Source organism: Indicator indicator, chromosome 9, assembly GCF_027791375.1.
Source record: "Indicator indicator isolate 239-I01 chromosome 9, UM_Iind_1.1, whole genome shotgun sequence".
NCBI lineage: Eukaryota > Metazoa > Chordata > Aves > Piciformes > Indicatoridae > Indicator > Indicator indicator.
This window is the reverse complement of record NC_072018.1, coordinates 23,052,119-23,124,207: the sequence shown is the minus strand read 5'-3', so window position 1 is coordinate 23,124,207 and position 72,089 is coordinate 23,052,119. Positions and strand designations below refer to the sequence as shown.

Here is a 72,089-nt window from a genome sequence, read left to right as displayed (position 1 = left end):
AGAGCTGGGGTGGTGTGGGTCTTTGAGAGTAAGACCATGGGTGAGTTGGGTACTGGAGGGGCCAGAGGAGTCCTGACCAGCTGCTGAAGAAGCTGTGTACGCACATATGTGCACACATATATGTGTGAACTTATATGTGTGTTAGGAGATGGTCTGCATCTGCTGCTGGAGTGGGTAGGGGCTGCTGCCTTGGGGGCTTGTATGCCCATATGCCAACACCTGAGGAGACTGGGATCGCTACTGGGTTGACTGGGTGTCTGAGTCTGCTGCGGGAGGGATAGGAATTGCAGATTTTTAGATACATATTATGTATTTTCCACCAACAGACCTTCATCCTGATCAGTCAGAGGGGGAACTCTTTTCATTTGTGTGTGTTTTGAGCGTGTCTGTGTCTGTCTGTGTATGTGTGCTCACTGAGAGTATGTGCTCAATGAGAATACACGCTCACTAATTACACCACTAATTGGATCTGGAATAGGAGCTACTGCAAGATCTCCACTGTTGGCCTTCCAGATTCAGTCATCCCTAACAGCCCACAGTGTTCATGATTACAGAGCCAGGCAACTCAAAGTTGTCAAATGCAGCTGCTGAGGAGTTCAGTAAAACAACATTTAGTACTTTGCACTGACAATCACTGGAGAAGGGAAGCCATGGGGTGATATTTGGGAGCAGGGCAAAACAGTTAAGGCTGGCAACCGAGTGATCTAAGGAGCACAGATGTTGCCTGACCAAAGTTAAACTTGTTTCCACATTCACCCATCCATATGCTCAGCTGTGGGCAGCCACAGCAGCCACAATAGACACCTGATTTCACTCAAGTTATCCTTATTGAAAAGAGTAAGATGTGGTCAAACCCCACTGCAGTCACTCAGCAGGCTTTCCTATATGTGTATGATACAAGATGATGAATACAGAAATGGTCTGCTTTGGGAAGTGGCATTATTGCATGAATGTATCCTGAAGTGAACCAGCTTGGGAAAAACAGCCTCACAGCAGTGACAGTCAAGTGGGATATTTCTCTGCACATCCCCAGCTATTCCCTTCCCCCCACACCTCCTTATATATGTACTGTAGAACACAGTTGGACTCAGTGTTGAAAGCTTAGAAATATTGTGAGAAACGTTGTTCTTGGAACCGCATATGCATGTGCTGAGGGATGAGAGGGGAACGTGTGCCAGCGTGGGGTGGTTAAGGGAACTTTAACCACATTTATATTAAGGCCAGATTTAGGCTCAGCCCAGGAACCTGGATTGGTATTTGTTTCCTGTTTTCCAAAGCTAAAAGCGGGAAGAGCTAAAAGAGGGAAAGAGACATGTTTATGATGTTAATCTATGTGGGGTATGAATGAAGCAGGTTAAAATGGTAGGGCTTTATTGAAACAAATATATACATTGAATCATTTCCAATGTTTGCTGTAAACACAGTCACAGTTTAACAGCATTTGAGGAGCTGTACTGCAAGATATGCAGAGCAAAGGCAGGCCTGGAGCTCTTCTCTACAACCAGGATTCATCTCATTTGTAATGGGACAGTAAATATTAAATTGGCAAAGCCAAGGCACAAACTCTTCTGATTCTCCACTATAACCTTTCCACATCACCTGGCATCTGTCCATTTCACTGAAAACACTGCTTTAGGAATATGTTAATGAGGAAATTTAAAGACTTTGCTCAGAAACCAAACATATCTCTTCTCTGTATAAATCCTAAGAGTTAGCAGTAAATAGAGCTGTAAATCCTTCTCACTGTTTTGAATTAAAATTTTAGTTTTTTACTAATACAGCAATTTTTTATAGTCTCCCTCTTCAGAGGGAGTATCTCAGAGTAATATCTCAGAAGTACTAGAAAAACGTGATTTTTTTTTTTGCTCAAAATAAGTCCATTTGTTTTTTCAGATGTTTCATTTACCTTTCTAAAAAGAAAATGGATCATGGTATCTAGACTTTCAAGTTTTCAATTTTTCTGTATAATATTTAAATGGAAAACGTTTTTCACGCATAAATATTGACCAGCTATAATAATGCAATTTTCAAAAAGTACCTTTTTTTAAAAAGCAATGCCACTGGAGATGATAAAACAGTCACTGATATTCCAGGCTGCTCCTTGGTTTGCAGTGAGTGGCATAGGAAAGCAAACTTAAAATTCAGCTGATACTCTAGAAAGACTCCTGTGTCTAAGCTCCAGGAGCTGTAGAAAAGCAGAGCTTTGTTACTGCTAAGAGACATTTAGCTTGAATCGTATCAAGCTAGGTAACTTCAGGAATTAAACAATAAATCTCTCAGGCTCTGCTGAAATGTTTTTGCCCTCCGATTTCCTCCACAAAAGATGAAATAGAGTGGAGTGGAGAATTTTAGCCATGCACAAGTTGAGTGAAAAGGTACTTTTTAGCTATAAGAACCAGCTTGTTGCCGATTTCCGTCAAAGTAATTCCCCAGGTTAATTCTTGGTCTATTGAAGTCATTGTCCAGACGCTCATTGGCTGTGAGGGGAGCTCAGGATTTGTCCTGTTCAATTCATTAGTGATGGTATGAACCCCAAGTAGTATTACGCTTCTTTGAAAGAAAGAGAAGCTCCTACTTACTGTTTATATACTAACGTTATTTCTCACACGTTTATTGTGTTACTCTCCTTAATTTGGTGCCATGCTGGGTCCCTGTGGGATGCCACTCAAACATTATGTCAATGATCTCAAAATTGAACTCCAGTGCTTTATTTTACAAATGGCTTCTAGCAGATGTGTGGCACACTTTATTAACTTAAGTATCCATTAGTTGAAAATTTCATTAGTTTGGGGGAAAGGGATCAGTTTTGTCAATAGATCTGGTATGGGTGGACCCTTTGTGTCAACCTGACCCATATCAAAACGGATTATTGTTGTAAGTGAGACAAGTGACCTAATGTTCTGCCTATTATGCACACATGATCTATAACCTTTTAAAATACTAGTGTGGGAAAGGAGCACACTTCACTGCATCCCCAAACCACGGATTCTTAACAGGTGGCAGTCCCTCTCTTAGCAACGTTGCCATGGGCTGTCTGCACGAGTGTATGAATTATCAGGGGGTACAGTTTCCAACCAGGTAACCAGGGGAAAACCGGGATGGAGAATGAAACCAGAATAATGAACGGCGGAGCAGACAATTTAATGAGCACAGAAAGCAGCCGGTGGAGCTGGCTCTGTAGTGCCATCGTCTGACTGACCGGTGCATTTCGGCCAAGGCGTTTCTTGTGTTGCTTCCATCTCCCGAGCTGCTACTAAAGCTGCAGAGGTAAAGCTGGACGTGGATACAGCAGTAACATATGGTACGCTTTACTCCACAGTTTTAATCTTTTGATGCTATTTGCTCCTTGAATGATGGCAGCAGTAGTTTCCAATGCATTCACTTGACCTTGTTTTGGAAACCACATTAGGGCCAATTTGAAAGCCCAGTGCAAAAGTATTTGGTGGGACCACCCACTAAAAGGTTTTTCAGCTGGTTTTTGTTTTTTTTTTTGTGGTGGTGGTGGGGTTTTTTGGGGGTTCTTCTAGTGGGTTTTTTTTGGTGTGGTTTTAATTTTTTTTGCTTGTTTGTTATCTGCTTCTGTTTTTTCCAACAGCTCTCACACCTGCCCTAAACTACTTGATCTCTTGAAAAGGGAAAAGTAAATCTCTCTGGAAGTGATGAATCATTTTACACAGAAAAGGACAGTACTTATTACTAAGTTATTACTCCATGTTTCTTCTGACCTTGTATTCCACACGATAACACTGAGATATAAGCAATAATATTACAGGAGCACAGCAACCACTAAGCATGATGCATCCTGCAGCCTACCAACTGCTCTAACAATACACAGGCAAAAGTTCTCTGTTCACTGTGTGCTGCCTAATAAGTGGAGATGAACACAAGAAAGAAATCTCAGATAGTCTGATAAATGGATTAGTAGAACATGCTGTTGAAAGAACTAGAGGGAAAAGGACAAACCTCCAGACACTGCAGAATTGCTACTATGCTGCAGGTCACTGGTACCCAAACATCTTGTTCTGGTGGCTGAGAGAATCCTCTGGAAGTACTGGGAGATAACCTTTCTCCACTTCTCCATCATCATGCAGTGAGCAACATGGGCATGTGTGTAGTAAAGCTGATCTGAGTCTGTGCCCTTAACCCAAAATAAAGGGGAACCTGTCATTCTTCATGCATATGCACTATGGACATATGCCTTCCTGCTTGGCTCTGACAGTGTCTGAGAAATCGCTGAGAGCAAGATGCAGGGAAGCTCACATCTCCTTAGCCTGGCAAGCAGTGGGGGTGAGTAGAAAGATTAGGCTGGATGAACTACTCTGTCTGAAGCAGCCCACTTTAGCCGTCACCCTTAAGGGGACTTCTCAGCCCTTCCCCTGCTATGTGTTGCACACTAACACATTAGTGAGGTATGAGATAGCCAGGAAGATACCAGCTGGGATGCAATTGACCTGATTTGCAGGCAATTTCTCACAGCAGTGTCTGGACAGCCCACAGATAGGGTGGGATACACAGGACCAACACAAAACCCCCTCATTTTCAATGTCCTGAGTTTGGGAGGCAAAGGGAGTGTTGGCTGTGCATAGTGTTTGCAGAAAGAGAACCAGACCTGTTCACCCTTGATAATAGAGACATTTTCCTGAAACAAGACAATTCTCCATGCTGTTAATTAAAAGCTAAGGCAAAACACAGGTTCAGGAAACTCCAAAACTAAAAAAATCATGATGGCCAAACTAGAGTTCCCAGTTTAGTGAAGAGTTTCCCTTACTCTTCCTGCTAGATTTGATTTATTCTCAAAGAGGTAAATTTATTTATTTTTCAGTATCAACTGAGCAGAGAGAGGCTGTCTAGGTTACTTCAGGAGCACTGATTCATCTGAGGGATACAGGTTGGATACAGAAAAACATAGCTCAGAAAATCAAAAGGACATAGTATGTGCCTTGACCCACACCCTTTCAGTTGCATTTCTGGGCTTCTCAGTGGTTGTGAGACACTTAGTTGCTCATGTCTCTTTCCAGCCTCTAAAATGAAGGTGTATTTGCCTTCTACAGATAGTGTTTTCAGATAGACTGAAGAAAACTTTATGAGCAAATGATATAAATTCTTATTATACAGTGTCACACCATCACAAATTGTTTTGTGAAGCAAAACCATGTTAATGTTATTACACTTAATCTTCTGTCTAGCACTAAGCAGACAAAGAATTTATCGAGATTTAATTCTAGTCATTGCTCCTACTGACAAGCTGAGGACCTCCCTCTCTCAAGTCAGTAGGGAAACATGCACTCCAGTTGCTTCTTCAGCTCAGGTTCATTGCAGTAACTTTAGTAGATTTTGCTGGAAAGTGCTTTCTCACAGCCAAGTCTCCCATGACACCAATATGGAGTGTACACTATATTCTTTCCCTGTTTCCTCCAGAGCCCAATATATCCTTTGCAGTACTTTCATCTGGAAATGCAGTGTATGACCTCAAGTCTGTAGAATAACATGAATCATCAAACAATAATTTATAAAGTCATCTCATAATTACTATTAATTATAACATGACCCTGTTGATTGGAACATATACAGCAGAAAGGTTATTTTGGAAATTATTCTTGTTTAGTCAAGGCAAGATTACTCCAAATCTGAATGAATTTATTTACACCACATTAAAAAAAAATATTGTCAAAACAACTAAGATAAAAAGAATATCAGCTTTTGAAAATGGTAGAATCTTCCTGCTTGTGAGACTTTCTTGAGGGAAGTGAGGAGTGCAAAAGGTGACTTTTCATGTGTAAAGAACTGACATCTTCTTAGAGATCTGGAGTAAGAATGAGCTAACTAAATATTAACAAAACATATTGTATGTTAATGTTCAAAAAACCTATATTATATTTGGAAGGAAAGCAGGTGAAAATTAAGAGGAAGCCATCAGCTTAAAGGGGAAAACTTCTATTTGGGGCTTGTTTTGCAGATTCTCAGGTTTGGGCATTTATTGCCCCGAAGTTATAATACCCCATCCACTCCATGGATAAGGTAGGAACAGTGAGGGGCAGAATAGGCAGTGCTCAAACCACTGGTGGTTTTGGTAGCAAGTGCAAAAATCTTTGGGCAAAACAATTCTGCATAATTTTGATTATCTGGTAAATTCTGAGGGTCTGAAGATGAATTCTCTTTTTCTGTAACCTTATACAATTTTCAAGGACAATAAGAGTCCTTGAGTTTGAAAAAGCTTAATCTCGATGCCACACCCTCCCACGGTATTTCTGATATTAAGATGGGGAACATTACCTGTGTTCAGGACCCTCCCTGGCCTGCAAGCTAAATTCTCCCTACTTCCCAGGCTGAGGCAGGAATCATGAGAAACAAGCTGGGGGTAGAAAGTATATGGAAGCCTGTTGCCTTTTCTTGCTCGGGCAGCAGCTGCAGTTACAGAAGGGACCGTGGTATATATGACCTTGTGTGCTCTTAAAGTGCAATAGTAGGTGGCTGAAATATCTGGCTGGTGTCTGAGCAGATCTGTGCATAAGCAGCCTGCTTGAGTGTACATTTTAGTAGGTTTCTAAGAATGGTTTTGCATTTTGGGTGGTTGAAGGAAAGACTTTGCTTTTCCAGAAGAAGTATTGTACAAGGAGTCTACCTTTGGAATGTGTTTGTGGGACCACAGCCAAAGATCTGACTTAATTCTACCAAGATCTGATGGGTTAAAAGCACCAAGACACTTCACAACAAAGCAGTGAACCTAGAGGCCTGCCAACCAGAGAAAATCAAAGCCTGTGCAAGAAATATAGTCAATGCCATGGTCCAGAAGCCCAATTTGTTTCTCTTCTGGTATTCAGGATCCCTTAACGCCATCACACATTCCAGATGTGCATTCCAGACTGCTCCAGTTCTGAAAGTATGCTTGGCTTGACCAGACACAGGGGGGTTTATCCAAGTAGAGGTATATTCATTTGCAGTCATCAAAAAATGTATATTTATGGAGGAAAGCTTGGACACAGCATGCCAACACACCGATTATGAGTGTGTAATGAGGCACTGTCAGACTGCATATGTTTTAAATATCTCAGTTGAGAGACTAAAATACATAGGGACAGCATTGGATACATGTATGCTGCTGAATTAAACTGTGTCAAAGCACGGGCACAGGCACTGGAACTTACTCATCCACATGGTTCAATTGTTAGATCAGTCCTTGGTGTAGTTCTGGCCCAGATCAGCCAACAATCTCCCAAACAATTCCTAGGTATGGTTTGTGAGCTAGTACAGGTCAGGGACCGCTGCCAGTAAGCAACATGAAGGCAGCTGTCCTGTTCTAGAGGTCGAGTTTAATATTATGGATGTGATCAGATTGTTCCAGATGGCTTGATGGCCCTGACACTGTTTAGTTTACTAATATAGATGTAACCTTTAGGTTTTTATACTCGTCCACTTGGACCTGTGACTCAAATACACCAAACAAGCAGCTGTGGTGATTTAAGATGTTATTGCACCTGAGCTCTTTGTTACTGGCTCTTGCTGGAGGTTGCTGACCCCACTGTAGAGCTGCCAAAAGTAATGTACTTCAAGTGTTTTAGACCAGTGAAGGTCAAGACACAATGTGAGGTCTGTGAATGTACTGAATATGGGGAAAAGTCCGATTTAAGAAAATTCTTTCTCCTCCCATTACATTCATGAATTTATAAGGTGTTAGTTAAGGCCAGAGCTCTCACTGGAGACCTTGCTGTCACGTTTTTCAGCACAAGATGCCCTTAATCAAGAGTGACCTTTTGGATAATACTCCTTTCTTAAGGCTACTATTTGGCTTCCGGCTGCACTGCTTTTCCTGAGTTGTGCTTTTCTGACTGGCATTCTACAAGAGTATTGCTCTCTAAATTCTATATAGCAGTAACATTTTTTCCAGTTGCAGTCACACTTACTTTTAACAACAGATAATGCTGGGGATGGAAATTAAGTAGCTGTAACATCAATTTAAAGTATAGTAGCTTGGCACAGGTTAAAAAGAGAATTTAAAGGAGGTCCTGTTCTTTGTCCAATTTTAAAGACTTCTGCTGCTGCCTGCTGCTGTCCGCACCTGAAGGCTAAATTCTGGAAGCAACATTCTTGTCAAGTTGATTGAAGGTACATTTGTCACTTTTGGAATTAAAGACATGTCTACTTCCAAACCCTGCATCCATGAGTTACTGATGGCACTGAGTAAGTTTCAGTGAAAACTGCAAGACTCACATCTTTCTCTCCCTGACAAGAACCAGAGATTTTGCTGGGGACTGTCTTGTGCTATGCACTTCAGCTGGACACTGGAACAAAATACATAAATTAGCTTCCATCTCCTTGCTTTACTGAAAAAAAAAATGTTGTATCCTCTTTAACTGACAGGACTAGAGGCAACTGAAACACAGGGGGTTCCCTCTGAACATCAGAAAACACTTCTTTATTGTGGAGGTGACTGAACACTGGCAGGGGCTGCCCAGGGAAGTTGTAGATTCTCCTTCCCTGGAAATATTCAAAAGTCCTTTGGGCATGGTGTTGGCAATTGGCTATGTCTCCCCTGCTCTAGAAGGGGCGTTGGGCAAGACAACTTTCAGAGGTGCTTTCTAATCTCAACTATTCTGTGATTCTGATTCTATAAAAGCATTTAACAAACAGAGACATGGTCTGACAGTCACTTACTGCGCCTTTTGGCAGCCAGATCAGTGGCCTAAACAAAGGGTAGAATATAGAGAAATTCCCAAGGCTCTCTACCAGATACTGGTAGGGCAGTAGCTGAAGGAACATGAAAATGAAATAAACAATTCTAAATAAAAGTGGTTAAAGCCATTACAGCCCTCTGAAAAAGGTTCCCAAACTCTGGTGTCCACATTGTTGTTAGTGTACATATTATAGTGCTACAGACACTCCTAGAAAGATATGCAGGTATTCATGGATAGTCTTTTTTTGTGTGATTTGTTTTTCTCAGAGGGCACTATCCCCAAACCCCTGTGCTTCACAGTCTGGTGTTAGAAGACAAACTCGGAGCTAACATTAATTTGGAATAGGCTGCTTGTCTTGCTCAGAGCCTTCTTGCTTTCTTATAGTGCTTCTTTGACTGGAGAAACACAAAGCAGTAAATGTAATTTAAAAGGCATCCTCAACATTTCTGACATCTTTAGCATCACAACACATGCCATTCTTGTCCTCCACAATACGTGGGGAAAGTGTGGTTATGTCACACAGTGCAAAAGGACAGGTGCAGGTTCACGGTTTTGCTAATCACAAGTGTATTCTAATAACAAACAAATTCTGCTACTTCTTATTGTAAGCCAAGTTTATGTGCTTATTTTAGGAAAAAAGGCCAAACTGCATAAAATATCAGTGTTGCTCTAGCCAGAAAATTGTAGATATCCCACACCCTTCCTTCTCCCCCCCCCACCTCCCCCCCCAAAAAAGCAGCTTTCTCTGGTTGACTGCAACAGCAACATTCTTTGATTAATCTCAAAAAGGCATCTAATGAGTAAGAGGAATGCATTAGGTCAAAACAAAAGATCACATTTATTGGCTTATCTTTTCCCCAAAACAATTTCTGCATGTGTTGAAGATAAACAACAGCAGCCAAGCAGGGAGTCTATGACCACAAAATGTCATCTTGGGCAATTTTCTGTGACTTCCAGGTGAATAGGAAACATGAACTTCCTCAGCTTACACTACACTAAATAATGTGGGGGAGCACGCGAAGTGCTGAAGCCGGATTTAATACACATTTGTGTGGCATGGTTGATCATGAGCTCCACTGTCAGTTTTTCTTGTGGCTGGGGCATTTGTAACTAATCTTTTCTTTAAGGAACATTTGCCATTAAATAGGTGCGAACTCACAGCTTTTCACTTTTTTTTGGGGGGTGCTTACAGGGTTTTGGTCTTACCATGAAATCGAGTAATTTGGGGTGGAGATTTTCTGATCCAACATCCTACATAAAGCAGGGTTAATTTTGAAGTTATATTGAACTTTTAAGTCAGATGGACTGTGACCATCTGAGTTTTGAACATCTCCGAAGCAGATTTCGCACACTCTCTGGGATCTGTGCTGGTGTTTGATCACTCATAGGGTGATTTTTTAAATTATTTTTTTCCCTTCATATGGCTTTTATCTATGACTTTTTTTTGTCTTTTCACTACGAGAAGAGTTTAACTCTGTCTTCCTTATAGCCATGCAACAGGTTATGTCTCCCCTTATCCTTTTCCTCCTAAGATTCAAAAGCTCCATCTCCATCTTGCTCACATACTGTGCTGTCCAGCCCCCTGACTAGGTTGTTGGCCTCTAATGAACTCACTGTGATATGTCCCTGGCTCTTTCACTGAAGATGCCCAAACCAGACACAGTAATCCTGATGTGCTCCCACAAATGCCAAATAGAGCAAAAGGATCTTCCTTGACCTGCTAGGTGCAACTGCCCAATCAGAAGTTAGCCTTCTTGGGCAAAAGACCACAATGCTGATTCCTGTTCGACTTCTTGTCCACAACGGAGAATGCACATACATACACATACATGTAAATGCATATATTGCACACTGCATGCTAAATATGATATCTCTCTATATACTAAACTTTATCCTCCCCAAAGGAAAAAAGTGTGCTTTAAAAAGTTCTGTTTCAGCCTTATCCACAGCGGAACAAATGAGTTTTCTGCTAACTACATTATGGTGGATATCAGTAATCACTGTGGGAGTACTTGACTTCAGAAACAGAGACTGGCTACACACCACATAGAGAGCAGAAGTGGAGATGGGGTGAAGAGGCAGCTGAGCTTAGCATCAGACTTTCCACTATGTGCTGACTTTTCAGTATCAATCTTTGCAGGCTATGCTTTTCTACTTTAAACACTTTTTTGTTGCAATTATTTAGTTTTTCAATGAAAAAAATACAACTAATGTAATTCTATTAAATAAATCATCTTTTCCCCGTAATATTGACTAGTTTGCATGCCTTGCTGAGCATTAAACCAGATGAAATGGGGCTTGGTTACATATGGTTAAGTGGCATGCTTTTTGTGAAGGGTAAGTGAGATAACTATTTGTTATTTTTAAACAAATATTCACCCGTAAAAAGAAACATCTCTATTAGACAGAAAAGTGACTTCACAAAGGTGCATTATGTGGCAGCCAAAACTTGAAAAGGGGGGCAGATTATTTCCAAAGTTAAAAGTTTATGGCGAAACCACGATATAAATTAACTGCTAGCAGCCGCTGAGTCCATTCCTCGGATCATTTATCTGTATGAGAGTGTTATATGTTTGATGTCTGGTATGTATGATGGTTATGGGGTGGACTAGAGTGTTTCTGAGTGATTTAGCACATGAGATCAACTCCAAGTTTCTGAAACAATAAACATGATGATGAGAGAGAGAAGTCAATACATGTATCTCGATTTCTCGTTGCCTTTACAGTGTGTCTATCTACCTCACGAACTTCAGCACCATTAGAGTTATGATATTATCTCCAGGTCATGAATTAGTTTTATTCTGACAACTCCATCAGAAAGTAGAGAAGGATAAGTCCCGTTTTGCCGCTGGGAAAATAATATATGAGAAAATGAGGTGACCAAATCATGCAGTAGATCCAAAACCAGCCTAGGAACTGAACCCAAATCCAGGAGCCTATTAAAACTAGATCCTCTCTTTGTAATGGGTAATGTGTTGCAAGGGTAATTATATATGGGGTATGTATTAAGAAGATTGGTAAAAAGCAGAAAGACAGTGACATTCAGTAGAAACTTTAAGAAGGGAGACATAGAAGTCCAGATGGCACATATGTAAAATGGCCACAAAGAACTCATTGGGTTGTTACTGGGCTAGCCAAATATCAACAAACTAAAAGGACTGGAAAATTTCAGTTCAAATCTTTTGGAGGAGGAACTGGCCAATGTTGAGTAAGATCAGCTGTATCACTTCACAAAACTATACATCAAATTAATTTCTGATTTTGTGTTTAAACAAAAATTGACGCTTTAGATGATGAACTTGGTGGAACACTATTGGTGAGGTTGCTGAATTAATGAGACCTAAGTGGGAAGACTTATGCTGGCTAACTGCTGACAGAAATGTTGGGAAGGCTTGGCTGGCTTCATGTGCTGAAATGAAGGGGATGACCTAATGATTAATGATTAGTTTTAGACTTTTAACTTGACACTAATGTATGTTGTAAGTGTGCATGTGTTTGCATGGATGTGTGCACATATAGACAGACGTGTCTGAGAGAGAGATGAAGTGGAGTTTGTACTGCTGTAACACATTTGAGCTCATAGCTTTACGTATAAGAGCTATGTGTGAGGGATGTGTGTTCCTTCAAATTTGGCTGGTTTCCTCTTCTGCACTTTTAAAATTAAATGCTTTTGCATAACATTCCATATTGTTTGTAAGTAGCTGTAAGCCAGTCATTGCCATAGAGAAAAAACAAATATAAGAACAAACATAAAAGAGAATTATGAAGAGACCAACAGCCTGCTAACAATGTGAAATGGCTGTCTCAAGTGCCACACAGCACAAAGGCAGTAGGTGGTTGTGAGATCATTTTAAAATTAAATGTCTCTTTGAGAACATTCAGAGGTAGTAAACTTGAAATAAATTACATCGGCACCTAATCTTGAAATAAATGAAATTGACACCTATGCTGAACTTCAGAGACACTGATATCACCTGTTGCAATATCTTATTGTCAATCTAAAGACACAAGTTCAGGCCTCCTAGCAAACTCACCCTGACAGCTACTTAATTCAGCTATGACTGGTTATCAGGTTGCTTAAACTGGAGAAAAAAGATGCATGGATGTGACCATACTATTTCTGTTCCCTGCTATTGAAATATGCCTTCAGCATACTTGTTCAATAGCACTGAAAACTTCTGACAGTCTGCTAACTGGACTGTTAAATGATATATACAAATATTTCATCAGAAATACACTGGTATATGTGTGGTGTTCAATGATGCCAGAGCAGCGGTAGACTAGTGACAGAACGTATTCACATTAGCCATTGTATCTGACTTTGGTATTGGGGTTTATGCCTTGGTTGTAATCAGAATGATAATTCATTTACATAAAGGGATGCCATAAAATTTAGAATGATGATGAAGGCAATTGCTCATAAACCTTTTGCCAAAGGGTAAGTACAGTGTTAAGCATGGGAGTGTAAAACTGTATCAGTTTAGTCACAGAGAATCAGAGAGGGAATCAGATTGAAGAGATCTTGGTAGGTCTCTAGTGCAACCTCCTTCTCAAAGCATGGGCAACTTTCACTCAGACTGGATTGCTTGAGACAGCGCAGTTGGTCCTTGCAAACCTCCAATATAATGTTTTGTTCTACAAGGTCCTAGTTTTGCTTAATGCTTTGGATGGATAATAAAATGAGGGAAAGAGTAATGAGAGGTATATGGATATTTCCATGTTTAAAACATGGGATAGAACCCAGAAGTCTTGGCCCTGGCAGACATTCTCTGTGATACTGGGTAAAATTGGGTTAAAATATACAAAGAGACTCTGGTTAGTGTTGCACAAGTGACCTTCATTCTGGCCTGTCTTGAATTTGTTACTGATTAGTTTTCCTGTCTACATTTTTTTTAAAGATTTTTTTTTGTAGATTTTAATAGATAATAATATAGCCTTTGTCCTCCAGGATCCCAAAGTGCTTCTCAAATTATGCACCAAACTGGCCAAAGCCTACTACTGCTGAGGCCAACAGACATTTTGCCATTGGTTTCATTTGGGCCAGGACCTGGCTGCGCAGAAATGGAATACAAGCAATTCTCTATGTCTGTATGGCTTTTAATAAATTCTGGTTCCCCACCTGAGCAATAAATCTGCCAGCAGAAGAGCAGTACAGAATTTGGTGTCACTTCCCGAACAACTAAATGTTTCAATATAAACTTTGTAAGGTAGCAGTAGGCCATGATGACAGTTGCTCTAAAAGTATCAATAGCATAATGTAGAGCCAGAGGTGGATGATGCACTGTGTGGTGTGTGTGTGTGAATGTGGATGTGGATGTGTGTGTGTAGAATCTCTGTATATGCAGCAAATTATACATGTATTTTTAAACCACTTAGTAAAAAATCAGCTCTAGTTGCTTGCATAATCTAAAATCCTGGAACATTTTTGCTGTCCTACGTCTGCAAAAGTTTTTCATTTAGGAACACACACGCTTCTTGTCAATGTTATTTCTACAATCACTTAGAGCAGGGCATATTGTTCTCTCAATTTCTTGTTAAAATCTTTCACTTAATTAAACTTTTACAACTGGTTCTGCTCTATGTCTGATACTTGCTGTAAATTATAAAGAAAAGCCCCCCCTGGAATTGATGAGAATTCAGATGATGAACACTATAGAAAAAAACCCAGACAAAACAGTGTCACTGAGCCCCAGGTAGTTGTTGATTTGCTGTTATCTCACACACAATTGAATTTAATAAAATATAATATTACTCGTTATATGAACTAGATTTTAAACCAGGCCAAAACAGAACTAATAATATTTCACATTATTATATTGTGAATGTTTCATAAGTGGAGGGAAATGCAGCATAATTTGAAAAATTGTGGGTTTGCCTGCATTTCTGTAATATATTACATGGACAAGAAGGCTAACATTTGCTAGAACCTGAAACAAACAGAAAAAGTCATGGAAAATAAAGTTCCAACTGGTTGTATGTGCTTGTGGGACATACCTACACAGACTTGAAAACGTACACAACTTCTTGCTTCAAAGGGGTGCTTGAGTTGACACCTTGGGTGCAATGATTTAACAACGGCTAAGTTCCAGCCAGATCCAGTTTTTGAGAGCAACAATCTGCTTCCAGACTCTCCCAAAACCAACTGTGGGACGACTACAAGATGGCTGTCACATCGATTACAGGACTGAGAGCTTTAATCCAATTGGCAGCAACACTGCTATGAGACTTGGAAATCTCCTCTAACCTCTAACCACAATTTAGTGTGCAAACTATTGTGTTTGCTCTTGGGAAGCTTCACTCTTGCCAAAGACAGCCAGTATTTATTATATTTGGCATATTTATTATTCAGTTAACCCATTCCTTGTAAGTAAATACCTTTTTTTAGAATTTATAAACCTCCCAAGAAGTATGGATAACAGGCTGAAATAAATAGCCATGAAGAGGAAAACAAAAGAAAACAAAACTTTAAATCTCTCTTCTCCCATAACTTTTGTAATTTCTTCTATTGTCCTCTGTTTCACAGGGCTATTTGTCATGACGAAGGGAAGCAAGAATCAGACAGTGACTGAGAAATCTGGTTTTGCTTAAACATTTGTGAAGTTCAGGGAAACAAATTGTGCAATCTGTCATCAAACAAAGATCAGATGACCCATAGGCTTCAGTTTCCTTGTGAATTAAGGTGAAAGGGCTCTGCAGCCACCATCTTCATTTACTGGTATCTCCTGGGTCATGTAAACAGAGGTTTTTATACCTCTGCTTCCCCTGAGCAGGGTGACATATGCAGATTTGTTCTATTCAGAATGAATAGTCCTTACTTTATGGTTGACAGGGGACCACTCCATCTCTTTATCTGATAATTGTTGCTATTTTTATGATGGCTGAAAGCTCTAAAAAGAAAAAATATTTACCTTTTTTTCTGAGAGATACCCCCTCTGTAAACAGCTGGATAGGTGTGTGTGATTGCTGGATTCTGATTTTGGAGTCAATGTACCTCAGGTGACGAAAATAATTACTGGCAGATTTTCTCAGATAATTATATTATCTGGAAGCAGGGATATCAACATTGTGTAGCCCAGCTTGCTTTGAGACCTGCCTAGATTGTTGTGGACCAGCCGTGGAGGTGGGAATATTATAAACTCATTGTGGGCATTGGCTGGATATGGCAAACAGTATCCTGGCTGCACCAAAAGAAGTGTGACTGCAGGTTGAAAGAGGTGATTCTGCCACTTAACTCGGCTCTGGGGAGACCTCACCTGGAGTACTGAGTCCAGCTCTGGGGACCCCAATACAAGAGAGACAGGGACTTGCTGGAGCAGGTCCAGATGAGGGCCACCAAGATGGTCTGAGGTCTGGAATATCTCTGCTGTGAAGACAGGATGAAAGAATTGGGGCTGTTCAGCCTAGAGAAGAGAAGGCTGGGGAGACCTTAGAGCTGCATTTCAATCTCTGAAGAGGACCTCCAGGAAGGCTAGGGAAGAACTGTTTAGAATGGCTTTTAGCAATAGGATGAGGGGCAATGGTTTGAAACTGGAGCAGGGTAGATTTAGGTTGGCCATAAGGAGGAAGTTCTTTACAATGAGAGTGGTAAAATATTAGAACAGGTTGCCCAGGGATGTGGTTGAGGCCCTGTCCCTGGAGACATTCAAGATCAGACTTGATGTGGCCTGGGCAGCCTGATCTACTTGGAGGTGTCCTTGATCACTGCAGGGAGTTTGGACAAGATGACCTTTGAGGGTGCCTTCCAACCCAATGCAATCTCTAAATCTGTTGATCTGTGTAAGCTGGAGCCCCTTTGTTTCATGTTTCTAACCAATCACACTATGGGATGAAACCAGAGATTCTGTTTGCCCATTAATGAACAAGCAACAAACATATTACAGAGTGAATTCATTGTATCAAACAGACATGTACACAACATTTCTAGTATTGTTTGGTAAAGAGTTTATTCTCAACAAGACTTTTTCAACCCCAGCATGCCTTTCTCAAGGACTATCTATATAGCATTCCAACAGCTGAAAATAAACTGTAACAGGTCAACACATTTTCCACTCAAAAGTAGTTCTATTTTGTGAGTGAATTCTTCAACATTATTTAAATTCATTTTTAAGATGGAAAATTCATTTAAATGAGGTCTAGGCTTCAGCCTAGGAGATGAGGTGAACACTTTTTGACTCCTAGCATACAGAGTAAAGTCAGTGAAAACTTGACAGTTAACTAAACTCGTGATAAGCTGAAGTTAGATAACTTGATGTGAATTCAGAAATATCATGGGTAAACAGGTAAGAAACCCCTGTATTTCTGAATTATAAATTAGCCAGTAGAAAGAAAACCCATCTAAAATGCATAGCATAGTTTTCTGAAAACTAACGTGTACAATTATTTTTCTTGACAGAACATTGGTATTATTATCTGCAGTTTCCCAGGACTCATATTTGTATATAAGTTTATATTTCTATTTTTTTTTTTTTTGCTTTTTAATGTAATTTCACAAATTCTTTATTCTTTTCTTCGTATTTTTGTACATGCTCTTTTCCTCTTTTCTTTCAAACTTATCTATGAATGTAATAGATGTGTTTCCAAGTTGTTCTTCAGCTGGCTGATGAATGTGACCTTTATCTGAAAACCTTTTTGTTCTATGTACTCCATAGCTTTTGTGACTATTTACAATATGTATTGCACATTATTTGCTTGATCCAACATACAGTGAAATCAAAGCAAAGACTTCCCACTGACCTAGACAACTGTTGGATTAAGCCTTGTGGCCCAAGTAAAACTAGCTGTAATGAATGACACAAAAATGTAATAAAGAACTCATTTATTGTCTTATTAAGCTTATTAAAATAACCTAGTGTAGATTATTCAGTTTTCATTTACAAATTCAGATTCAAACAGGATCTACCTGAAGCTCCAGTATGCTGATTGTTGTTGTTTTAAATACATTGTGGTACAAACTTAATACTTCTCCTCTTCTATGTGTCCACTCAGGTCTTCACACGCTGCTGTATATTTTCCATAATCTGCTGAAGACTCAGTTGCTCAGAGGCAAGTTGTTCATCAATGAATCTTTGCATTTCTTCCCATTTCTTGGAGCCTTGCTCAATGCCTCGCTGAATCAGTGTGCGTGTTAGTTCCACTTTTTTTCTGAGTGCCTGCTTGGTTTTTTGGGATGTTTGGTAAATGGACTGCCAGTCAAATGGTTTGGGCACATCTATTCTAAGCTCTCCTTGACGAGCAGCTATATATGGCTTTATGCTTTCAGCTGTTATTTGTTCAAGCCTACGAAGGAGCTCTGAGATATACTGTAGGAATGCAGAGTAATTTTCTATAGTGAGATCAATTAACCTTTTGGCCTCACTGATTAGCTTTTCTTGGGAATGACTAAGCTGCCCATAGATCTCCTGCAGTTTTTCTTTGACTTGCATGTTGTATTCATTGATTATCCTTTTAGCAGCTGCAGACCAATATCGGACTTTTTTCTGAGCAGCAGATGAGAGCTCCATGACCTTCTGTTTTCCTTTTCCTTCAATATCAGTTATCAGGTCATAATATTCCTGGCTGTACATTTCCACCGTCTCTCTAACTTGTTCTGTTAGACGTGTAACAGAGTCAGCAAGATCTCCAACATACTTCTTGTGCCAGTCCACTAACGCATCTATGAAATTCTTCAGCCATCCTATTACCTTGTCTTCCACCTCATAGTATTTCACTGACCATCCAAGTGTAGTTGGATCAAAATATTCTTCCCGCAATGCCTTTACATAGAGGAGAAGCTGGAGCAGATTTTCTGAAAGGTCCTGGAACATCTTCTGGCTAAAATCTTTGAACTGAGAAATGTATTTTTTAACTTTTTCTGCCAAAGATCTCAGTTTCTGTGCATAATTTGAAGCCATTGCATCTTTGTACAGCTGTTGCACTTGGACTTTGATATCTTCAAAATTTTTTGATTGCAAGCTTCTAACCATTTCTTCTGCCTTCTGGAAAACTTGTTGCACTACTTGTTTCAGTTGCTTAAGCGTTCCTGCAAAGTCCACTTCCTGCAGAGTAGCAAACGTTTGTCTGATTTTTTCCTGCAAATGTTTTAGCATTTCTTTAATTTGATCAAGTACATTACGACCTCTAAGAATTGTTTCAGAAGCAGGAACTCTGACTTCTAGATCACTGATAGCTGCAATCAAGGCATCAAAGTACTCCTGAAGTTTTGAAAGACATAAATCAGCATTTTTTGCTACCTTCTCCATAGTCAAAAGGTATATTTCTTCACCAGTGTACTTGTCAGTCAGCCCAGGGACCTGGAATTTTGTGGTCTTCAGAAATTCAACAACTGAGTCAATTAAGTGTTTTATTTTCTTATGATACTCTTCTATTATGTCACTTGTAGCATCCAAAAGCTTTGCTTTCATTCCTTGATAGTCAAAGTGTTCAGCTTGATCTGCTGCTTTTTGATATAGCTGTTTAGCTTTGTCCTTCATCTCCTGATATTTGCCAGAGGCCTCACCGGCAGCTCTGCGAAACCGAGCATCTATTTGATCTACTTGTTTTACAGCAAATGTGTATGCTTTGTCAGCATTATTCTGCATGATATTCTTCATCTTTAAGGTGGCAGCACTAATTTCCAGTCCCATATGCTCCTTATGATACCGATTAACATACCTATAGACTGCATTTGTCATTTTGGGTACTCTTTCTTTTAGACCCAACAGCAAGTCTCTGGCAGCATCATCTTTCCAGTTGAGTTTTATCTGGATCCGGTCAAGTTTCTTGAAAGATATCTCACCTTTTAATATGTCAATTTCCTTCTGAGGAGCAGACTGAAAATATAGAAAAGAGTAAGAAAAAGGGAGCTTGTGCATAAAACAAATTCAATATTAATTATGAATGTATTTAAACATTCTCATTCTGCATCTTAATTTCTGTTCTATATTAGGACAGCTATACTACTGGGGGGTTTTGTGTGTGTGTTTTTGGGGTGGGTTTTTTTTTTTGGTTTTTGTTTTTTTTTGTGCGTGCACTTTTTTTTTGTCCACTGTGTGTTTGTTCTCGTCTTGAAAGGTTATTTTGGAAGAACTTCTGTATCAAGCTGCTTTGTCCCTCTTCAAACAGCAAGATCAGAACATAACCTAGTCTGGTCTATTTTTCCTTCCTTTGTATTACATCCCTATCATGTCTCATAAGGGAAAATGAGCTTTTTACTCATTATTGAAATAATTTAAAGTGAATTTTAGAAGTGGATTCAAAAAGAGGATTTAATTTTGTAATAATTTAAATAAATGAGACTACTTAGTTACTCAAAGTGATTAAAGATCCTCGAATGAGAATGTTAACTTAAATAAACACATAAATAAATAAATAAAATTTCCAGGTTTTAGCAATAAATTGTGAATTATGAATTGCTTGTGATTGCTAAACTGAGTATATAATGTTTGAAGGTAAGATTTTTAATTTGATATTGTTGTAGTATGCTAGTAATAACAGCATGTTGTGTTAGCAAATCTAGTAAGGTTTTTATTCTCTTGATGTATTGTGATATATTAATGGTTTAAAAAAGGTAATCTGCAGATAGTCTGGTGTGTTCCAGTGTCCTGATTCTTACAATGGTGACTCTTGCAGTATTTGTAAGTAGCCCGATGGATATCCATTAAATCCGATGGGTGACATATCTACATGTGGCTTTGCACTTTCTTAACTGTCAGTGGCTGTGTCTTCTTGATCATAGAAGAAGGCAAAATTAACCATGTGGAGGAGCTGAAACAGCCTTTTCACACAGATGCTACTTTTAGTACTGGAAAGGCCAGTGTAGGAAACAAAAATTTTGTTTCCTGATAATATACCTTCTCTGTGGACAAATGCATGGTTAATGTATATCTTAACATAAGCATACTAAAACTTTAAAAGGGAAGTTTTCCTCTGACCATACTCAATCTTCTTGGTTTTTATTGTTTATATGAAACTTACCTGAGTTCGGTAGTAAACTTTTGCTGTTAGAATGTCAGTGTCTATTTCAATGACATAGCCCAAGGTCCCAGCAGAGGGTGAAGATATTGAGGAGGATAAGCTTCTGTCAGTCTCTTGATAACGTATGTGAAAGTCTGTGAAAGCTGGGCTGATGATGTCTAGTGATGCAGTGTTGCTTATGACTCTACAACGACAGTGAATACACAGCGATGAAGGAATGCACAAAGCACAAGCTCAATGCAGCATGTTTAGATACAATAACACCTATTATCCATATGTACATAAACAATGCTTTTGTCATCAAAAGAAAATGTAGGGCTTTATTAGCCACATTTCTTAGGATTTAGCCTAACGCTTTGAAACTGTCACGTCACTTCGATTTTTCAGGGTTAGATAAAATTGTATTGAGCTCTGTTGAGATTGTTCATTAAATTAGTGCAGCAAAACAAAAACTGTAGCTGCATCACTGTCAGCTTTCTACAGATTTCTACAAGTTGACTGCATTTTTTTCCACCAACACATGTATAGGTAACGTTTTTAATCTGCATTTGTTTTTGTCTTCACAGACTATGTCCCTTGGATGTATCAACACAACACTCAGAGATCAAAATAGGCAGCTAGACCACCAGCTCTGGGATCCCTAGAACCAATACTTGTGAATAAAAATTACTCTTTAATGGTTTGTGGTAACAGAGCGATCAAGTGTAAAAAAAAACCCTGTCAAGGATCAGATCTAGAACTGCTCTGATTAAAAAATACTTTACTTACATAGCAGTAGCTTTGTGAAATGAGACTACTGAGAAAAGGCATGCTAGAAATTCTGAGAAGGAACAGATTTCCAGCCACTTCAAGAGGGAAGACTCCACAGCCAAAAATGACAGGGTAGCTAGATAGGTTCTTATTAATTATAGTAAAGCATTAGAGATCAAAGCAACAATAGACCATTGACAGTTTTGTCTGTTATAAATTATATTATTAGAGCAAATATTTACCTAATTCCTGAAAGAGTAAGATCTTCCTTGTAGTTTGCACTCATGTCACGATGTGAAAAGCTGCCAGTTGTCTTCATAATGAACTTGCCTTCTTCGTACTTGTAGTTTGAAACAACTATGAAAAAGATTTCAAAAGTGTGTATTTCCAGAATTTAGGAGGAAACAATACAAAATACATACCCAGTTGTCAGTTAGAGGCCAGAGGTGGGGTGTTTCGGTGGTATGTAAAATTATGCATCAAGAAACTCAATGCCCACAAAGCCCCAAATAAAAAGATACGAAAACACTTATTCAAGTGGGATATTTTAAGATTCAGATTTTCTCTACATTTAGAGAAACATGACTGCATTCATGCAGATCTTAAATGGAGATTCTATTTTCTTGAGAGCTTAGAATTTTATTCAGATGAGTACTTTTAGTATTATTACAAAATCTAGAACTCAATGCTATATAGGACTTCAGAGTTTTCTGAGTTGAAACAATTTCTTAAATCAAATATTCTTAGTTTCTAATGAAAGTTTTGTTATTTCTTTACCTGACCTGAATAAGATAAAACCCGTCCTGCCTTCTCTCCTTTACACATGTCATCATAAGTAACAGGGGAATGTTATGCTGTTCAAAAAGTAAAAAACTTCTACACAGAAGAAGAGAGATTTTCTATTTTTTCCACAATATGCTATTAGCATGACATATATATAGACGTCAGCCTTCAAGGTGACTGACTGAGACTCTGATAATAATTTACAAAAAAATGCTGGTGGTAAAACTATAATCTAGCATTAATGATAGATAGACAGCAGCACTACTGCAAAGTTCTTTGGGGAAAAGACCCAGTATACAGTCTTTACCCCCAAATTGTGGCATATATAATTTTAATGCCTTACCGTTCAAGTCATATTCCAAGAATTGCAATGTTGAGCTGCAGGTTGAGTCAACGGACTGTTCAAAAGAGTCCTTTTTGTTTGTTAAGTCTGTTGTCCAGCTGACATTGTACAAAGGGGAAGCAACTTTGAAAGATCCAGTCAAAGCACCAAATGATGGGAAATAAATTCCAGCAGGCAAGGACATTTTGAGAGGGGGAATCTCAATTTTCTGTTCAGGAATTACAATTGTAGGCAGATCAAAATCTGCAATCTTATTAGCTACTTCATCCAGATCTACCTGGAAATTGCCAAGAGAAATAGTCTTTGGAAGAGTGAACTGAGACATAGTTATTTGGTATTCAGGTATTGTCACCTCAAAATATGGTATTTTATATTCTTCTAATGTAATATAATTGGCTCCTACATCCACTTTGGGGAATCTTAGTTTCGGCAGTGTTGGTAAGTTGACATCGAATGGCATTGTGTTTAGCGTCTGTGGAACTTTTATGTTACGCAAGTCAATGGTGTAAGCTGGGACCTGGAGAGTGGTGAAAGGAACTCTGAACTCTGGAGTGCTGAGAACGGGGCTTGGAGCCTTTAGATGTAACTCAGGAATACTGAAAGTGAAGCCATCAGTCAGCTTATTCACAGGTATGGGGAAAAAGTAACCATCGTCACTCTTCGTGTACACAAGGGATACTGAACCATTTAAGTACTGTTTTCTGTCAGGACTGGTAGTGACATCCAGCTTCAAGATATCCCATAAGCTCTTCTCAGCAATGGGACACTTCATGTTTTTGAGGAAGTCCATGTACCCTTCCAAGGATCCAGAAATATCAAACTTTGCCTTTGATTCTTCATTTAATAACTGCATATCATGACTGAAAGATAATGTCTGAATTTGGGCTGAACCCTTCCATCCAACTTTCTGGTTTGCAGTGCTGATTTTCACTACAACAACTTCATTAACTGAGGCTGTGTCCAGGAAGGAATTTGGCTGGGTGGCCTGAATCTGAAGATCTGCTGAAATAACCCAAGGAGCCAGCTCTAAGGTGGCCTTGCATCTCTGAGCTCCCGTTGTTGAGAAAAGAGGTGTATATCGTGCATAGTTCTTCCCATTGTGCTCCCAGACTGCATACACACGACGTGTAGATGCTTCGACTGCAAGGATTTCTTTCATTTCATTGTTCCAGAGTCCATCTGCTTTGGAGTGAGCCTCAAGCTTGAGAGATGACCGAGCTCCATTAGCATTCAGATAGCTGTTTGCCTCATGGTTTAGACTTCCAGAAAATGCATTTCCGGTGAAAAATACTCCATCAATATCTGCATTTGTAGAAGTTTCTACTGATATGTAAGATGTAAGGCTCTCCAAAGCAAGTTTGTGAGCAATTCTTCCCTTAGCACTTGTGCCATATTTAGGAGTATTAAAATCATAAGTTAATTTCAGCCCTGAAGAAAGAGTAGGTTTAGACTTAGTATTTCCAGAAAGTTCTTGGCTGAAATTCATTTTTAAAACTGGTATGTTGATTTCTGCATTTGTTGCCACTGAAGCTTCCATGTTCCTCTTTGTGAGACTAATAGTGCTGTCATGATTTCCTCCTAGAAATTTGTTATTACTCAGGGACAACGCTGTGGCCAACTTCAAACCCCTTTTTGCGGTCAAACTTGTTGAACCATCTAGTTTAAATTGCAATGCATCGATGACTGAAGAGGATGAGACACTGAGGTGCCCAACAATATCTGACTGATTGAACAGTCCAGCATTTGCAGTTAAAGTAATCACACTAGATTTAAATGAGAAGTCATAAGTGATGTTTCCCATGGCAGGAACTAAGATGTGATTCGAAGGGTTGTTGATTCTGAATCTAGGAAGCTTTAGAGTGCGTAGATCCTGTGGCACATGAAGAACAGGAAGTTCCAGAGAAGGTAAGACTAGTGTGTAAGATGGTACTGAAAAGCCAATAAATGGGACTGTGAAACCTCTTGTGCTTATTTCTTTTGGGAGCACGAAACCAAAGGCTGGCATCTCAGCAGTAAAAGGAGAAACCTCAATATTCACAATTGGAATGGTGTATCCTGGAATCGTGAAGGTCCGCGGTAGTTTGTTTAGTGATGTCTGTATTTTGTATTTGTCAAATTTTGTTTTGGCTTCATTATACGATTTAGTGAGAAAATCTAAAGCAGTGTTTCTTCCTTTTTCAAAATACCTGTTGAAAAAAATGATGTATTTATTAAGTGCATCATGCACTGCTGCTAAAGGAAGTGGGAGTACATGCATATCTTTGTTTTTGTCATATTGAGCATTTAAATTTAAATCAAAGGATTGCCTTGTTGTCTTCAGTAAATGTTTCAGGCCTACCTTTTCCCATAGTGAATAATCTTTTAGCTGAGGAGTTTTGATTCCAGTGTAGGGAACTTGAAGCTGAGGAATGGTTAGAGGAATATTTAGGAAGTCCAGGTTGGCATCTCCATTCATATCAACGTGAACTTCAATTTTGTCATCGTTGTTGCCGGCAGATATATTATGGGAATACCTGTACTGATTGAACCTGCCAGTAGCTTGCCAGCTGATCTGCTGAACAGAGGCACTGAGTGCAAAGCCATAGTTATTCAGGAAGTCAATTTTGCCAGTCAGTTTCATTGGGAAGCTGATTTTCACATTTCCATCATTATTTGTCAATAGACGAATTTCAAAAAGCTGTGCCAAGAAGGACAACTCATTATTTACAGTCCCAGTAACCTGTCCATTGAGACGAGCATTGTGAGAGCCTGTTAATTCTACTTTCATTCCTCCAAGATGTCCTGCACCTTTCACATTGAGAACACTACGTCCCACATGCTGTGACTCAATTTCAGACTGAATCTGAAGTGTTGCATAATTTAGAAAACCACATTCATATTTCATAGCTTGGTTGACTTTCAGGTACTTATCATTTATTCTGTTGTTAGCAGAAAATGCAATAAGGGGGCCTTCAACTCTGAAAGTGGCATGTGAATCATGAGTGCCTTCATCAGAGAAATTAGGAGAAGCCCATTTCCAGTTCCCTTTACCAGTGGAGGTGAAAGATACATGTCCTGCTTCTACCTCTGTTGTCATATTATTGACCAGATCAGCCTGGCTGGAGAAATCAGCTTGTGGAATATTCAGTCTGTGGGAATATGCTGTTCCACTCTGCATCCAAATTTTTCTTTGCATCTTGACCATTAAATTGTTCTGTAGTTCTATTGAATTTTTCATTGTATAAAAGTTTGCTCTGGTTTCAGCTTCACCTTCTACCGAAGTCCCTAAAAATAGCACTTCATTGGTGTGATCAGCTTTAAGGAACTTGTGGTTGACCTTCATGGAATTTTTAAGGTTCAGCTGCTTCATCTCAGGAGCCAAGAGATGTGAATCTGCAATAACACTAAAAACTAGAAAGTCTAATTTGGAGGTTGTTTGAGCTGAAAGGGAGGTCACAAACTCTGGACTGTTTGCTGATTTTGTAGTATTATGAACCTCAGCATGTGCAGACAGTGTAAAGAATGGAGAGGTGACTCTGAAAGCACCAGATAATTTGCCGAATGTAGGGACAGTCACAGCATGTGGGATATATGGAAGCTCAAAATCTGGAATTTTCATGTTAGGAATCTGGAAGTCATTTAGATTTAGCTTTGGAATCAACAGTTCTGGTATTTGAAACTGAGGCATTCGTATTTCTGGAAAGGAAATGTCATAAAAAGGCATATCCTTCATCTTCAGATCCTTAAAATATAAACCAATTGCTGGCAACTGAAATTCACCAGAAATTACTTTGTCTATTGTTGCCACGATCTGACGTTTAATCTCATTCAAGTCAATTGTCCAGGAAGGAACTTCAAAGGTATTTAGAATTGTGAATTTTGGAGTAGTAAATTTCATTGGGATTTTCATGTCCTTAAGTTTCTTAAAATTTATCTCGTAGGAGGGGATATGCAAATCAGTCAGTGGAACAATGAAGTCTGGTGTTCGAAATGTTGCTTCCCGAAGACTTCGGAGGCTAACCTCAAAGGCAGGTATAGTGACTATAGCAGTTGTGATTTCAGGGACTTTAAATCCTGTTTCAACAAACTGGTTTATATTTTCAGCCCAATTTTTTAGATCATACCCTTCAGCCAAAGCAATGATTTTCTTAAAAGCTATGTTCCACTGGTCAGAAATGTGAATGACAACAGAATTGTAGAGCTGGCTTATCTTCTGAAGAAACCACTGGAATTCCTGGGAAATATCCATTTCAGAAATCCTTTCTCGCAGGTCTTCCAGATATTCATTCACCTTGGCTTTAAGATTTGCAAATGTTGTTGAGTTTATGAGCTCCCTGAACCAGTTAATTATTGCAGCAAGCTTGGTCTCCTTTAGTTGTTCCATGTATTTTGAAACCACAGATCTAAAATCTCTCATATACCGTTTCAGTACTTCTGCTTTCTGTGGAAGTCCTAGATTTCTGAGTTCTTCATTTATTTTGTGGGTCACTTCTCTGATTTTTTTATTTGTGTCATCAACAAACTGGTTATAATCAAAAGATTTGATCATTTTAATAATCATGTCAAAGAACATGTTCACTTCCTTCATCATCATTTCATAATCAAAGGTTTGCACTTTCTTGACAGCATCATCAATAAAAGCAACAACTTTATCAAAGCATGTTTTCACATCAATATTTTTGAGGTAGATGGCCAGTTTCTGGACAGTTTCTTTTATTCTGTACTGGTTAAGCAGTTCTATCATTCTGTCCATCAAAAAATGTGCCTGCTTATCGATTTCATATTTTACAATCAGTTTTTGCACATGACTTCGAAAAGTGCTAATCTTCTCAGACACTTCGTATTCCTCCATCCAGTTCAGAATAAAGTCTTTGATTTGTTCAAGAACCTCACTGATTTTTTCAATTGGTAATGAACGTTTCAATTTTTCTAAAACTTCTTTAGCATCAAAACTTTTAATCTGCTGTTTCAAATTTTCTGCAATGCTCCTGACATCAATATTCTGAATCTGAATCTTGAGTTCTTCTAGATTTTCCTGCATCCTAGCTGTAATCCGGTATTCATCATCTATATTTTTAATCCAAGCCAAAGTACTGCTTCCAATTTTGGTAGGGTGAAACTGGCGGAAAAAAAATTGCAATGTTTGAATAGTGTCAACTACAGTCATTCTTATCTTATATTTGTTATCTAAAGCTGCCATTGTTTCAACTATTTGGTCAAGAACCTGTGCAATAAGTGCTTTAATGTCATACTTCTCATAATGATCCTTGATATATTGCTCAATTTGTATCAGATAAGCCTGCAGCTGAAATAGTATTTCTTGAAGATTGTTCATGGTTTTTTCCAGCATAATTTGGAGATCATCAGATGTTATTCTGTAGTCCTTTGTGAAAGCAATCAAATTATTTTTCATGCTTCTAACTCTGCCTTTCATATCTATTTTTTCCATGTAACCATTAATGTGCTGGGGGAGTTTATCCAAAGTTGACTTGTATTTTCTCATATGTTGTTCTATGTTAATGTTTTTCAGGTAACTTTGTATGGCCTGCAGTGTGGATAGAATGGTGCCTCTGATTTGTTCAAAGTAAACTGGCAAATGTTCCAAGAACGGCAGGTTAATAACATGCATATCTTTATTTTTGTCATACTTCACAGAGCCAGAGATGCTGAACTCTTGTGGCTCTGACACACTGCCCCTGAGGCCAAATATGTCAATTAAATTAACTTCTTGAGATGTAAATGGTAATACGACTGATGTATCCATTACAGAGAGATCTGCTAAAGCTCTTCCACTAAGCTCCACACGAGCTTTTGCTGCATCATTGTAAGCACTGAGATCTTGCGTATATACATTATTGTTTATCTGACTTTTGAATTTCCAAGCACTTGACTGCTCAGATGGAGTAAAGAGCACATGAACTTTGTTATCAAGTAGGGTAGTGTATCTTCCTCTAGACTTCAAGCTATGACTGCTAGATCCTCTGTAATCATGGGAGAAAGTGAAAGCAAGAGGCTCTGCTTTAAGCAGGAATTTGCTGTACAGGTCTCCTGTGTGCTCACCCATAGCAATAAGCTTTCCATTACCGTTGGTATGTACATCAGTAGTGATAGTAAATGGGGTCATCGTGGAACGCACGACATTGGTGAAACGGAGAAATTTGGAATCACAGTTTGTGTTCATAGTAACTGTGGAAGCAAGTCCTGCCACATTCAGATTAACCCTGTGACTCACAGCTGCACCTTGAATATTTGCAACTGTATCTGCTTTCAAGTTAGCAGTTAGATCAGCATAAGTAATGGTGTAGGTATGCCTTATTTCATCTCCTCCATAGGCTCCTCTGACATTGCCACCCAAGTTCAGCTTCAGAAGCTCAAGAAGCAGTTCTGCTTTGTTGGAAATTTCTGTTTTAGTGTATTTAATATTATTGCTCAGTTTAGCTGTAAGTGAACTAGGTTGCAGTTGAAGGTCAAAAACATGCTTGTGGAACTTGTCAAAGCCGAAGCTGTTGTCTAACTTTGAAGCAAATGTTAAGGATAAACCAGGAATATTCAAGTCATTTGTATAATCCAGCTTGATTTCTTTGAATGATCCTTGCAAATTATTTGAAAACTTGAGTCCTTCTTTATTAACTCTGAAATTTAAAACATGCTTGTTGTCCAGGCCTAGGACTGTACTCTGATATTCACTTCCCAGTGTTATTTCTGTTAGACTCACTCTTCCACCCAGGTTGAATTTTCCACTGTTTTTACCATAGCGCCCAGAAGAGGATAGTGACATGGAGCCTCCAGCGGTGTCGAGTTTGGCATTCACTTCACACTGCATTGTCAAGGGACTGAACTGCACATTTGTGGTTGCACTGCTAGCTAGACCGTATTGATTGACATTGAGTGATGATTTATGTGCAACTCGATTCCTTTGATCAGTCATAGAGATATCAGTGTTGAAAACAAGATCCTGGGAATTGAGAGAACCAGCAAACAAGGCATAGTACTGGGTTTGCTTGTAAGAGGCCTGGGTCTCAGATCGAAGTGCTGCCAGCTTCTTTGACAAAATTAATTCAAGCTTGTTGACACCTGCAATATGTTGATATCTCCCATTTGTTTCAGATGTAACTTTCAGCTGGCGCTTTTCGTACTTCAGTGAAGCTGTGTTCTTCAGTAATCCATTTTGTACATCAGAAATGGAAGTAATGGAAAACGAATCATCACTGTATCTGCCAGATATCTGATTGGTAGCCTGAAGGTAAGAGGAATCCAACTTCAGATTTGATTTTCCTTCCAAAATCTGTCTCTTTTCATTGTATGAGCTTGACAGAGTGTAAATGCTTCTTGCAAAAACAGAAGCCACTTCCAGCTGTCCCTCCATCCTAACGTTATTGATGTTCACGTTATTTGCCTTTTCAGAAATCATATCACTGGAAAATGAAAGCTGAGCACCAAGAGTACTGGATGCTGTAAGTGATATGGTGTGGTTTACAACTGGATTAGCTTCATGACTCTTCCTCCTGGCCAACTTAAAAACTGATGTTAAGAGTCTGTGCTTCAGGTGATTTTCATATGCACAGGTGAATCCAATTCTACCATATGATGCTTCTCCAGAACCTGAAATAGGAGAAAGGAGACAAAAGATGTCACTAAATTTTATGTTACTGTTTGAATTGCAATTACTGATATTATTCCATTTGACTTGAAAGGCCAAAATGTTTACATTTACAAAATGTTACGGTTTTGATATTTGGGGCTAATGTTTTGAACTATGAACAAGCTAAATCTCTATCCTACTCTACTAAATAAAATTATGTGAAGTTCCATAAACTTATGTCATTATTAAAACTTAGATTAAGATAATGGACTCTCAAGAATAGTCTTGGGTTTTAATGTTTTCTTTATCATGCTTCATTTAGAGTGGGGAGTTTAGAAAAAGACTGAAGTTAGCTTGTCCTTTTGCAATTTGAGAACTCAAACTGCAATTTTAGAGGAACTAACTTAAAAATACCGCTCTTAAGACTCATCCAGTCTCAGTCCAGGATAACTACTATGTAATTATGGCAGTATATGAAAATATAGAAGTAATAAAATAAAAAAGAAAAATTTTTAAAAATACTGATTTCTCCTTTAGTGCCTGAATAAACAGTATCATGTTACAGCTTTAAAAACCAGGAGAAAGTGAGCTGAGATTGTACAACACCTTTCTTTAAATAGGAAAATGAATGTACTGTACTTGATAAATGGGAAAGAGAGTAATTATAACACTTTTTGCCAACATTGCAGTATTAGCATACGTTGTTACCTTTCACACTGTAGGAAAGTAGCTCAAAAACAGAATCAGCATTTGTGGTATAAGTAGTTCTTATGCTGGATGCTTTCTCTGTGGTGCTATTAGCCAATGTGTATGCTGCTGTCCAGTTGTAATAGTTGCTGTACACATTAGCGGAGACCTCTAAAGTTCCAAATGAAGGCACACGGAGAGGATAGGATTCTGGAATAGTGAAGGTCGGGATTCTGTATTCCTGAGATGGCACACTTATTCCCATTGACTCCATTACCAGAGGAGGTGTTTTAAGAGTCTGTGGCACCCTCATGTCATGAGATGATCTTCCACCAAATGGCAATGGGATCTTAATGAGAAAACTGTCTTTATTGAATCTGTATCTGATCTGGCCATCACTAGAAAAACAGAAGTGAGTATTAGCAACTGTATGTTCAAGAAGCGTATACAGAAATTTCCATGATTCCTACTGTTCCCATGATACTGAGCTTACTTACATGCTTGTATCAATGTCTTAACTTTAGGCTTAGAAAGAAGTGTTATTATTGCTCATTATTGTAATTTTTTAAGCACTCATCTAGCAGGATTTGCTAAAAGCACTTTTAGTATCAGTGAATTGTGTCAATGTTTTTTCCTCTTATTTTGTAGTCAGGGAAACTTATAGGTCAAGTAGTCCAGAAACACATTCTTTCTGGTAGGCAATGAATTAAAATTCAAAGGCTCCTGTCTCTTTGTTCAGACTTTAGCTAACTTTAGCTCACAGGTGGAAAGCGTCATTCAAGGGGCTAAATCCACAACTGTTGTGATTCTTACATTTAAATTTCTAGTCTTAGAATCCAAATCTGCTTTATCAGCATTAATGAAAAGATGTATTGGCATGAAAATGATCCTCAAGATGAAGGAATGTGAATTAAATTAGCTGACATATAGGGAAAAAAACCCAACTCCAAAAACACTGCTGCACTTGCTCAGCACGGCATGCTAAGCACCAGAAAAAAGTAATTATGTTCTTCTTAGAAAAAGGAATGGATTGTTATAGAAATTCATGACAAGACTTCTTAACATTGTAGAATCATGGAATCATTAAGGTTGGAAAAGACCTTTAAGATTATAGAGTCCAAACAGAACCCAACTACCAGGTCCACTAATTATATCATGAACAGCCACATCTACAGGCTTCTTGAACACCTCTAAGGACAGTGATTCCACCACCTCCCTCACAGCCTGTTCCAATGCCTCATCACTCTCTCAGTTAAGAAGTTTTTCCTAATGTCCAATCTAAACCTCCCCTGCCACAACTCAAACCTATTTCCTCTCATCCTATTCCTAGTTACTTGGGAGAAGAGGCCAATACCAGCCTCCCTACAGTCTAAAACCACAAATTACAGAGAATTTTTCTTTCTGATGATAAGTGTTTCAAAAGTTTTATTCAAAAATTGATTATTTATTTAATTCTGAATAAAAATAAGTAAAAATCTAACCATTTGACCAGGAGCTAGGACTGGAAAAAAATGGTTTGTCAGCTGAAAAGCTTGTGGGGAAGAAGTGTAATTATGTAAATGCAAAACAGGAGGAAACTTGGCCTTAATTTGTGTATGAACAATAAGCTGGCAAAAAAGCTTTTCTTGTTTGCCTATCTGGTCTTTTATATCACAAAATCTTCTTTTTTACTCTTAGAGCTACATCCTAAAATTAAAATTAAGGAAACACTTTTGAAATTTTCTCCCTTACATCAAATGGTTCAAAAAGCAACATCACACAGCAGTAGAAATTCCTATTATTCTAATTATAATGTGCAATTCTGATGAAAACATAAAGAAAAAACATTGTTTTCCGTGCTTATCCTCAGCTTAGAAACACAATGGAAGCAATAGAGATGTGTGTCATTAGCATACAGCTTCATATTATTACAGTGAAAGATGGAGAAAAAGACAGAAAAAGATGGAAAAAATAGTGCTAAGAGCGCTACAATGCAAGTCTGTTCTCCATCAGTTTTTGTAATCCAATCTTACACCAGCTTCCAGTGTCCTTTACATTCATTTCAGCCATCAATATTTCCCTAGTTCATGGGAAAACTAATACAGACTTGGTTTCTATTTATCAGAGTTGTTACTGTGGGTTTATTCTGAAGATGTCAACAAGTAACAAGGTTCCTTGAACTTTTATACATATCCAGAGCAGCAATGCCATATGAACACTGAATGGCAACAACAATATGTGTTAGGAACTGTAATGAAAGCAAACCCTGGCAGGTGCATGGATCAATTCTGGCTGACTTACAGTGTTATTTCCTAGAAAAAAAGAAAAATTGTACTGCTTATCTGCCTTCCAGTCTTCCTTTTTGTTTTGTATGTGTGGGAGAATGGGAAGAACTGTCCAATAGGACTGCACAGGAAGAAGTAGAGGTATTAGGGTTATGGCCAAAGACGAAGGATCTGTAGGGATGCAGGATGGGAAACCTGGTTTTATTAGTTCTGTGGCTTACAATATAAATTGCTCAATGCAGTATTTTTGTTCAGTTCAGTTCTCATTACTATATAACACAATACTTAAGGATATATTCTTATACTGTAAAAGTGACCACTGTAAATTCAACTCTGTAATAAAGAAATGCATAATTTTCTCCATATAACTTAATCTCTCTGATCTTCAAATTTTTTGTTATGATTCCTATCTTATGCTAATGCTTACAGCAATTCCACCCTGTTTTATACAAGAAAGTAAAATAAAAGAACATAAAAATGAGAAAAAAACCCCACACAACTATTTTCAGTTTCCTAAGTGACTATCCCAATTTCCCTACCTTTTCAGGAAAATTTCTTCAGGAATGGTGATAACAGGCAGGTTCATTTTCTGAATGTTGAATTCCTGCAGTCCACTTAGTTTGTCTTGCAGAGTCTGGGCATAGGGGACATCTTTTGATGCCTTTTGCAGCCAGGTGTTCGTTGCCTGTAACGAGGAGACAAGTTTTTCAAAGCAACTAAGTTTTAGGGCTTCCCAGAAAGTTATTCTAACTGTCCATGTAATGACCCCATGGCATCTGATAAAGTGAACTACACATTTTACTTATTCTGATGAGTGCTTTTACAAGCAGTTCCCATTTTGACTTCGAAACCACCAGGGCTATGTGGTTGAGCTGTAATATCTACTGTAGGTCAAAACATACCACGATGAATTGTGACGCAATATGTCGCAGTGTCATATCTGTATAAGTCACTTTCCGATCCAGTAGTTCATTGGCATGCTTCTGTAAAAGTTTTGAGTAGTCTGAAAAGTCAACTGGGAAGCCAGAAGACAGTTTTTTTGCAGCAGCAGTGACACCTGAATTCCACTCTAGCTCAACTTTCTCAGAATCTGAAAATCATGAATTCAAAAGAAAAGGGTAAAATTAATAACATTCTTATGCTGTTTAGGGGTATACTATAAATGAATGTAACAAGATGTTTAAATTTATAGGTTGCACACGTGGATCATTCTTTCGTCCTTACCATATCTGAAAACAACTCTTTTTGAAACAGAGTTTCCATGAGTTGTTGCAGCTGAGCTCAGCTGAAGGTATGCTTTAGTTGGTGAATAATTAACAAGTGCTTCACTTTTAAATTCAGTTTGCAGGCGAGGAACAGAAATGGAGCCTCTTAACATTGCCTCTTCCATTCCAGCATATCTATGAAAGTAAAAAACAAATGTGAATATGAAACCTTTCCCTCTACTTTTTCAATTACATTTCAGGATTACTTTCAATATGTAAATCTATAGTAAAGGCATAATAGGTGTTATAAAAACCCAGGTTGCATCAAACTTGTAAATTCTGGACCAATCTGATGAAAGTTTTCAACTTCTGCTAGTTACATTGGGAAATCTGTGGTAAATTATTACAATGCTACTGGGCAGAAACACATAATAATAGTTCTGTATTTATTTCATGATTCTAAAATGGATAGACATCTGTACCTGTCTTGGTAAATCTGTACTTGAACCAAGTTTTGAACTGTTTACTCAAGTTGAATTCTTTATTAAGGATATAGACCATGGCCATGAATCACATAGAAACAAACACTTGAAGAAATATATTATGCCACTGGGCTTCATTTTCCTTTATTCACATTTATTTTATATCTCTGTAACTTTGTTGACTTGAGCAAACTTCTGATATTATGTTAGGGCAAATGAAAGGGAATTGAGGTCCCTGACATCTGTCCAAAGCTCCTACTGATATCAGAGGCAATTCTGCATGAACTGAAAAGACAAAGACTCCCTGGGGTACCATCAAGATCACAGAATGCCATGGAAGATTGAGGTTTATTAAAGAATGTGATCAACTCATTTCACTATGGACTTGTGAGGCAGACAATTTTAGAAACCCTGGCAGGCTGAACATTTTTGTTAGCTCCCCTGTAGATGTTCCCGGAAATATTCTCATCGTGAAGCGTGGGAATTTTTACAGGAAGCTCTCAGTTATTTTTGGTTTTGTTGCTCATTGAGTGCCATTAGATTTCTTCATGGGGAGATGTAATAACTACTTTTTAGAGCCAAACATACTTGGTAAAAAATACCTCTCTGAACAAACCTACCCTTGTTTATATCTTGGATTATCACACCTGTAATAACACTAATACAATGCTATGTGTGTGCACAAATGGAAGAATTAGCTCAAGAAACTTGTAATACAAATTGTAGATATAGACATGCACATATAGTAGAAAAGATCAGTTGGAGTACTGGATGTATTTATTTGATAGATTGCATGTAAAATTTTTCCAGGACATGCAAAGAAGTTTTGAATGAAAAGTTTATATGTTTCTCTACATAAGCTCTTTCTCCAAAATGAGATAAAATTTCCCAGAATTTTCCATTGTTGATAAAATCTTCTGCTATCTTAATCAAAGATATCTACAAAAGTCCAAGTGGTTTTCTGAGTTACCTTATCTGGCCAGTAAGAGTAACTTCGGAAATCTTCTTGTTGTTGAAGTCTAAGACAAAGGTGTATGCTTTCTTCCCAGGAATGGATTCATCAGTAATTCTGAAGTTTGTACCAAAGTCAACATCAATATCTGGAATGTGGACATCGCTGGTCAAAATCTTTCTGTCTCTGTTGTACCTGAGGGTCAGTGTGGCCTCATGCTGATTTACACCTGGAAAATATAATGTACATTGGTTATTTGTAACTATGAAATCTGTTTGGACTTTTTATAAAAGGAAAATAAAAAGGATTAACTGGAAATTATATCCCTCTGAAGATCTAATGCAATCTTTGATGAATTTAAATCAGAAACTAGGAAATTTCTTTTCCCTTATCTAGTACATATGCCATAGGCTGATTCACTAGCCCTGTCACTGTTTTTGTTATGTAACCTTGTTATTCCACAGATTCTCCCTTTGAACAATTTGCTCTTTCTGCAGTTCTGCTCAATTTGTGTGCCTTTACTTCCACATTTTATCAGAAACAGTATTTTTTTTTCCTTATATAGGACTCATCAATTTCTCTTCCTTGCTGCCATTCACCAACATTGCACTTTTATTTCAATCATGGGGAAGTATTTTTGAGATACAAAATCAGCTATAGATCATCTTGCACAGGGATTGCATATATGGAGTTAAAGGTTCATCATGTTTGTGTGTGACAAAATTCTATTTTATAGTGTAAATAATTCTGTCATGGTTTATCCATAGAGAACTTTTTCCCGTTAAATGGCATCGTTCAAAACTGAGCTAAAGTGTATTAATTTGTCAGACTCTTACCTTCTGCCTGGACAGCAAGCTTTAAGGTGTCTATCAGATCATTTCCTTTTCTCTGCAGATCATAGTTTGCACTTGCAGAGTACTCCTTCACTTCTCCTGTGGACACCATTTCAACTTCAAATCTAAAGAAGAAGTAAATAAGAATCTTGTAAAGAACTACCTGTAAATAGCTACTTTTAGCACGATCACAAACAGAAGAATTAACACAGCTCTCAATAGCTGCTCTTGCTAGTCTGTTTTTAAAAGGTAAGCTTTAAGTAAGAGGGTACTGTAAACACCAAGCCCTAAGAGGGAAGGTTAGTTAACATAAAATAAATATAGCTAAAGCTGCTATGACTTACCTAGATTCTCCAGTCAAGGGAAAATACGGAGCTGCCTCTGTGTCACTGGCATTAGAGTACAGATATTTGGTGCAGAGATTTAGACCAACAATGAAAGACTTGCAAGAAGTCCAGGTTTCCCGGTTCTCAATCAGAGGTGGAATCTCTTCAGTTTTGCTTGGAGACACCAAATGTAATGTATTGCTGGAACAGAAAAAGGACCCATTTATTCCCAGGACAGGTGTTCAAACATTGTCCTATTAACCAAGCTGTTTTGTGAATAAAAATAACTTATAGAGGGTTTCATGAAATAACATGTAGGGATTAAACAATCAAGTAGTTTATTACCATAAGCATTATTAGTGAAAATTATAACTATGTGTATTGAGACATTTACTCTTTTTAAAATCAATGTAAGCAGTTAATTTAAATTAAATAAAAAACCATGCATTGCTATTATAACAATTTTCTATGAAAACAACCAAAATGATAGAAATTTTAAGAATCTTGATGCAAATTTCAGAAAATAGTGACAAATTAAAGAATCTAGGAGACATGACTCCCACTTGCAATGTAACTGGGCTATTTGCTTAACTTGCATATTAAGTGATCCCAGTTTTACAATGTCCGGGATCTTTTTGAACTGAGAATTTCTCCATGCTTGCCCTAGACTTTTAATTGCATTACAATAAACCCTAAAAGGGTAAGGGAAGAACATTGCCTTGAAAGTTCTCATTACCTGATACTGAGGAGCTTTGTTGGAGTCTTTGGAGCAGGAATGCTGAGTTTCAGCTGCCCAGCTTTCATACTTATATATGCTTCAATTCCAGACTCATGGAATATGTTAGAATTTATCTCCACACCACTTCTGGCAAACTCAGGCATGTCTATTCCCAGGTGTGTTACAAACTCAATTGCTACTGAAGGTTTAGCAATGAGTTCTGCTTGCATCTGTTCAAGAAATAAATTTTTTAAAAAGAGGTATCTTTATTTGCCCACAAATGTAATATTCTTGATAATCTAAAAGTAGATTTTATATAATCTGATTTCGCTAATCAAAAAACTTGATCCCAAAGTCACACAAGCAAGGAGACCACATTAGTGGAAACTGTAATGTAACAAATATAACAAAGGTGATAACACCATGGAATGTTACCTGAAAATTTAACATGAAAATACTCATGCTTCAGAAAGATTTTGTACATAGAGGTATTTGAGTATAATAAATCTGAAGACAAGAGTCAGTTTTCCATTGTAAAAAAAAAAAAAAAAAAGAGTGCAATTTTCAAAAACAAAGAGCAAAAAAGGAACAGATCCAAGATTTGAATTTCTCTAAACAGAAAATGCCTTATTTTCAAGCTTTTGGTTTGACAACTAGAGGAAGGAGCAGAATGAAAAAATCTGGAAAAAATAACCAAAGGTAACTAAAAGGCAATCAGTATTAAATTTAAGGACTATTTTTTTTTAATTAAATCATTATATGGTGGAAAATTAAAAGTTTAGGTGAACTGAAACTGTTGAGCAATTTATACAACATATTGATTAAATTAGAGCAAAATAGTTATTAAAACCATAAAAAAGAATGGAAATACCTAGCTATTTGAAAAAAGATTTTACAGGATAATTAAGATTGTGTCACATGTTCTTTAACTGTTACAATTTAAAAATGTTTCCTTTCAGATAAAGAAAAAAGTTTCATTTAATTTTCAATATCAAAACTTTCACTTTGAGTTGGCCTTATCAAAAGATTTTTACTGAATATTTCTTTTGAAAAGGAAATTCACAGGCTGCAACTTTTATACTATTCTCATTTGAGAGGCAGAAGAGAGAAATAAACAGATTGAAAAAGTTATTTTTGCAAGAGTGATTAAAATACTTTTAATTCATAAATCTGATTTTGTCTCATACTTAATTTATTATATTTATTGCCTCTTAATTTAAGATAAATGTCACCCACAAGTTAGCTGGAGAGCTCTAAGAAGTAAGCTATTTTTTTCATTTCAAAAGTATTGGGGGAAAAAAAAAATCTTCTACTGTTACAGTTTTGTCCTTAAATGAGATTGTAGGTTATTAGGAGGAGACAAAATAGAGGTGGCTTACGCTTTTTTGATGAATCTTCATAGCTACTTTGGCCCCAGGTGTTGCTATTCCAGACAAGGCAAACTTCAGTTGTAAACCTGCTCCGGTTGGGAGCTCAAACTCATTGTCCATGAACATGTAGTGGACAAATAAATCCCTGTCAACACCTTTTGAGATGGCTTGTGCAATCTGTGAATCAAACAAGGAAAGGAATACCAACAAATGTATGCTTTGGAATGTACACATTTTGCACTTTAAAAATTGATCATGGAATTATTGAAACTGTATAATCCAAAAAGTTAATGTCATATAGAGTGCAGAATCTGACATCTCCAGTTTGCTTGCTTCAAAAAATTGACTAAAGATAGTTTATCAAAATCTTCACTTTAAATGAATACAGGATTTTATCACCTGCCCTGATACACACAAATCATCTACCTTGCATATACAATCAAAGGTGAATTAGTTTAGATAAAGTAATATTCTGGCTTCCCAAAGTCAATGGCAAAGCGATTTCTTGACATCAAATATTCCTACACTGTACTACCTCCTCTTTTTAACATGATGAATTATTACTTAATATTAATATACATTTTCATTATTAAAAATTAGTAGTACAACATAATGGCCAACACTAAGACACTAGGCACTGTTCTAGTATCATACAGTAAGTTCTAAACCTTCCCTTTTTCCTTCCTATCACCACCACTCCACCTGGTTATTGAAGAATCTTCACGGGTTTCTCAGAGTCCTTCAGACTAAACCTGGATGTTTCATTTTAAATAATTTTATTTTCATGCTGCTATAAAATTCTTTACCTAATAGATAAACACAATATAAACCTTAAAAAAATCTGGTAGAAAAAGCCCTTATTAATAATACACAATGGTGCATCCAAAACATACCATTTCAGGAATACTCTGAAGAATTTTAGCACTCTTTAATATCATGCTTCCCAGTAATTTGAAATCATTGAGTTTCATGTACCCAAGTTCTTCTCCCAGGATTCTCAGATATGCTCTTCCTTCAGGAGCTTCCTTTTTGCCCAGTTCTTTTATCAGTTTTTCAAGGTTAAGCATTATTCCTTTCATGATGTCCTGAAAATTTAGTCAGAGCAGTGAAACAGATTAATGAGACATCTGTTAGATCATAGAGCTAGAAGAGTTACATCTAGAACAGGTACATCTAGAACAGTTACTTAGTGAATGTCAGGTAATCTGCACATGCACTTCTTACAGATTTGTCTCCAGAGGCTGTTCCCACATAGAATGAGGGGAAACATTGTTAAATGTAATTAATTATTTCTATTTTAGCTTACCAGAAGAGAAGGCTCATGCACAATAAAAGGGGAAGTGCTGTAATTATTGTGTAAACATAGGAATGCTGTGCTGTGCAAAGAATGTTTTCAAGCTGTACCTGATCCTGCTTGCCATCCGAGGAGTAGCCAAAATAGTTAAACAGTGCCTTGGAAATTGGCTCTGGCACTCTTCCATCAACCCAGTACAAGGCCTTGCTTGCAGCATCTGGGAAAAATCCCTTCTCTCCGAACAGAGCTTCCAGTGTTGGTTCAAACCCCTTTCCATCTAGGCCAAGCTAAAATGAACAGGACAATGCAATAACTGAGACAGTTTCCCTACTTCTTTCGAGCTTTACAACAAACAGAGTTTCTGAGGAACAAACAATGTGTATCCTACAAGTCTATTATTCTTAAGGTATGATACAAAACACTAAGTTTTACAATTCATTTTATCTCTGTGGTGAGGTCCAAAAAAATCCTATGTATAGGCTGTCTTTCTATGAGTACCTCACTGTGCCAGTAATGATTCATTAGCATGAAGTCAATTTGTTACAGATGGGTTCATTTTACCCTGGCTGAAGCCTTTAATAACTCCAACAGGGTCGTCCATCCAGTCAGTGGCAAGTGACATCACATAACAAATGACTTGCTCTAAAGCCCATTGACATCAAATGAAAGTCCCCTTGTAAGTAAGCACAGTGATCTTTAGACTTCTCCCAAAGCTTGTAAAAACAATACATTATTCAGAGAAAGTTGTTATAAGAAAACAGAAATGAGAAAGAAAACAAATTAATATGAGCAAAAGATTTTGATAATCATTGTACCTCAAAGATGTCACTTGGGCCAAATCCATACACATCCAGGGTGGTTTTTAGCATAGTCTCTTTAGGAACATAGCTGCTTGGATCAAATACCACATTTCCCCCTACTTTGGCAGAGATGGGACCGACTCCAGGTACAGAAACTCTTTTGGAAATCTGATAATTTTGTGAGAATTTTCTGAAATCTCTGGCTGTGGGAACTTGGTTTCCTTTCAGAGCTTCTTCAACTTGGGCTTTTAGACTAAGAAAGAGGATTGAAATGTATATATGATTAGTATGAATTCCAAAACCTCATTTAGTCTAAGTTAAGGGATTTCTTGTGTCACTTGCAGACATTCATACAACTGAGGTGATTGTAAATGGCTAGCTCTCTGCATGCCTTGATGGTAAAAATAAGTCTTATGGGAAACACTGTAAGCTGTCACTGCTCTGACAAAGCCATAGATTTATTCAGCTGATGTTTTCAAACAAAGAAAACAGAAAAGCAAACAAACAAACAAACAAAAGGAAAAAAATAAATGCACTGATGAATAACTACCACTGCAATCATGGTCAGAACTTTGTTCTTCCTATGAGACCAGTATATAACTAAAGTTTACTTACTCTTCAATGCCTACTTCTTCAGAGTTAAGAATGTTGGAAATGTGTGAGGCAATAAAGCTTTTCACTTGCTCGTTCTGCTCTTTTGTGAGGACTCTCAAAATCTTTGCAAGATCACTTGAGGAAGGATTCTTCATAAGTATGAGATAGGCTGCTAGACGTTTGTCTGTAGGTGCATCCCCTTCTTGGAAGACTTTCAGAAGTGCTGAACGGTCCTAAATAGTTAGAGAATGGTTTGCACTGATGAGCTGGCTAGTACATGATAGTGCTAATGCTAAACTCTTTTGGGAATATACAGGGTGAGATGATTTCCAGGATGCAATTTTTTTCAGGACTGCATAACTGTTTCTAAAACCTATTTCTATAACTGACAAAAAAACATTTTATTGAAGCTATTCTGATAAAATTTATTTTTATAGAAAAACTCATAGAAATTATGGCTTTATTAAAATTGATTTACTTCTATATTTGATGGGTTACTTTCTTGTTTAGAATACTAATTTTTGATTGTTGGGAATCAGAAGTGTTCTGGTCTACAGAAAAATCTTCAGATCTTGGGAAAAAAAAGTTAATTCAACTTAGGAAAAGATGATAATAATCTTTTGCTGCAGAAAAAGCAAAACTATAGTTTGAAAATAATAATTTAAAAATAAAAAGTGTAAAAATTCAGTTGAATCTGAGGATGTGAGTTCCATGTGTTTCAGGATCCAGACTTTTTAAGCCTTGTCTGGAAAAAAAGAGCATGTCCCTTAGAGCACATTCTGTAGGAGGTGCTTTAACATCATTGTAATATAAACATAAATCTAACCAGTCATATTAATAACAATGACAACAAAAGGCCACTATGAAACAGGGACCTGATTTTTTTCTTAATTAAATCCATTTAAATCTGGATTAATTTGATAAAACCGCCCTTTAATTAGTAGTATTCCTTTCAAGACATTCTAACAGGAACAGATCCAAACATTCCAATTAAACTGAGACTACGTATACAAAACAACTGCATCTCAAAGGAGCAACACACACTAAGTCAGAAGTCTGCAGAACTTCTCAGATATGTGTATGGAACTAAACTAAGCAAAGGGGTTCTAAAAATGATGGAGACAGCTACAAGGGAGATAGTAAAAATGTGAAATAATGAGGAATGATTTTGCATATTCAATGACTTCTATGAAGAGTGAAGGTGAACTGAAGACAAACTGAAGAAGTTTGCTTCTTCTTGTGACCCAATTTACCTCTTCAGTAACAGTCATTTTCCTGAATGCTTGGATAGCTGCTTTCTGAACTGCAAGCGATGCAGCTTCATTTCTGATACACGCCTTAAGAAAAGATTTCAGGTCGGGTTTAGCTTTCTCCATTACTGCACCCATGTTTCCAATAGCCTGTCAGCAATAAAAGCAGAGAAAGATGATAAACATTTTCTCTCCACTGAGAGAAGTAGACTAATACATGCATTACCATTTAAACTAACAGTCTGCATAAGGAAAAAAGGAAATAAAAATACCCGAAGTGTGAGGTATGTGAGTTCATCTTCCCCAGAACAATCAGTGCCAAGCAGTGATACCATGAAGTCTGCAACATCTGTTATTTCCTCTGTCACAACCATCTTCTCATTGTAGAACCTAAAGAAATAAATATATTAGAAACAAAAGGAGAAAATAAATGTCTATTTATTTTTTATTCCCAAAGAGCAAATTAATGAAAATTTATAAAAATCTTCAAAAAGTGACTACTTTGAGGATTTACTCTGAGCACTCATATAACAATAACTAATGTTATCTTGAGGTTATTTTGTACAGTTGCACACTATCATTACTTACTTAGTAACAGAATGACTCAAGCCATAAAAAGAAGCTCTGCTTGGCTGATACTGGGCCATGTTAAGAATTTCCTTTATTCTTTTTGGTGTTGGAGAAGGCAGCAGTCCCAGGGTATAAGTGATCAGGTCTACCACAAGCGGATTCACATTTCCAGTTCTCAGAATTTGAAGGACTGCACCATAGCACTCTGGAGTTCCGCACTGAATCAGGCCCTGAACTGTGATGGAACTGAAAGGAAAAGAGATGATTTTAATTAAATCCCTGTTTGCAATTATTGCTGCATGTTGTATGTTTGAAATAAACATTTGACAAGTTTTATCAAGGTGTTTTAATATAAATGATATATCCTTATGCATGACTGGAAGAATACTGATTGCATTATAATACAACATATTGAACCAGTCTGAGGCTCTCGTCCCTCTACAGACTAAGGATATAAAGTCTGTGTAACTTCAGTCATGTCCAACCAGGAAAAAAAAGTCAGGGCGGTGAGTGGACAGCAGGCTCAGACCAAAGAATTGCATCCTTCCATGCCTCCAAAAATCTCACCATCAAATCTGTGTTCTTTGCTATAATTCAGACTTAGGAGTTTGAAATTACAGTCATTGCCCTTGAGCAAAACTGCATGAAATATTTTTGGCTATACTAATATACACAGGACTGCATCTGGCATACACTCCTGTGAGGGAGAAAAGCCCTGTATTGGGCTGTATTATAACCTAATTTATAGTTCATCTTCTCCAGTAAGTTTGGAAGATTTGATGGAGGAATGATCAAAACATTATTAGTTCTTCACAGAAGGCTAGAACCTTCAGATCTATTTAAATCAGACATTGGAATAGGTTGCCCAGGGAGGTGGTTGAGTCACCAGCCCTGGATGTGTTTAAAGGTTGTTTAGAGGTGAACTTTGTAGAGCAGGGTTAATGGTTGAACTCAATGATCCTGGAGGTCTTTTCCAACCTGAATGATTCAATGATTCTGTGAAACTTTTATACTGTTCTCATACATTTAATGTTCAGGTTCAGGTTCCAATTAACAACTGAGCATTCCTGGTGGAAAAAACATGAAATCCACAGGTCTTCCTTATTTATCTCTCTAGATCATTCTGATGACACCTATCTTCCTGAAAAGCACTCTATACATCTAGTTATCCTCTGACTTAAAGCTACATGTATTAAATCAACTTTGGAATGGATTTGCTATGGCATTGGCATGTGGTGTACTTGCACAATAAACTGTTATAACATACCTTGAAGTTTCCATCAGCTTTGGTACAAGAGGGCTAAGAGTGCTGTTGTGTAAAGTTCTAAGTCCAGAAACAAATCTGTAAAAGAGTCTTGCTCTCTGCTGGTTCTGGTGGGAGGCTGTAAGTTTCTGCAGTTCCTGAAGGATTTTCAGTACAGCATCCCCCTGCTTGGGGAATTTGGTATCTGTACTTTCCAGTGCAAGTCCCTTTTCTTCCATAGAATCTAGCAATTTAAAAAAATATGCATTCTTTATGCATTTATCAAGGAGCTAAGCTAATTTTTATATTCTGTCATACATTCAGTATAAATACAAACTCTACAGATTATTTCATATAGCTGTTGAACTTTTAACAATGTAACAGTTTCTAAAAATAATGGAGTGGAATCTAAATTTAATTCTCCCCAAAATCAGAAAAATATCTATTTGCATAACCTCTTTTAAATTTTCATGATTCCTTAACTAACACCGTTTGTACTAGCATAGTTTGCTTTTCCAAGTTTTAATAAATATATCTTAGAAGAAGCATGATATGACTAGGCATAATAACTGCACATCAAGAAAGTGTGTTCCAGAACCAAATACATAATAATCATGGACTGTTTACACTTGGTGGCTGAAGCTGAAAGTTGCATAATAAAATTTTCAGGTTTTCCCATTTTATGCTCCATCCTTTTTCCTGCCTAAATTGATCAAATTTCATTACAAATTGTGAATTGTCATAGTCTCCTCAACCCCATGTTTAACTAATAAATTGCTTTAAAAATACACATTGTTCTTTAATTTGGCCTGTATTTATATTTTGTCCCTGCATTTGTATTATTGGGAATTGCAGCTATACCTTCATCGAAACTTTTGCTGTTGATCTTTGGGGTGTCTTCAAGCTTCAGTGTCTGGTTGACCTCCGCCATCACGCCATAGCGATTTCTAGCAAAGAAAAAGTCAGTGCTTTAGTTGAGTCTCAGTAACTTTGAGGGGTCTTGTCATGACTCCTCCCTTCTTGAGCAAAAAAATGCACGTTTAGAGATGAGGTCAGGGCTGAATGTGATACATGTTTGAAATAAATATTTTTAATGGGTAATGACAAATAGTAAGAAACCTACTTGTATGAGGAAGGCAGAAAGAGGTGTTTTTCACTGCAGACAACATCTCTTATGTGTCTTTTCTTTGAATCAATATTGTAGTGACAGAATTGAGTGCTCCGTAGAAGGGTAGATAGTGGGAAGTTCTGTAAAATAGTTTGGCAGACATTTTACTGAATAGTATAGAACCAAGCACAGTTTTAAAGACTGACACATTTTACTGTGGTATTAACAACTGCAGCATATTGGAAACTGATGCATAACTGGAATCATCCTTACACAAAATAAAAATTGTGCCAGTATCAATCTTTAGTATTACATCTCCTCACAGACAAAAATTTTCCCTCAGGCCTCTTTGAGGTGTTTGGCCTAATAGTTCCTTCATGACTGATTCCCTTTTGCATGCAACAAAGGACTCCTTCATAGAAAGAAGTTTGTAATTTTTATAGTAGTTCAGGTCCCTTGCAAGAGCTGATGCTCTGCCTAATTTCACTGTTACATACATATTAAAAATTTTTGCAACATGCTGTAGAAGTGGCAGAAATTATAAAATATGTTTTTAGCATGACATGAAATCTTTTTTTTTTTTTTTTTTTGAGGGAAACATTCACAAGCACAGAGGCTGTGACACCAGGAAGAAATCTACAATATTCATGCAAGCAAGCCTTTTCCTCCCGCACACCGTATACACATCAGGGTTTCAGTGAACTACATGTTTAACACAAAATTGGAACGTTGAAAAGTTTGACCCACAAAACTAAAATCTCAATATGATTGGATAGATTATCATTTAATCAATACTCCTAAATCCATCTATAAAAAGCTGTCCTTTAAAAAACACTGAGAAGAACATGAAAGAAGGTAATTACTCTCTTTCTCTGCACCTTTTTTTCTCTATTGAGTGTTATAGTCCGATCTATTTCAATGCTAAGAAAATCTATTTAAACTTTCAGAAGGTAAAGAGAAAAAAATAGTTGTTCTAGTAGCTGTTTACCATGTTAAGTAATATAGAGAAGAATGTTATATACTGTTTGCTGGTATACTTACTAGTCCCTTTACAATGGCAATAGGGCTGACGTAATTTCTGATGGGACTGAAGTTATCACAGGCTTTCAGGTCTCTGTTAATTGAAATATCTTCTGCAACATTTCCTTTTCTAGATTTGAATTCAATTTCACTGTCACACTTTCCATACACAGTATCCTGTAAAAAAGAAAGAAATCAGTGCCTGTTCATGCTGTTAGACATTTTCTGACCTAGGCATCCTTTCTCGTTCGAATGTTGAGGTCTTTTGAAAACTCTGCTAGGTGAGGTTTCTTCCATTTCTTAAAGAAGCAAAGTGAGTGCATTCAAAACACCTACCATTGAAACTGTTTTTACATTTTCTACTGTTTCTGCTGGCACAAGTAGAGCTGAGATGATCCCTCTCTTGATGTTCAGTACATTCAGAGGTTCATCCTCCTCTGGATACAGCTTGACATTTGTTCCATCCTGAATGCTGAATTTCAGCTCATGCCTGTCCCAAAAAATCCCAACATTAGTATGAAATCACATTAAAGTCACCTAGTGAAAAATATGTTTTCAGTAAACTGTTGGGCTATAGCTAAAGCAAAATGCTTATCTTGGACTATCATTATTCACTATTCAATGTTGCCAATATTAGAAAGCATTACTCCTAAAGCAGAACAATTCTATCCAAGTACAATCTGATATCACCAGACTACATCACCTAAGGACAAGCAAATACCAGGAGCAGTGGCCAGAAGATGGAATTACACAAATTCAGAGAGGAGAATGAGGTAATTATTAACTACTACAGTAAGCTACACAATGATGGGAAGGATTCTCTGCTAGTTGTAGTTTTTAAATAAACCCCTGATCATTTTCTGCAAAATATATTTTAAGTCTCCAGTTGTTTTGAGATCTATGGCTTGTGAAACAAGATGGAGTGTGTACTCAGACACTGAAACTTGAAGCATGAACTTGCATGAGTGAAATGTACTTACAAGCACTAGAGAGCAGTTGGGTGGAGGGAGGAGTAGTGATAAGTCATGAAAGCAGATAAGTAAGGAAAAGATAACTTTTATAAGGTCATTAAAGATTGGGATAGGAAATCTGGACTTCAGTCTCAAATGCCTTTCTATTGCACACTTCGTACTGTGTCAGCAAAGGAAAATTATCTTAAAATGGTTGCCACAGGAGAATTTGCTCAAAAGAAAACATTCCAGTTGCAATAATCATTTAGGGGACTACCAGACAGTATCCTGATGTAGATTATATAAATGACAAAAAGATTTCAGGTGAAAATTCTGGATGGAAAAAAAAAAAGCCTTCCCTACTAGCAACTGAAAACTGAGAAAGTTTTTCCCTAAACTATATGAGAGAGAGTTTTGCTGTGAACCAGATTATAAATCTACCATGTTGTTGTGGAATGCGTTCTGTGCTTGGAAAAACATAGAATCACAGAATCATAGAATCAGTCAGGATTGGAAGGGACCACAAGGATCATCTAGTTCCAACCGTCTGCCATGGGCAGGGACACCTCACACTACATCAGGCTGGCCAGAGCCTCATCCAGCCTGGCCTTAAACACCTCCAGGGTTGGGGCCCAAACCACCTCCTTGGACAACCCATTCCAGGCTCTCACCACTGTCATGGTGAAGAACTTCTTCCTGACTTCCAGCCTGAATCTCCCCAATTCCAGCTTTATTCCATTCCCCCTAGTCCTATCACTACATGATAGCCTGCAGACAGTAACATTGCAGCATGCTCCATAAATAGGGTACAAGTACTGATGATAATTCATATCACTTACTCAGACATGGCATTTGCAAAGTCCTCAGAGACCTTTGACTTTTTCAGCATGGCTTTTCCTTCAGTGTCAACACCGACTGTCTCCCTTAGGGAGCAATGCATTGTCCTCAGGATGAAGTGGCACAGCTGTGGCACCTCCAGTTCAACCTGAAAACACAAATATGATGTACTCATCCTTTTTTTGTTGTTATCAGGTACAGGTATCCAGGATTATCCAGGTATAGTTTTGAAAATATTCCTTGGGTTTTGTAAATTGCTAGGATCACTCTACTAACAGGTGTTGGGAAAGATTCCAAAGTACTCTAAGTAACATAAGGTAACTTGAGGGAGAAGATATGAATGTATTTGCTGATTAATAGCATGGAGTATACTATATACACAGTAACAAATCACCTTAGGTTCTGAAAATTTATAGTACTAGAAGAAATGTATGAAAGCTTGATTTATCACATGGATCATTGTTTGGACTCTGTCCTGGCTTGACTGTGATACTGTCACTGTTATCATCAACAGGCTATCACATGGTTTTGATACCATAAATGATCTGGTTTAGTTTAATTTCCTGAATTATTTGGTGGACATTGGTAGACTCAACCTGGGAGCTGAGGAAAACTGAACTACCCATTTTTTTCCCCTCCCTTATGTAAAAGTACAGTCAGATCAGGTTTTTAGGTGCACTGGCAGAGTGGTATGAAGGACTTTTGCAATCCTCAGTGCCTTCTGTCTAGGACAGGGAGGGCTTAGTCTTCAGGACTCTTAACAAGTGCATTACAAAAGAATGGTTTTAGATTGGAAAAAACATTGAAGGATGCTCCCCAGCTGCCAGCTCCCATGTTATTCAGTTTACAGTGACAATCAGTTGTATTTACTCCTCTTTCCCTACCTTGCAATTGATCTTTGACCCGCTTCGAGAATCTGCTGTTCCCATGATGCCGTTTGATGTTTCTGCTTCATATGAGTAAACATATTTTCTGAGGGGTTTAAATCTGGTTGCATCTTCTGCAATTGGAAAACAAGAATGCTTTTATGACTTGGGTAAGATATGCATATGTAGATGCTTACAATACTTTAGATGTACAATACTATCTACAATATGTACAATCTACAATACTGTAGATGCTTTGTGTTGTGTAACCAAAATGAAGGACTCTCACACTATTTACTTCCATAGAATACCTTTCAGAAGAGGAAGCAATCTGGATGCTTTCTGAAGTGTACGTCAAAATCTGTGGGGGAAGCATAAGTTTTGGGGTCCACTGCTCTGGCAATATGATGCCATCTGGCAATATGATGCCATCTGACCTTCAAGTCATAGAATCATAGAATTGTTTAGGTTGGAAAAGACCTTTAGAATCATCAAGTCATGCCCCATTAAAGGTAATGACAAAAATGGGAGAAAACTTCAGATGGGAACTGTTTCCAGAATGATACTATTGCTTCTAAATTAAACCAATCACATGGTAGTTTTCAAATTGTTAATGAAATGAGTCATTTCAGCTCAGATTTTTCCACCATAATTCATATCTAAGCAATTACTTGATCTAAGTCACATAAGTGGGACTAAAAGCAAATAAACAGAGAGAGAGAGAACACCAAAGCTAGCATTCCTCAACACTATTTAAGCTGAATCTGCAGAGTCTCTCTCTGCCCCAGAGTATCCCAAAACATGATCTGCTAATTCACTTATTAGATCAGCAAATTTTACTAGATTATTTTTAATTGAGATAAAATTTAGTTACAAGAGGAAAATCCAGAACAAGGTAAAAGCACTAAGTTATGAGCAAGAATAAAGCATGAGGAAGTATTTGCAGAGGTGTTTCTCTTTTTATCAAAGGAAGCCTCAAAATATAAGGGGCTTTCTCAAAGTGATGAATTTCACCTGTGTTTAATCTATCCCTGTTGCTTTCAGAGGAAACAAATTTGTAATTTTAAACCCTAAAAGCAGGAATGAATATGGTCATAGAGAAATAAAGAAATTTTTCTCAGTGTCAAATATTGGGATATAAGATCTTCTTTTGGTGTCTGGAATGCATAGTACAGGTCAAACAATGTACTGAATTACCACTCCCACTATAACTGCAAGTATAATTTTAAACTAAACAACGATGATCAGGCGTTTTAAGTGACTATGTTAGAGCAGCTTAGCTCTGTCTGAACCAGAAGTTACTGTTCCCTCTGTTTAGACTGAGCAACTCACTGTTCTGATGCTGAATGAAAAGCAAATCCTAAATTACTTCTCTGTGGCTATTTGTGACTGCCTGAACATTTTTATAGAAAAAATTAAGGTAAAGTCTCCTTGGTCTAAGACCACATGCCCACCATCAAATCCATATGATTTTGTCTGCCTACACTTGCCATGAATGTATCTTATTCTTCCTCTTATGAAATATTTGTCATGTCAGAGGCCAATGGCAAAGTTATCTCTCCCTCTATGTCACAAAATTGCATATTTAGAGAAGAGAATAATACTATTAAACTCAAATTTCTCACTTTTATCACATTTTTATCACTTTTATAAGCTTTACATACTTTAATAGCATTCTAACTGAGATTACTTTCACATAATTGCTAAATAGGATGGATAAAATTAATACTACCTATGGTTCAGTAATCAGCATCTTACAAATATTTGAAAACTGAATTAAATGATCTAATTAACCTTAAAATTAACTTCTAAAATAATAATTAAAAAAATCAACACCATCCCCATGACTTTTGGGTATAACGTTGCTTAACCGTACATTCTCCTGTTTTCACAATGCCAGTATTGACTATGTTAAAGAGAAAAGGCTAATTATTGCTTAGTTTTCTGATTTTAAAGAGAAATAAATGGAAAAGGAATGGGAATATTGTAAGATTAGAAATGCAAATAGCGAAAAGTCATTGTATCAAAAATATTCAAGAAACTGTCAATGAATCCCAGCAGTTGTTTCAGACAGCTGAAATAAACCAAATTGCCTGGAGATGGTGCTAAAGCAAGCAAAATGGGATAAAAACCACCCTGAAGACAAACAAGGAAACAACTTGTTTGGTACTTTGACCCGACTGTGGAACACTATGTATCTAACCAAGAAGTCAGGGCCAGTCAGAGTTCATTACACAGTTAGGGCATGAAGTCAGCATTTCCTGAGTCTTGACTTGTTGATAGAAATCGCTGCCCTTGCTAAAGGAGTTGATGATTTATTCTGCAGGTATTTAGTTAGATATCTGAGTGCAATTCCGTGGGTTTAGCAGCCCAGTACTGTGATAAGTGAGATTCAGCCCATGGTAAAGTGTGATGTGAATAACCTCACTGCTAAATCTTTACAGCTGATAAACGGAAATTTCTAGATTAAGGAGTTTGCATCTGACACCTGTTGATTAAGAAATCAACAAAATGATTGAAAGTAGTTTTTTTAATGGGAGCTTTTTAGAAGTTTAGAAACCCAATCTGAGCTTCTTCAGTCTTAGGGGACTTCTGAAATTATTTGAGCCAAACCTTACTGCCATTACTTTTGCTTCAGTTATTTCTGAGGATTTATGGAATAGGAAAGATCAAGCTTTGAAAGATGCATTCAGTTAATACAGGAAAAACAAGGTAACAAAGCAGAGGCAAGAAATTACTTGAACATTCTGGATTTCCACTTTCAGGCAATTCTTCCTCTGTAAAGAATAAAAACAAGAATTATAAGCTGGAAAAGTAATTTAAAGCTATAAAACAAGGGCTGTGGAAATGTAAATGGAAATACTACATTTATTGTACGATTTTTAAATTTATACAAACTTTTGATGTAGTTTGGCACACTGATGCAAATAACAAAGCTACTATTAACATTGACAGTACAGAGTCAAATATAAAGGGAGTTACAGTAGTTGCCTTGGTATTGCAAACTAAGATCTCAGAATAGGACCTTTAATTGACAGAATTAAATTATTTTGATTTAAAATGAGAAGGATCAGCTTCTAGGTCAAAAGTATTTTTATAAAAAACATGTTATATGAAGTGGAAAGCTTATAAATGATGGGCACAAAATGTAGAGGTAGACACATTAAATGTACCATATAACATGGTTTATTTTAAAATTTTAAAGTATTTGAGCACACAAAAATACTGCATAATGGATGAATGGTTATGTTTTTATTTTTGTACATTTAAAAAATTACAGCTTTGATGATTAATACTACAATTCCCTGCTATTGATTTTTTTCTGAATACTGAGAGCTCCTTCTCTGGAGGAAAAGAACACTGTTTGGAAGCCTATTCAAGTTAAGAATAATTTGTGCCTATCTGTCTTAAGGATGTCCCATACAATTTAATTTAAAATCAAATTAAAATCTGGTAAATTTGTTGCATCCACTTGATGCTGTAGCATTTTTTGGGATATCACATACGAATTGCAGCATTTTTCACAATATTTTCTACACGCTTGCCAGGTTCTTACTCTGGGAATTCTAAGGTTAGCCACACTATGGAAATGGAGTGTAACATTAGTTCCAGCAACAGCAATAACAACATTAATAACACTATTACTATTGCAATAGGAACAATAATAATGTTATTAACAACCATTAGAAACAAGTCCATCCTTTAAAATTGTAAAATCTCAGTTAACAACAGAATAGTAGTTCAACAAAGATGTATGTATGATGAATATAAAACCAGACCTACATAACTGGCTCAGACTAACTTTCCTTAAGGTTCCTTAAGTCTTATATAACACTACAGTGTTGTATTCCAAACAGCAACTTCTTGGATATCCCATAGTCCACAGCACCATATTGATCTAGGCTCTAATCTTAGGGAAAAAAAAAGCCTCTACTGGCCTAATTCTTATATTACTACTAGTAACAACTACGTCCCTTCAGCACAAAATTGTATTTCAAATGCCAATATTTCCTGCCAGATACATTTTGCTTTACTGCTCTCTGTCTTCACATTTGCCACAAAACTGGTTAGCAACAGCTTGGATAAGTCTGTGCAATCTCTTCAAGCCACAGCTATCTCCATGGGGGTTTAAAAGGACATTGTTATAGAAAAACAATTGGGCCAAAATGAATTACATTAATTCCTTAGAAATGCAAATTGAACGAAATCTGTTCAAAAGACATCAGGTGACATTTGTGACTTTTTCAGCATTGTGATCATCCTAGGACTGCCCAGTCTTACAAAGGGAAAAATTGGTATCTTTGCCACACCCGTTCTAAATCTATAAGCCATCGTTCTGTTATCTTTGCATTATTACTGTTTTAACAGATTCATAAATAAAGCAGCAAAAAGCACTAATGTAAAGGCAGTACTTACGTGTGAGAACACCACTGCTGAGAAACAGCAGGAATAGCAAGAGCTGTGCAGGGCCCATGGTGAGCCCTGAACACTCTTGCTGATCTTTCTTTTCCACTCCCCTCTTTACCTCTTCTCTACCACCTCAGAGGGAGAGTGAGCCTTCTGACTTGGACCTTCATTTATATAGTCTGTGGCAAGCAGCTGAGGCAACGGTTTAGAAAGCTCAGAGCAATTGCCAAAGGTCCAAAGGTGATAGTCCCAGATCCCCAATGTGCTGGGAGTGCTGGGAGTCCCAGAAGGGAAACGATTGAGCATATACTGGAGAAGAAGCACTCTTTCAGTTTATTGTTTGTTTTAAGGAGTTTTAAAACAAAAGTTCATCAGCTACAACCTCTGACAATGCAAGAAATTAATTTCCCACATCTACAGATGAACAATTAAAATACATAAATTATAGCTGGAAGAAATGAACACTGCAGCAACACTTTCAGTACAGATATTGAGAGGCTTAAGGGTACTAGTACTTGAGAAATTAGAGTATTGTGCAGTTTAGACATCTCCCTTTTAGAGGGCAGATAATGAAACTCTGAGATAACATATACCTTTTGGAAAGCAATTTTATATTTACTTGCAATATTTTGGTAGATCAGGTCATGTTCATGTTGAAAGTAAACGCTGTATAATTCTTCTGTTTCCTTATTCATAGATTAAATTTATTTTGCTTGCTAATAAGAGCAAAAATATGAAAATAAATTACAAAATTTATCTTAATGAAGAAGATAAACATGACTGGAATACAAGCAAACAAAAATGTTTTTATGAATATGTATATTGGTAAAAGAACAGGCTCATGTAATGAGAAATTACAGTAGTTTGAATTATTTCTTTACTTACATCTGTCAGAGCTAAAACACAAACATTTTTATGAATATATTGGTTAAAAAAACCCAGGCTTATGTAATGAGAAATTACAGCGGTTTGAATTCTTTCTCTACTTATATCAATCAGAGCTAACTGCAATAAAAAACCCCACTACTATAGAAGTAGTTAAGAACACTTTGTTTAGTAAATTTAACTTTTAAATACATGATCAAATGGAAATGTTTTGACATGCCCAAATCAAAATATTTCCTCTTATCTTGTTGAATCAGAAATAAAATTTTGGCCTAGCTAAGCAGTAATCTATTTTCCCTTGAAATTTTACCATGGTAGTTATCCTCAAAGTCTCATTCCTTCATACTCTTTCTCCTCGGACTTCATAGTGGCTTACATTTCCCAAGATGCACTCTGATTATGAAAATCCTAACATCAATTCAACAACACAGAATCATAGAATGGTTTGAGTTGGACAGGATCTTTAAATGGTAAGCACTGATGCATGGTAGGGTGCACATTCCAATAAGGGAGACATCTTCCTTGTAGTTAGGATTTTGTCTCGTGACATTAACAAGAGCACACCATTTCAGAGAGTTCTTGCAGAAATTTCTTTTGTGGATTCAGCAGTTTTGGAGGCTTTTCTTAGGTTTTTCTGGTTTGGTTTCTGTCCTTCACTTATACCAATCGCAGACACAATAGAAGAGCCAAGTGATTATTACCTTTTACTTCCAAAAAGATACACAGGTTTTTGTTGAAGTATATTGAGTTGCCTCAGTATCTGTTGTGGTACATAACAATAATTTCAGTCTGAGACATGATTCTACCAAAGGTACCGTACAAAAATATCTTATTTTTGCCCATAGCATTTGGTCTGTTTCTGGTTTTGACTATTACTTAAAATGTATTTATTTGTTCACTTTATTACTATGCATAAAGAGAGCTCTGGAGTGCCCAACATTCAGAGATTTGTATTCTATTTCCCTCTTTTACCTATTACTCTTCACTGCCTTCAGATGGTTATTTGAGTACAAGCTGAGGCTGATTGATTATGTTAATATGACATTGTATGGTCATAAACAGATTACAGAAGTTATGACTTGGTTCCTAAGCATGCAGGTAACATGGGTGAAGCACTCTACTATGACAAGTTTACATTGCTGTGTTACCTAATCAAGGAGCATATTGCTGTGTTACCTAACCAAGGAGCCATATTTTTTTTCATGGTGGCACAAAATGCCACATACCGATTTTATCTAGTCATCTAAAATCACTTAGTCCAACCCCACACTCAAAACAGACCTTAGTAGAACAGGACGCTCTGGGCCTTGTACAGTGGAGTGCTGTCAACTGATGAACACACGATCATTTGATATTTTGTGCTTTACGGACTTTAGCCTAGCTGTGGTATTAACAGGCTACTGCCTCCTCAAAGGCACAGGAAGAAGTTATATACTTAGGTGCATTGCTGTACTCCAAATGACTGGAACAGCTGCACTTTCTTTGCAGCACTTGTTTGAGAAGTAGATGACCAAGTTTCCTGGTTTGCCATCATGAGGGCTGAATCCTATGCACATGTACTATGTACAAAGGCTACATGTAATTCTGGTTGTGAGCAGCCTTTCTGATGAACCTGGACTACTATGTAGTCACAGTTTGAAGTCTATAGAGCTAGAAAATTGAAGAAGTAAACAACAAAACAACTCCTGTGCACGTTGGGACATGTATGTAAGAGTATGATGTCCTAGCTTCAGTTATGTATGCATTGTACATGTGGATTAAACACAAACATAATACACATAGCAGTGAGCAGGGCTCAGGACTGAACACAAGTATTGCTTACTTTCAAACTGCTGAAACTGTCACTTGTAAGCCATGGCATATCATACACATGAGGCTATGCCACTTACAGGAAAAATAGATTTGATGGTCACAATCACCTGTAGAATCTATAAAACCCAGGGAAATTGAGTCACTAAATGAATGCTAGAATACAGCTGGGACTCAGTGGGGAAAAGCCAACACAGGCTGTACTGTCCTATATTCATGGTACTTATGTCATGTCTCATGGCATTAACAGTACCATAGAGGTACAATCAGTGACCCCTTTCTTTTCAATGTAAAAGTCACAGTATCACAGTGTCACAGTACATTAGAGGTTGGAAGGGACCTTAAGAGATTATCAGGTCCAAACCCCCTGCCAAAGCAGGATCACTTAGGGTAATCTCCACAGAAATGCATCCAGGTGGGTTTTGAAAGTCTCCAGAGAAGACGACTTCACAACCTCTCTGGGTAGCCTGTTCCAGTGCTCTGTCACCCTCACTGTAAAGAAGTTTCTCCTCACGTTGAGGTGAAATCTTCTATGTTCAAGCTTGAACCTGTTGTTTCTTGTGTTATTACTGAGTACCGCCAAAAAGAGATTGGCCCCCTGTGTTTGATACCCACCTCTCAGATATTTATAGACATTGATGAGATCCCCTCTCAGTCTTCTCAAGACTAAACAGCCCCAGGGATCTCAATCTCTCTTCATAGGGGAGATGCTCAAGTCTCCTAATCATCCTCGTGGCTCTCTGTTGGATTCTCTCCAGCAGGTCTCTGTCTCTCTTGAACTGGAGAGCCCAAAACTGGACACAGTACTCCAGGTGTGGTCTCACCAGGACAGAGTAGAGAGATAGAAGAACTTCCCTAGAGCTGCTGGACACACTTTTCTTGGTGCACCCCATAATACCATTGGCTCTGTTGGCCACAAGGGCATATTGTGGTCCCATGGAGAACTTGCTGTCTACTAAAGCTCCAAAGTCTTTCTCCGTGGAGCTGCTTTCCAGCAGGGCAGCCCCTAACCTGTACTGGTGCAAGTTGTTATTCTTCCCCAGATGTAGGACCCTGCACTTATCCTCACTGAACTTCAAGAGGTTTGCCTGCACCCAGCTCTCCAGCCTGTCCAGGTCATGTTGGATGGCTGCACAGCCTGACAGGGAGTCAGCCAAACCCCCCAGGTTTTGTATCTTCAGGAAACTTGCTGAGGGTACTCTCAGTCCCCTCATCCAGGTCGTTGATAAAGATATTGAACAAAACGACCCAGTACTGATCCCTGGGCCACAGGGCCACTGGCCACAGGCCTCCAAGTTGACTCTGTGCCACTGATGACAAACCTCTGAACTTCCAGTTTGCAATCCACCTCATGGATCAGCTGTCTATGCTGTGTTTCTTGAGCTTTTCTATGAGGATGTTTTGGAAGACAGTATCAACAGCCTTAATGAAGTCAAGGTATATGACATCTACTGCTCTTCCTCCATCTACCCATTTGGTCTTAGTTTCAGAGAAGACTATCAGATTAGTCAGGCAGAATCTCCCCTTGATAAATCCATGTTGGCTACTCCTGATGACATTCTTGTCTTCCATGTGGTTAGAGATGACCTCCAGGATGAGCTCCTGGAAAGAGCTGATCCTCTTTCTGGGGATGGAAGTGAGGCTGACTGGTCTGTAGTTACCTAGGTCCTCCTTCTTGCCTTTTTTGAAGACTGGAGCGACATTTGCTTTCTTCCAGTTATCAGGCACCTCTCCTGTTCGCCATGACTTTTAAAAAATGATGGAGAGAGACATGTGCATCTTTGTAGCATTTCTGTTGTATTTAGGGATTGTCATATGAAATCCGTTAAACAGCAAACCCATCTAACGTTGAACTTTATACGGAGTCTTAAACTGATGAGATTTAGGCTTCAAATTTGTTTCTTAGGCATACTGTGCTTTAACACTATTTTTTGTAAAGTCTTGGCTGTAGGAATTCTTCAGAGACTAGATTTGATCCTAGAAAGAACAATTTAATTTATCAAATTTTATCTTTAAACTTCATTTCACTACACTTTCTTTTCCACAGCTACACAGAGGAAGCTGCTATCAAATTACTTGTTTGAAAATGGATCTCCTCCTTCCTACACCTGTGCTTTCCAGTGAGGGATTGTTTTTGCCAAGCCTGTTCTGGCAATGCCAACAATGGCTTTCCTCATAGTAATACAAACATGAAAAGTCCATTACCTATTAATTGTGTATTTTATAGTTTATATATATACACACACACACATGCATATATGCACACACATATATAATGTATAAATTACACAGTATATTATACCTTAAACATTACACTATATCATATGGACCGTGGTCTTTTATTCTGCTTGATGATACTGAGAGGGTGACTGGTCAAATGTTTAGACAGTATTGTTAAGAGGGGGATGTGGTAACAGCTTCACTAGACTCATCCATTAGAAATCTTATCTTGTGCTTGTTACTGCATTGTCTCAGGATAAGGCCCTCTTCAATTAATTAATTTATATACTTTATTAGATTTTGCATCTAATTTTCAGTCAATGTCTTTGCAAGGCAACAATATAGTTTATGGAAGCAATTATGCCAGGTGCTAAGTTATTTTTAAGAATCCTTGTGTGCCTTCCTTTCCATTCCTATGTCCCTTCTCTTTTTCTTCCTTCTTTCTTTCCTTCTTTTCTGCTGTTTTTCTTTCTTCTTTTCTTTGCTAAGAAACATGCCCACTACATGATGTTCTTATTTTTTTTTTTTTTTATTACTACTTACTCAGGTTGAGGCCCAGCATTTCTGGTTCTTTGGGAGCTCCTTAGAGACATGGGTCTTAGTCTTCTGCTGTGTTTCCCATATCACAGTGTCATCTCTTTAGGTTTTAGCATGTCCCTCATCAGAGAAAAATGGTTGTGTTTTCTGGCAAAACACCTATGGTGCTAACTATAACCCAATGGCAATTGGAGGAAACTGTGTCTCCCGAAGGAGGTGTTGGAGGTGCATAAACATACACTTTGTTTGTCTAAGAACCACTGCCAGAAGCCTGCTGAGGCATCAAGAGTAGAAAAATATTTGGCATAAGCCATCTCCTCCAGAATTTCTGTCCTTGAAGGTAGTGGAAAATGTTTCCTTTTTACATATTTACTTAGTTCTTTTGAGTTTATTCCTGGGCAAATCATCTGTCTGCTTTTTGCACTAACATGAAAATGTACCGATTCTGTTGAACCTTTCATTCACATTCTCGAGTACTAAATGGCTCCAGTTTCTTCATTATGTTTCATCCCTAGGCAAAGAAATGTACTTTTGAACTGCGGTAGGTTTAGATCTCTAAATTCAGTTTTGAATTCTGCCAAGAGATTCCTAAAAAGATACTGCAAACCTTCTCCCACCAACAAGATAACATGGTGACATTTCTAACCCAGGATATTTTCAATTTTTTTTTTGCTTCTTCCCAATTTATTTACCCATGTTTTCCATACAGATGCTCCCTTCTAAGCTCACCACTGGAAGATTGATCTGCTACTGTCTCCTTTCTTACTACTAACACCGTTTCTGGTACAGATGTTCAGTGCATCTGCAAAAAAGGTAAGACTGAGAAACAATCTGCTTGCTTTCACAATAACAGTTCAGGGATTTCCTATAACAAAACTGGATGCTGCTGTTCTAGTAACTTCCACTGAACCACTGGCATGTTCTTCACCCTTTTTGTCCAGGTTGCAATGTTCCAGTACAGCCAGCCCTGCCAAAATATCATATTCCGGTAGAGTGTTATGACACAAGTGGGTCAGTGAACCACGTTTTTGAGAACTCCAGCTTGAAAATCTGTGCAGCTTTTGGCTTCATTTCTCCCAGGGTTTCAGCTCTCCATCATCTTCATATTGCCAGAGCTCATGCTGTCTCCACAGGCTTTCATGTACACAGGATGCCATCTCTGCCTGCAAAATTCCAGCTGCTTTCCCGAAATTAATTCACGCCACCACAGTGCTTTCTATGATGCTTTTCCTCATCTCCGCATCTGGCCACTTCTCAGAGGCTCAATTTGTTTTCCAGACTCACAAGCTGAGTTCACTAACATAGAAAAAGTTTCTTTACATTGTTTTTCCTTTCTCTTAAATATTTATTTGTCACATACTAATTTTCTACACAATACCATGTTCCTCAAATAGGTACATACACTACAGTTAAATACTTATGCTTCAGCACTTCAATTAAATAGAAGCTTTGAGTGTAGGAATTACCATTTATAGAACTACTGCCTCGCTGTTTTTCTTTCTGCTGGTTTCTCCTGCTCACAAATACACTGAGGAGTAATGTTTAAATCTTTCTCAGTTGTTCTGGGAGGTAATTTTTCCACTACTCTGAGCAGTTAATTTTTCTTTCTGCTTTAGAGAGCTGTTCAATAATCACTCCAAATCAAGGAGTCTGACAGGACAACCTCACTTGGTGTCTGAACTGATCAATCAGTTTGGTAGTTTTAGCTGATTGGTAGTTTGCAACACTTATTTCTACACAATATTACATGGAATTTTGGCAGATCTTTTGTGATCCTTTTCAAGGGACTGCTCTCCCCTTAGGGAACAAAATTCTATCATCACATTAGCAGCTGGGAATAGAACCACTAGTGGATTAACTTGCCTTACAGAGCATAGGAAGTCTTCAACACTAGATTTCTCTTAAATTTATATAATTACTACTGCAGATGTCTGCTTTGACATATTAGCTCCTTGAAGACTGCAATGAAGGCTCTGTGACCTAAGATCATACATAATAGTTAAGGAAATAGGTTTAACCAATGCCTTATCTGAGGAGGAGAAAGAGGTAGTGGTTGTTGTTTATTCCTCTCTTTTACTAAGGCAATGATATTATACAAGGAAGAGGGGAAAAAAATGAGTCAGTACTTTTGCCTGGCACTCACAGAAACAATAATGAAACCTGTGAAGCCACAAGCATGATAGTAGATATGGCTGTCAGGTGGGGACTGAACTTTAATCTATACATGGACCTGGTTATAAATTTCATTACTGGTTGATGAACTGCACCTGTTAGGCTTGAGGCTCTGAAAAGTTAGCAAGGAAGAGGACATGTCATTCATCTTATTGGTATTGACCTCAAAGGCTTTTCACTTTCTGGTCACCTTTGTAAATATCACCTTAATGAGCAGTGGGGTTCAGTTTCCTTCCCAGGGTAAAAATGTTTTCAAAATTAGAAACGTCATTGTGGTGGCTATGATGATAAATTCTAGGACAGGCCATGAGTCACAGAGTTTTGAGAAAAAAAAAAATATGCCTTTTACTTCTAAAGAGGCTTTGCATTGTATAATTGAAATACTTTCAGCTTGCACTTCCATCTGGGTATTTTAGTGTTTATAAACAGCATAATTCTAATTCTTGATTTTTAGAAAAGTCCTCTGAGAATAAAGGTCTTTTTACCCTTCTATCTGGGTTCTTTTCTGCAGCCTAGATTAACACACAACTGACAAGAACCAAATGCATATTTTAAAGACAGACATTTGGGATATTTTAAAATTATTATATATAGCATACATTATATACAGCATTATGTATATATAAAGACATATACATATCCTTACTTATATGCAGCAATGTTGTGGTGCAGGCAAATACTACACGCTTCCTCCTCGCAGGTACGACTTATCTAAAATGTCCAGTCAAATCTTAAACATTTTTAATGTATTTTTTTTTAAGTACAACATTTTTGTGTACAACATTTTTGTATACACCGTGAATTTTCCAGTTTGCTAGTAAGTATCCTCCTTCCTGTTCCTCATTAATTTCTTTTTACACCTTTTCTGTCCAGAAAAATCCCAGTGATAAATCTTATCCTTTCCTATATCGCTTTAATTCCAGAAACTCCTCTCTGAATACACTTTATTGTCAGTCTTTTTAAAGACTTCATATCTCTGTAGCATAATTGTAGCTTATATATATGAGCTCTTACTTATTTCTAAGTGCTCTTTCACTCCTGGATGGGACTCTGAGCAATCTGATGTGGTTAAAGATGTCTCTGCTCATTACTGGGGGGCTGGACTGGTCCGTTCCAACCCAAAACATTCTATGATTCTTGATACCTTTGTACTTGATAAGTTACTAATAGGTAATGGGAAAAATACATTATTAATAAATGAAAGGGAGGAAATGAGAGGAAAAAGGAGGGAGGTAGGAGAAAATGGAGAACGATGTCAACATGTTGCAACAGTATTCTAGTAATGCAAACAACAGCATTTTCTCAACAGTATCAATGATAATAATAGAAGCAAACAGAGCTATTACTCAGCTCTTGTAGTTCCAGTTTGAAGAACATATAATGGAAACTGTGAAGGATCAGACACCATGGAAAATATTCCTACCTGAGAGAGACCAAAGAGACTGTAATGTTTGCTCTGAATAGGAAACAAGAAGAGATAAGACTAAGTTAACAAACCAATTACAAATGTAGAGAAAGATGAAAAGCACTGAGTCTTTTTTTGCAGCACTAGAAGACATTGGGGCAGTGCTTCTATGTAGAATCAGTGTCTGAAACACAGCATAGGGTATCAAGGACATCAGAATAGTGGAGATAAGGCAGAGATCCTACAGGAGATTTGCACTCTTACCAGTTAGCAACCAAAAGTGCCAGAGGATAATACAATGAGTAAAAAAAAAAAAATTATACTAGATGCTCAAGTATACTTAGTCTTGCTTTCAGTGAATTTGAAAGTTGGCAATAAATCTGAATGTAAAACCTAAACAAACTAAATAAATACAAGTATTAAACATGATACACAGGAAGCTTTGGAGACCTCTGTTTTAAGTTTATTCATTCAGCTTATCTCATGGATGTCCTATTCTACCTGAACTATCACAGTAGTGTTTTACAAAGACAGAAAAAAATACTTTTTGTGCTTCACTAAGCTGGCAATCCAAGTACAAACTGAAAAGAATGAAACAGGCAGATTGAATAACACAAGAATATAGAATTTATGTAATTGTATATATTTGCTAATACTTGGACAATTTAAGTAATTTCATTTACTAGTGGTTTTCAGTTGCCTTGTCAAAAGGGCAAGGACCTGAACATGCATAATCTGGGACTCAATGAGATGCGTTCCAGAGTCCTCAGGGTACTGGTTCATGTAGTTGCCAAGCCACTCTCTGTGATATTTGAAAAGTCATGGCAGTTAAGTGAAGTCCCTGGTGACTGGAAAAATGGAAACACAGCACCCATTTTAAAAAAGGGTAGAAAGGAGAACCCTTGCAACTACTGGCTTGTCAGCCTCACATCTGCACCTGGGAGGATCATGGAACAGATCCTTTTAAAACTATGCTAAGGAACATGGAGGACAGGGAAGTGATTCAGGACAGCCAGCATGGCTTTACTAAGGGCAAGTTCTGCCTGACCAACCAGGTAGCTTTCTGTTATGGAACGACTACCTTGGTGGACAAGTGGAGAGTTACTGACGTCGTCTATCTGGACTTCTGTAAGGCCTTTGACACGGTCCCCAGAACATCCTTCTATGGATTTGATGGGTTGATTGTCCAGTGGATGAGGAACTGGTTGGATGGTTGCATCCAAAAAGTAGTGGTCAACAGCTCAATGTCCAAATGGAGATCAGAGGCAAGTGGTGGCCCTCAAGAGTCCAATGCTTTTTAGTATTTTCATCAATGACATTGACAATGACATCGAGTGCACCCTCAGTTTGCAAATAACACTAAGCTGAGTAGTGAGGTTGACATGCCTGAGGGACAGGATAACCTCCAGAGGGACCTAGTCAAGCTTCAGAATTGAGCCTCTGTGAACCTGATGAGGTTCAACAAGGCCAAATGCAAGGCCCTGCATTTGGGTCAGGGCAATCTTCACTATCAATCCAGGCTGGAGGATGAAGGGACTAAGAGCAGCCCAGTGGAGAAGGATTTACGGGTACTTGTGGATGAAAAGCTAGACATGAGATGGCAATGTCTGCTTGCAGCTCAGAAGGGCAACTGTATCCTAGCCTGCATCAAAAAAGGCATGAGCAGCAGGTGAGGGAGGTGACTCTCCCTCAACTACTGTGGTTCTCTTTAGTTTACTAGTGTAGGTGTGGCCTGGGAAAGTAGAGTCCAATGAGATGTGAAGATAATATGCAAAGAACTACAACATTAAATGGAATGCTTTACTTGAGGATTGAAGAAAAGCTGGGAGGAAACTCACTGGGACTCATCACAACTCCAGGAGAGGTCAGGCCAAAAAAAATAGAAAGCAATATTTAATAACGCATTACATTTTGTCATCAAAGTGTATCCAGTGAACAAAAGTATGCAATACTTGTCAAAAGTAAGGATATGAGATACAAAACCAAGGAAGCTTGAAAAACACTCCATTTTTAGGTATGCTGGAAAGCAATGAATATGCTGGTATCATGCTGAAAAAGGGCTTAGGCAAAACATTCAGGAAAGTGGTGATATTTCCAGTGATTCTTCTAGTGGAATTTCAGAGAAATATTATCCTAAAAGAGGAAGATAAAGATTTGACAATGGAAGGAAAATAGGTAGATTACTGATTGGTATTCCTAGGAAACAGAAATAAGCATTTATAAAAAGAAAAACATTCTCAGGGGAAAAAAAATTCAAATGAAGAGCATGATTATAAGTATATGGAAGAAAAATGTGACTTCTTTAATGCAATATCACTTTGGAATGTCCATATTGAAGGAGAGGAAAAAATTGAAAGGGAGAACTTCAAGACTAACTGAATAAATGTGTCGGAAAATACTATTAAAATAAGAACAAAATTAACAACTAATAAGAAAAAGATTACATATTTGAAGGTTAAGAGAAAACTGTAAAAACTCCAGGGGGAAAGTGCAGGTGTTGTAAAAAAAAAAAAAAAAGGAAAGAAAAATAAAAAAGAAAGCAAAGGAAGAATAGGAAGAAAGGAATTGATAGAAAGATACTGTAAAGCTTGCTCTGAAAATTAAGTTGACATCAACCTCAATTCTCACTATCAAAGCTTGGGCCACATGCAGGACCACAACTGTAATGCTGTTTTCTAGTGATACAGAGAGGTACTTGGCAATGACAATGCCATCAGAGATGGTGAGCTACTCTGCAAAAAGAGCAAATCCAAAACTTTGTCTGAATCCTACTGTATCTTTCAGTAAATCCAGCCTATAATCAACACAAAAGAGATTAGAAGGGCACCCAGCTATGAGTTAAATGATCTGAAGAACTAGACCACTAGGAACAGGCTGCCCAGAGAGGTTATGGAGTCTCCTTCTATAGGGACATTGAAAATCCACCTCTATGCATTCCTGTGTGACCTGCTGTAGATGATCCTGCTCTGACAGGGCTGTTGGACTAGATGATCTTTCAAGGTCCTTTCCAATCCCTAATATTTTGTGATTCTGTAATAATATGAATTTCACTAGTATGGAGGGTAAGGTCATTCACATAAGAACAGATAGGAGGAACTTCTGCTTTAAGCTAGAGGCTTGTATATTGGGTAAAAAAGAGAGGAAGGATTTATATATATAACTTCTGTGCAGCATAACTGTGAATAGATAGCTGTGACATAAATGGAGAGCAGCTGCCATATTCAGGTCTGTCAGTGAAAGTAGCTAATGCAGAACATTCTAAGCACTTACTGTTATTCGTATTCAACAAACATCAATTCAAACTAGATGAGAATGGAAGGACTTTTTGAACCAATATGGAAAAGAAAGTGTATTTTCAGTACCAGACAAGAGAGGAACTTCTATCCTAGAAAGTCTGAGGTAGCTATGACTGAGCTCTTTAAATACACAGGAAGAGAGAAGAGCCACCCAAGCTTAACAATGATGTTATTACAGGCCCAAAATAGAGAAATAAAAGATACATCAAGGCTGAAGACCAGAAATTATGCATCAGCCTACAAGCCTTTGGACAGAAATGGTGGTATCTAAAGGGCCAAAACTAAGTCTAGTGTATTTACAGCGTAGTATAATACATATTTGACTAACATCAGAAAACACAGTTGCTGTGATGGGAGGCAGGTCTTTCGTCCTATGGATTTGAATATTCTTTTCCAGCTTTATCCTTCAGAAATGCCACAGAACTTTGCTAAGCAAAAATGATTTGTGAGAACAATGAAAATGCACAGTGGTTACTTCTTCGATAAGATTAGTAGACTAAATCTACAGTTCTTAATGAAAAACTGTTCTGTTTGCGTACATTTACACCTAAGGTTAAACATTACCCTGAAGCCCCTCGTTGCAACATCAGATGGTATTTTTCCTCAAACAGTAATGGGTTTTTAAAAAACAAAATGACAAAAAAATGCCACTAAAATCCTACACTGAAGACTTCAGGAATGTTGTTTATAAAATCAGAGCTGTGCCTGCTGTCAAGGTTTGACAACTAGGCAGAAAAACCACAGATTATTAAACTGTTATGAAACAGAATACTCAAATTTAGGATTGTACTTTCTATGTTTTCTCATTAGATGCATGATTATGTTATGGAATGCATAAACAGAGCCAACACCAAAAAGCAAGATTTTCAAAGGCACCAAGAACAGTTTATCAATGGAAATTAGGTGCCTAAAGGCTATTACCCCTTTGAATACAGAATTTCAGTGATCAATGATGTACATAGGACTAGCAGTATATGCAAAAATGCATGCAATCATAGTAATAAATCTGGGAGTTCTGCCAGAGAAACTGTTCTGCACTTAGATACATTATTTCTCTCAGAGATTCTTTCCCTTAAAATCTGTGGTCAAATGTTACCTTGACTAAAGATACTGACCTCACTGTACCTCAGACAAAAATCCATACCTTTATATTGCAAAAGAATATTACAACAGACCTCCTTTTCCACAATGTTCACCTGGTAAAAAACATCAGTTTTCAAGGAGGCATCTGTTTTTTGTGTGATGTTATTTCTCTAAGTAACCTCATAAATTCAAGTTAGTCTGCTCCCAAGATCTCCACCTATATAAAACACTGTTTCCATTAAACACTCGATAGTCTTAATTAAAATAATTTCCTTTGAACAATGTAAATAAAGTCTGGAGTAAGTGCTGGACAGGATTTAAAGAGAATCACTCCCGTGGATGAAGACTTCAACATTGTAAGAAGCCATCTATGGATCATTCCAACATTCTTTAGCAGGAGGGTTAAGCCACCTCTATTGACAATCACATCATGCCAGGTCCCATTTCACCCTTCATCAGTTTTTCTTTCAAAATGCTTATAAATTTTTTTCCTACAGAGAGGCTTTTTATTAAGGAAAAACCAATGTTTTAGATTGCTGTTAATTAAAATATGCTTGATAATTTTCATCATCTGGTAGCAAGAAAAGAATTTTGATGAATGGAAGGGATTTCAATGAACTGCTGAATGACAGCAGAACTCATCAAGCTCTCTATGAACTTTATCTTTTTCCTAGATATGTAAAGAGCTTCATAAAGTGCTAGCAACTATTCTTATAATTGCAGGGGGAGTCTATTAATCTATTAAGGTGTCATAAGCCATGATAATTCTTAATAGTATTTCAAAGATTTCTTTCAATTGGCCTACAGGTAGCTACTTATGTCAGCTAAGGAATGACTTCCAAGTAATGTGGGAGGACTATATGTATGCTGCATTTCACCAGCACAGGCATAAAATCAAGAGTGAAAAACTCATTGTCATGAATAGAGTTAAAAGAGGCATGTTATTTATTTATTGGTGTTTGATATAGACAATCATAAAAGTTGATGACAGAAAAGACTTGAGCCAAAATTTTTAAAACAGCAGTACCTAAAATGAGGCTGCAACTGTCCTAAATATCAGTACATATTTAGCCAATTAAAATAAACACCACGGATATTTTATCAGAATCTATCAGCCTACATTAAAGTAGTTGTAATGAAAATCACTTTACTGGTTTTCAATAATAAATACAGACTTAGGAGCCCAACTTTTAAAAAACATTTGGTCTTGTTAGACTAACAACTTATAGCCATTCACCTGTACCTTTCCCCCCCCCCCCCCCCCCCCCCGCTAGTGAGATGCTTTGTGTTCAGTAACGTATCTGGAAAAATGTGGCATAAATTAGTTCCCAGATTCCATGGCCATAACAGCAACATTTCCTCAAGCATCTGAAATTGCTTAAAGGTAGTAATTCTCGTGAAAATGCATGTGAAAAGGGTGCCCTGTGTTGACTGGAAATTCATGTGAAACCCTGGAGAGGGACACACGCTCAGAACAATTGCTTTTTGGATAGAGCAGGAGCTGCTTCTCTGGAGTATCTCAAAACAGTAAGCAGTGCCATCCAAAATGCTATTTGAATTTGCATTCGTTTTAGCACAATGTATTTCTGCGATTACAGACATAACAATGCAGAGCACCACTTACTTCTGCATCAGTAAAGCTGCTAAGAATATTTTGTAGTGTCTTGCTACAATGAAAGTATCAATTTGGGGTTTTAACAGTAAATAGAAGGAAAGGGAATTTTAGATTGTTATCAGTCATAAAAACAAAGCTGAGAGGAAGCAGCAAAAACCATCTTAGAAGCTGGGTGAATGACCGGGCGGTGAAGTTGTACTGAGCTTTGCCCTGCTCTGGATCTGCTTGAGAACAGAACCCCTGTTACCAAGGGTAAGGGCACTGCAGCCCTTACTACACAGATATATATGCTGAGTAGAGCTAATGAGGAAGGGGTTAAGGAGCAAAGCACATGAGATAAAAAGAAGAAAGATCAAAGTAAAGAAACTCAGTATAAACTTGTTAACCTAACAGATAAAGTTAGCATTAAAAAAAAAAAATATATGAGGGGGTTTGCCATGATATAATTGATTGACAATGTCCTTTTACTAGATAAAAAACAGCCAGATATGAAGGAAAGACCTTGAAGGGATATCAGGGTAGGCTCCATTGCAGCTGATATGGCACGACCAGTATGTTCCATGTAAGTAGACAAGGATGATGTGACGTAAAAGTTTGGGTAGCTAAATGACTTATTACGGTTCTTTCTACAGTAATTTTTGTCCAGTGAGTTGCAAGCATTACTGAAACCTCTGGACATTGTTTGCTATCTGAACTATAGGGTTCTTATTTGATAAAAGCATAACTTGAGCACATTGACAAATCAAAGCCAGCAAACGTGATCACTGCTTCCATGTAGACTCTTCGGTATCCCAGCTCAAGACAGCAGATGATGTGTCCAGAGTTGAGGAGTAAGCAAATAGTACATTGAGGAAATTATGTTCAGCATCCTGAAAAATCAAGCACACAAAAATTCAGAGAAGACTATAGGCTGTTTTTCAAAAGTATGTGTGAGTAGGGGGAAGCTGCACTGGGTCCACAGTGAAATAAGGTGACACAGAGCCAATGTATTCTTCATTGTGCAATTTGGTAAATCCAATGCAAGATTTCCATACCACGTCTCTTCAACTAGAATGAGACTTGCAAACCATATTTCCATTATCTTTGCTTTGTTTTTCATTCTTTTTTTTTTCATTTTTACAGTATATATTTCCTCAGTTTCCTTAGTGCCATGAGTCTTTGTGGTCTTCTAGTTAGCGTAAAAATAGACAACGAATTCACTGCAAACTATTCAGTTCATGTGAAAAATTTCCTCCTTTAAACATAAATTACAATAGACAGGATGCCAGCATTTGCTCATGTTTCATACCTACAATATGGAAATGAGCACTGCTGCAAGCTGTGTCACAAGCAGATGCACAGTTTTCAAGTGGCAGTCTAATACATGTTGCTCACACATCTTCTTACAATTGCACAAATTGGGAAAAATAGTTTCCTTAAATGAAAAATCATCTAGTAATGAGTGAAAAGAATTTTTTTATTTTGCTGAGTACTTCCCTCCCTGACTTGCAAATTTTGTTATTGGAAGGCACGGTAATGGAAAGGCTCCAGGGAGACCTTATAGCACCCCTCCAGTACCCTGAAAGGGGCCTACAAGAAAGCTGGGAAGGGAATTTATACAAGGATTAGGATGCTCCCTCTCTGGAGGTGTTCAAGGCCAGGTTGGATGAGGCCTTGAGTGACCAAGGCTGTTGCTGCAACCCTTGGTTAGGGTCACCATTTCTCCAAAGACAGGCTTAAAAAAACCCTGCAAAAAAAAAAAAAAACCAACCAAAAAAACCCCACTTACATGAAAGACCCCTCTCTCTCTTCTTTTAAGGCATGAAGCATCCTTTCCGTGGCCTTTAAAGGCAGGAATAATTATTTTAAGACTCCTCTTTGATAAGAGACCATGAAAAAAAACATGCAAATTCAGCTATTGTATACAAGACAATTTTCTCACTTACACAAAGTCAGTTAGCAGTGATGTTCCTTTTCAGCAAAGAGAAAACTAACAGACCCCTGCACTCTGCCACAGTTAGACTGCATACAGTAAAAATGTCTCTATACTAAATCAAATCTACTAAACTTGTATTACTTGGGGTTTTTGTAAGCAGTCAAGAAAGCAGTCAATGTGGGATACCCATCTCCAGCTCAAGCACATATGCAAATGCCAATTAATTTGTGGGGATAAGCCTAAAATGGAAAGCAAGTTAATTAAAATCTTTATCTTCTTTCACGCTTTTAAATCAGTTTCAAAATTTCCTGGCACTTTCATATGCAGTCTGTTAACTTCAGTTGGTAGTTTTCTCTTTCTATTGGAAAAAGATGGAACAAGGACTGTACAAAAGAATCCAGCTCTCACTTACTTAAGCATTAAAAACCAGCTCATAATCACTATAAACTCCTATGCCATTAGATATATAGCACCACTCTGCCACTTTTTCCTTATTAATTATTTCCTTCTGAATAGCAATCAGTGAATCCAGATGTCTGAATGTGAGAGATTTTAGTCGTGGCATCTGGATCCTTCACAGATTCCAAAAGTAAGTCTGATATTGGCACTTAAACTGAATCACACTCTGTCTGAGTATTTATACTGCTTTTGGCTTGCTGTGTTATTGTGCATTTATTCATAAGCCAGCATGCTTACATTTTGACTTGGGAATACTCTGTGCACTTTGGAAGAAATCCTATCCCCATTGAAGTCAATGGGAGTTCTGCCATCAACTACTAGAGAGCCAGGATTTCATCCTTTGAGTTTTTGTTCACAGAGAGGAGTAGAGCTCACCCTAGGCCGGCTCTTCAAAAATCTTTCAGTCATGTAAGTCTTCATGACTTACACATTAAAAAAAAATCTGCTAAGGGAAGAGGTTAAGCTAAAAAATCCCAGTTGCTCTGTCTATATTATCAGCACACTCATATATCTCTGATTTGGTCAAGGGTTGGCACAGAACATGCTCAGACTGAGACTCTCAAACTCCTCACAGACACCAGGTAAAGGCTACTGAAATACAAAGCTTTTGGCTCAAAGTTATAGTCAGGGTCTATTGGGTTCACAGCTCTACTAGATTCCTCTTGCTGAAAGCCATCATGTTCCACATGTCATGGACTCTCCCAGTGGTGGGTTTACAGTTCTGCTCCCTTGCAACACTATGTGGAAGGCACAGATATTTACAGTTAGAGATGTTTCATTAAAAAAAATTATAACTCATATATTTAATGAGTTTTTCAAAGACTTTTAAAGACAGAACACATTTCCTAGAAAACCC

At 37.7% G+C, this 72,089-nt stretch overlaps 1 protein-coding gene across 1 annotated transcript; it reads right to left on the bottom strand.

Annotated features, from left to right (window-relative positions):
- Window positions 1-17,526: 17,526 nt before the first annotated feature.
- APOB (apolipoprotein B) lies at window positions 17,527-53,904 on the bottom strand. The gene is made up of 29 exons (XM_054383568.1): window positions 53,847-53,904; window positions 52,169-52,207; window positions 49,449-49,564; window positions 48,567-48,712; window positions 47,114-47,267; window positions 46,799-46,954; window positions 45,773-45,897; window positions 45,511-45,596; window positions 44,674-44,893; window positions 43,425-43,652; window positions 43,109-43,226; window positions 42,840-42,986; window positions 41,608-41,819; window positions 41,008-41,245; window positions 40,303-40,479; window positions 39,792-39,983; window positions 38,908-39,075; window positions 37,547-37,758; window positions 36,829-37,011; window positions 36,488-36,609; window positions 35,670-35,880; window positions 34,237-34,412; window positions 33,915-34,102; window positions 33,552-33,697; window positions 30,770-31,146; window positions 22,501-30,081; window positions 21,617-21,731; window positions 20,625-20,808; window positions 17,527-19,480 (listed from the first exon to the last, which is right to left on the bottom strand). The coding sequence occupies exons 1-29, from the start codon at window positions 53,902-53,904 to the stop codon at window positions 17,654-17,656; spliced, it is 13,902 nt and encodes a 4,633-aa protein (XP_054239543.1). The 3' UTR covers window positions 17,527-17,653.
- Window positions 53,905-72,089: the final 18,185 nt, after the last annotated feature.

Coding starts and splice junctions, on each gene's coding strand:
- APOB (XM_054383568.1), bottom strand. CDS start 53,904: ATGGGCCCTGCACAGCTCTTGCTATTCCTGCTGTTTCTCAGCAGTGGT. Junction 46,955..47,113: donor ATGTAAAAACAGTTTCAATG/GTAGGTGTTTTG, acceptor TCTTTTTTACAG/GATACTGTGTATGGAAAGTG. Junction 36,610..36,828: donor CCCTTGACTGGAGAATCTAG/GTAAGTCATAGC, acceptor CTTCTTCTTTAG/ATTTGAAGTTGAAATGGTGT.